This window comes from Carcharhinus amblyrhynchos, chromosome 5, assembly GCF_965287045.1.
Source record: "Carcharhinus amblyrhynchos chromosome 5, sCarAmb.v2.hapA, whole genome shotgun sequence".
In the NCBI taxonomy this organism is placed as follows: Eukaryota; Metazoa; Chordata; class Chondrichthyes; order Carcharhiniformes; family Carcharhinidae; genus Carcharhinus; species Carcharhinus amblyrhynchos.
In genome coordinates this window covers 23,110,005-23,168,293 of record NC_137328.1, presented here as the reverse complement: position 1 = coordinate 23,168,293, position 58,289 = coordinate 23,110,005, and the positions used below count along the sequence as shown (strand labels likewise).

The following is a 58,289-nucleotide window of genomic DNA, read 5'->3' as shown; positions in this document are numbered from 1 at the left end:
GGCTGGTTTGCATAATAGACTGGGTTGCGTTCCCAATCCTTTGTTGTTTCTTGCGGTCTTTGTCAGAGCAGAAACCGTACCAAGCAGTGTTACATCCGGAAAGCATGCTTTCTAGGGTGGCATCTGTAAGAATTGGTGGGAGTCATAGCGGACATGCCAAATTTCCTTAGCCTCCTGAAGAAGTAGAGATGTTTGTTTTCCAGCATCCTTTTGTTTAAAAAGCAACGAAAATGGCTGTTGATTAACAAACCAGTCAGCCAGGGTGTAGTTGACTCCCACCGCTAGCTGGCATCATTAAGGCGCTCTGAGCCCCAGGAGGTGGTTGCAGAGTTTGGCTCACTTTGTTGCCATTTGTGAGTCGTGATGACGCCCAGGTACTTGAGTTGTTCGAGCTGCAAAATGACTTTTAAATCCCCGTCTCTACTTGAAAAACACCGGGAAAAGTTTTGCATCGGGACCGAGATCGGCAGGGGATTAATGACCAAAACCCCAGAAGACATGGTGACGGTTTTTTTTTAAAACTAATTGTTTTAATCGCACTGTACCTCCAGCAATAACATAATAAGCAAACACGCGGATACATTTCCTGTTTGTGTCGTGGCTGAGTTTTCACTTACACTGGCTATCCATAAACCTCAGTGTCACAACAGTAGTGGAAAAACTTGTGTTTAAAAAAAGATAAATTGTGGAAATAATTAAATGTGGTTAATGAGCATGTTCCTTCACGGGTTTTAGCTTTAATCGGACGTCCCTTTTATCTATAGTCTCGTTTATTATTAAAAATATAATTTTCTATTTAGAAAGTGTCTCTTTCGCTTTAGCTTTTTAACTTAGATCTTACCCGAGATAACAGAAGACTCAAAATTAATTTGTCTTTGTAAACTGCTCATTTGTTCTCCCACGATCCTTTGTATTTTATTGCAAACACCGCAACAAAGTTTGATACATAGTATATTTTTGAAACCCGGAGTAAATTAATTGCAGGCGTTGATTTGATTATTGCCTTGGCCACTGCTATCGATTCAAATTGATTATTCCGGTTCTAAAAGCTCAGCCAAAGGATCGTGTATAGACTGAACTCACCGAGTTTCCCTGTGTGTGTGTGTGTGCAGCGTTTGTAAGTAAAATGCTGGTTGCTATGAGCTAGACATACTAAGCCCCACAGAGAGCCGCATGTTTACTAAGTCGCTGTTAGACAAATCACATTGTTGGTGATCGGGGGATCTTGGTACTCACACCACGCAGATTTTAACTGGAATAGAAATAATGGATGAATGGGTCAGAGACTAGAATCATAGAATCCCGAGCCTGCAGCAGGAAAAAACCCATCCAGGCCCTATCCCCTCAACTCCACATATTTATCCTGTTAGTTCCCCCTGACACTAAGAGGCAATTTAGCATGACCAATCCACCTAACCTCCAGATCTTTGGAATGTGGGAGGAAACTGGAGCGCCTGGAGGAAACCCATGCAGACGTGCAAACTCCACACAGATAGCGACTCAAGGCTGGAATTGAACCCAGGTCCTTGACATTGTGAGGCAGATTGTTTTGGTCTGGGTAAAATATTTGCATTCATATTAACAATTCACAATCACCAACAGGAAAAGACCCTCCTATTTCCATATCCCCTATTCTCCACCCGTTCCCCTCTGCATTTGCCCACCCCCATCGTGCATAACATTTTTTTCCCCTTATTCACCAATGACCAAGCAATCACAGAAAGTAAAATTACAACACCTACTGTTTGAAGCTGGTTGCAAATGTTGTCTGATATGCGTGAAGCATTGATCATTACGAGTAGCAATGATAAAATCCATACAGAACCATAGATTGCCTGCAGTGAATAGGCTATCCAACCCACAGAGTCTGCACCCACTCTCTGAAGAACCATCCCACCAAGGTCCTCCCCTCTACCCTATCCCTGTAACCTGGCACATTTACCATGGCTAATCCACCTAACATGCACATCTTTGGACTGTGGAAGGAAACCTGAGCACCAGAGAACAGGCAATCTCCATACAAACGTTCAGCCATGTCGGAATGGAACCTGGGTTCTTGGAGATGAGACTGCAGTGTTAATCGTTGTGCAACCTATAATGCAGTGTTAGTTTGTGTGCTGCCTAAGGCGATCTCACCACAATATTAGGCAAAAGCAAATCACTAGAAAGGCTGGAATTTGAAACAACCAGAAAATGTTGAAAATCTTAGTAGGTCTGTCAGCATCTATGGAGAGAGAACAGAGGTAAGATTTCAAGATGTCATCCAAACTTGAAATGCTGCCTTTGTTCTCTCTGCACTATGCTGTCAGACATGCTGAGATTTTCTAGCATTTTTTGGTTTTGCAACTATTAAGCAAACTGGAGCTTACAAATTTTATTCAATCAGCATTCATTTGACAGGAAAATATCCATTAGTTATTTCTAACAATATGCAGATAACACTGATTTCAGTGACTGCCTTCATCAACATGTTCTGCCCATTGCACCATATGAACACAGTGACAGTACATTCATATTTAGAAGAGATGTTCAAATCCTGCAATCCAGATAAGCTGCACAATATCTTGTCCATCCCATAGAAGAACAAGGAGTAGACTTTCTCCTGCCTGAATACATTCAATATAATTTCATAGAATGATATGTAATTTGATTCTATTTTATCAATAATGTCACAGGGTAGAAAGAACAAATGATACCTGAGCAATAAAGTGGAGTGATTGAACAAGTGAGGTTTTCTATGTCAGAAGTTTTGGAATCCTCAGGTGTTTGTATGCGACACAATTTTTAAGAGTCAGAGGTCAAAGATTGAGCAGTTCACAACGTATCTGTGTTTTCGTGATCAGCAAGTCTGAAGAATTTGCTGATTGCAGCTTCTCACTGCAATATATGTTTAATATCTACAGTGCAACACAACTGTATCATGATATTTCAATACCTCAAAAACCTGTAGAAAGTACCAAAGAGTGGGATAATAGGAAAGTAGACAAAAGAGCAAGAATGAAGTAAATGGTAAAGACTCCTGACAATCAGTGCACTGCAACACAGGCTACTGATCCGCTATGAGCCCATTAAGCAATCCGTTCCTGGCAATTTCACCTTATAAAGCCTGCTCACAGTAAACTTCCAAATGAATAAAACTCTAGCCGTAATTCCACCCTCTTCATAAGATTGTGGATGACAAGGGCTGCTACAACTGAAGTGATATACACGTTTAGCAAGGGCAAGTGAGGTGAGGTGCATGCTGACTACACACGACATTAACTGTAAGGGCTGTGCGATTCCTTTCCATCTAAATTTTACATCTTATGTTGTTCTTTGAAATTGTTGTCCATTTGAAATTGATAGTTCTATTAATATATAAACGATTAAGCATTTTCCATAACTCATTCTGAAATATTTGGCAGGCATTAAATGTATTTAATCTTATTCATGGGGACATGGTTAGAAAACAATCCACTGAGATGAAGGAGGGCCAATCATGTAGCCACTCACTAGACAAGGTTGCCCATCACTACTCTAAGCACAATTAATCACAGAGTAATCGACTGGTGTTAGGAAAGGCCTTTGTCCTAGTGTTCTTTGGGGAAGGAAATCTGCCATCCTTACCTGGTGTGGTCTACATGTGACTCTAGAGCTACAGCAATTTGGTTGACTCTTGACTGCTCCTTCAAGGGCAACTAAGGATGGGCAGTAAATGCTGGTCAGCCACCCTGTCCCACAGATGAATATTAAAAAAGTGGCTACACTGCATTTGATAGAGCAGACGCAGCACGGTTTCATTAAAGGGAAGTCGTGTCTGACAAATTTATTGGAGTTCTATGAGGATGTGTCTAGGGCGGTGGATAGAGGAGAGCCGGTGGATGTGGTCTTTCTAGATTTTCAGAAGGCGTTTGACAAAGTACCTCACAAGGGGTTATTGCAGAAGGTCGAGGGACATGGAGTTGGGGGTAGGGTGTTAGCGTGGATAAAGGATTGGTTGTCAAATAGGAGGCAGAGAGTGGGGGTCAACGGGTGCTATTCGGATTGGTGGATGGTGACTAGTGGAGTGCCCCAGGGGTCGGTGCTGGGGCCTCAGCTTTTTACCATTTATATAGATGATCTGGAGGAGGGAACCGAGTGTAGGGTGTCGAAATTTGCTGATGACACCAAGATTGGGGGAACGGCAAATTGTGCGGAGGGTGTGGAGAGTCTGCAGAAGGATCTAGATAGGCTGGGCGAATGGGCCAGGAAATGGCAAATGGAATTTAATGTTGGCAAGTGTGAGGTGGTCCACTTTGGTAGGAAGGACTATTACTTACGGGGCGAAAAACTGCAGCAGGTGGCGGTGCCGAGGGACCTCGGGGTCCTTGTGCATGAGTCGCAAAAACCCAGCTTGCAGGTGCAGCAGGTGGTCAGGAAGGCGAATGGGATGCTGGCCTTCATAGCGAGGGGGATTGAATATAAAAGTAGGGAGGTCTTGCTGCAGCTGTATAGGGCATTGGTGAGGCCGCAGCTGGAGTACTGTGTGCAGTTTTGGGCGCCGCACCTGCGCAAAGATATTTTGGCCTTGGAGGGAGTGCAGAGGAGGTTTACTAGGCTGATACCGGAGTTGAGGGGGTTGAGCTATGAGGAGAGGCTGAATAAACTAGGCTTGTACTCGTTAGAGTTTAGAAGAATGAGGGGAGATCTCATTGAGACGTATAAGATGTTGAATGGGATGGATAGGACAGAGGTGGAGAGACTCTTCCCGCTCAAAAAAGACAGTAGGACTAGGGGGCACAGCCTCAAGATAAAAGGGGGGCGGTTTAGAACAGAGTTGAGGAGGAACTTCTTCACTCAAAGGGTGGTGAATCTCTGGAATTCTCTGCCCGTTGAAGTGGTGGAGGCTGCCTCGCTAAATATTTTTAAGACGCGGGTTGATGGGTTTTTGATAAGCGAGGGGATTAAGGGTTATGGGGAGAGGGCGGGAAAGTGGAACTGAGCAGCGACAGATCAGCCATGATCTTATTGAATGGCGGGGCAGGCTCGAAGGGCTGGATGGCTTACTCCTGCTCCTATTTCTTATGTTCTTATGTACAAAGCATTTCTGTAGCTAAGACAATTTTAACATTTTGACTTCTCTAGTGCCAACCCACAGTATACCACAAATAGCACCTGCCCCTTTTGTGCTACCGACAGTATCCCCAGGACTTGTCAATTAGACATCTACTAGTAGCTCAGGAAAAATGTAGATTGAGTAGTGCTGAATTAGGGCATTAGTGAACCAGATGGGATTTTACAATGGTTTCATGACCCTATTACCGAGACTAGCTTTTTAATTCCATTAGCTGTCACGGTGGGATTTGAACCCACGTCACTGGAGCCTCTGGATTACTAGTACAGTGATATTGCCGCCTTTTTTGCCTATTCTTGTTAAATATTAAATAACCTTGAATATTCGGTTCCCAGCCTTGGTCACCCTGCATCCATTAGGTCATACCTATTTTTATTTGTGCTGTGAACTCATCTATCTAATCGCGACTGGTGCATCCAATCAGATAGAGAATCTTTCATTTTGCCTTTTAACATTATTCTGTATTTTGACCATTTTTGATGTTGACCTTTTTCTGCTGCCTCTTTGTTTGCTATTTTTCTTTTTACCATTACCAGCATAGCTTGTCTACTATCTGAATTCGCTCTAAGGCTCCCATTCCCATTCTAAGGTAACTTAAACCCTCCCCAACACCAATAACAAATCTCCTTGCCAGGATATTGTTCCCATTTGGGTCAGGTTCGGGGTAGTGAAGGGGTTTAGCCAGGGGAGGCAGTGGCACAGTGGTATTGTCACAGGACTAGTAATCCAGAGCAAGATCTGGGGAGCAGTTTCAAATCCTGCTATGGCAGATGGTGAACTCCAGAATTCAGTAAAAATCTGAAATTACAGTTGTTAAAAACTCATCTGGTTCACTAATGTCCTTTTGAGAAGGAAATCTGCCATCCTTACCTGGCCTGGCCTACATGTGACTCCAGATCCACAGCAATATGGTTGACTCTCAAATGCCCTCTGGAATAGAGGGCAGTTAGGAATGGGCAATAAAAGCTGGCCCAGCCAGCGATGCCTATGCTCCTTAAAATGAATATGTTAATTAAAAAATGTATAGCAAAGAACACTATGTTTGTGATAGGATGGTGTTGGAATATTAGTGAACTTTTATGAAGTGTTTTTTTAAAATCATGTTCTCTGCAGTTAGTAGATGTCTGATTGACAAAGTCCTGGGGATAGTGTCAGGCCTCTATTGTTATCGGGTTGTCTGGTTAGAAGTCCTTTTTATTGCTGCTTCGGTGGTTTAAATGTGGTTTTGTTTATTTTTACTCTGGGCCTCAGATACTTCCTATGACCTGAATTGTTAGGGGGAAGATTGAATGACAAGTCAAAGTCAGGTTGTTCTTCCCCAGAAGACTCACCTGATCACTCACCTGATGAAGGAGCGGCGCTCCAAAAGCTTGTGATTCCAAATAAACCTGTTGGACTTTAACCTGGTGTTATGAGACTTGGGCTGGGGTAAACACAGTAAAAAGTCTGACAACACCAGGTTTCAGTCCAACTGATTTATTTGATAGTGAATTTACTATCAAATAAATCGGTTGGACTGAAACCTGGTGTTGTCAGACTTTTTACTGTGTTTACCCCAGTCCAACACCGGCATATCCACGTTATGAGACTTCTCACTGTGCCCACTTCATTCCAAAGCCGGCATCTCCACATCATGGCTCTCCTGAAGCATTCAAGAACTTGCTTTCAGTTTTGGTTTTAGAGTGAAGCTGCAATGGTTGTCGAGTAGCAGGTAGTTTTTCTCCCTCTTTCTCCTTGGTATTATGGATTCTGCTAGCTGGATGGAAGAAGGTTTCATGGCCTTCTTGGAGTGGAAAATCTGCTGTTGATGGTCGGCTTGCCTAGAGTCACTCTCTCTCTCCCTCTCTGTCTCCCTGGTGTTTTGGGGAGCTATTCTGACTTCAAGCGGGCCTGTGTGTACATCAAGAGGGCTGTTAGAAATTACAAGGTTGGGAAGTCAGAGTTTCAATTCTTCACCCAAAGGACTAAGTTTCAGCATCACGTGAGCATTCGTATTTTCTGTGTTAAACCTGTGGCAAGTGTTTTGTTCAGGGAAGTTTGTTTGATTGGAACATGTATATATTTACTAAGGGTTACACAATATCATGGTTGTTTTTGTTCGTAATTGGTAAAGGTTAATGCTAATTTTCTTTCTAATACATGTTAACTGTATTCATAAATAAACTTTATTTGATAAAAGCTCCTTAGTAGGTCAGTTCAATCATACCTGAAGTGAAGCATCTCATGCTCACCCTAGCCAAATTCAAGTTGCAAAACTTACAATCCAGGTGAACGCCATAAAATAATTCAGAGTTTCTGACCTGAAATATAACTGCGTGCAGAAATGATTACAATCCTGATTGATATGTTTGTATAGAAGCCTTTGCAAACTGGAGCAACAGCATAGCAATCTGGTCTCAACATCGAATTCAACAACTTAAGATGATTTGCTGTACCCCACCTTGACCCCTTTGTTTTCATTCTATTATTAATTTTTTACTGTTCTCTACCTCTTATTTCTTTGCTGTCTTTCTTCATTTTTCTTCCCACTCTTTTCTCCTACTTTATGCCTCTTCCCTTATCTTTTCTCCCCCTTTCCTTCTCCTTTTCTAAATCTTACCTCTATGCCATTCATTTTCCTCCCCTCCCAACATCTTCATTTTAGTTTCTCTGCCATTTGGCCATTCACACCCTTTATTCCCTCTGTGGATAGCTATTAACTGGTTCCCCTAGATCCTGTGGCTATGACTCATCTTTCATTCCCTCACCCTGCAGTATAAATATCTCCCACTTTCTGTGCCTTTCAGCTTTGACAAAGGGTCGTCTGGACTCAAAACGTCAGCTCTTTTCTCTCCCTACAGATGCTGCCAGATCTGCTGAGATTTTCGAGCATTTCTCTTTTGGTTAAATGGATACAAAATTGGCTTGATGACAGAAGACAGAGGGTGGTTATGAAGGGTTGTTTTTCAATTTGGAGGCCTGTGACCAATGGTGTGTCTCAGGGATCTGTGCTGGGTCCACTGTTATTTGTCATTTGTATTAATGATTTGGATGAGAATATGGGAGGCATGGTTAGTCAGTTTACAGATGACACCAAGAATGGTGGCATATTGGACAATGAAGAAGGTTATCTCCAATTGCAAAGAATTTTGATCAGTTGGGCCAGTGGGCTGACAAATGGCAGATGGAGTTTAATTTAGATAAATGCGAGGTGATGCATTTTGGTAGAACAAACCTGGACATAGCTTACCCAGTCAATAGTAGGGCACTGGGGAGAGTTACAGAATAAAGAGATCTAGGGATACAGATTCATAGCTCCTTGAAAGTGGAGCCACACGTGGACAGAGTGGTGAAGAAGGCATTCGGCATGCTTGGTTTCATTGGTCAAAACATTGAATACATTGTGGAAGTTGTACAAGACATTGGTAAGACCACACTTAGAATATTGTGTACAGTTCTGGTTACCCTATTATAGAAAGGATATTATTAAACTAGAAAGAGTGCAGAAAACGTTTACTAGGATGCTACCGGAACTTTATGGTTTGAGGTATAAGAGACTGGATAGATTGGGACTTTTTTCTCTGGAGCGTAGAAGGCTGAGGGGCGATCTTATAGAGGTTTATTAAATAATGAGGGACATAGATCTTTTCCCAAAGGGAGGGGAGTCTATAACTAGAAGACATAGGTTTAAGTTGAGAGGGGAGAGATACAAAAGGGTCCAGAGGGGCAATTTTTTTTTACGCAGAGGGTGGTGAGTGTCTGGAACAAGCTGCCAGAGATAATAGTAGAGGCGGGTACAATTTTGTCTTTTAAAAAGTGGTTAGACAGTTACATGGATAAGATGGGTGAAGAGAGATATGGGCCAAATGCAGGTAATTGGGACTAGCTTAGGGGTTTGAAAAAGAGAGTGTCATGGACAAGGTGGGCCAAAGGGCCTATTTCTACGCTGTAAAGTTCTATAATTCTAAGCCATAGTGCAAGGTGGTCATGGTGCAAGGATAGAAACAACATAAATGGATCCAGGGGAGGTTTAAATAACAATTTAAATGCAGAATAGTGGGGGTGTGGTAGTGACAGAAAATGTAACAAAGGGCTCGGAATGTGGCAGAAAGAAGACAAGGGGAGCAGATCATCCGACCGGCCGAGTCCCAATAGAGGATTCCTTCCAAAGCACCAGCCCTCATCTCCTCCACTCTCAGCAGCTCTGGAGAAACCATCTCCTGTTAGCAGCAACTAGTGTCTGAGGGAAAATCCCTCCTCTAAGCTGCTGTATGACCTGTTGACCACTTCCAGAATTTCTCTTTCTTTTCATTTTTAAATTTAATCCTTTCATAATAGCTCGAGCAGCTGAAGGACTATAAGCGGCGCCGTGCAGACCAAAGGAAGCAGCGCGAAATGGAGGAGCGTGGTATCCTTGAGGAAATGGATGAGAATGAGAGGAGGTTAACATCTGATAATTTGATATCCGGTGAACAGTCAGCATTTGGCCAGGTAAGTTGTCTGTTTTGAGAGAAGGAGACCTGGTTTCTTAAAGGAAAGTAAGTGTCTTACTCCTACTTTAGCCTAACAGAAAGTGTGCTTAATACAGGGGAGTAATGTCATCTGTGAGGCTGCATTCATCACCCACAACATATCTAGTGGTGACCTGAATGTAATCTTTCTGTTAGTGGCTGCTGAAAAGTGATTCTTCCACCTTGTGACTGATCTCGATGAATTCAGCCAGGTTGTAGCTGTGTTAGTTTAGTAATCCTAATTCAGGATATCCTGAGTACAAACCTCACCTTGCATTTTTGTATTGCTTCATTGGAATACTACAAGAGATTAAGTCAGGAGCATCAAAGTGGAGAATTAAAGTGATTGGAAACTCAGGGTCACACCTATGGACTGAAAGGAGGCATTCCACAATACAGTCACCTGATCTGCATTCGGTTTTCTTGATGTAGAGGACTCCACTTTGTAAGCAATGAACGGTACTGGTGGTGTGTTACAGATCATTCATAGAGTCCGAGTTGCTGCAGCTAGCATGCATGTTGTAATTTGGAGCAATGAATTCTGTTGCAAACAGCTCCAATGTTCTTCCCACCACACTGGCCCTTTGGCATGTGCTAGATGGACTTTCAGATTGATATTCAATGTGTTTGACTACATTATGTGCCCAACTTCCTTGGCTATCAGGTCCTGGGGAGGGATTTGAACAAAGAGCTTCTGGCTCAGAGGCTGGGATGCTACCTCATGCATTTCAAAACCTTCAAGCAATGAATACAAGATAGCAAATTGAGAGTAATAGAAGTAAACCATTGCTTCAGTTGGAACTTTGGGCAATGAGAAGGGAGGATGCAGAAGAGTGGGGGTTACAGCCCCTGCCTTGCATGGAAAGGTGCTGTAGGAAAGGGAGGGGTGTTGGGGGTGACTGAGGAGTGCATCATGTGGAGGGAACTGTTGCTTTGGAATGCTAAAAGAAATAGGAAGGAAAATATGGCATCAGGATGGAGGTGGCAGAAATGGTTGACGATGATCCATTGAATAAGAATATTGGTGAGTGGCGGTGAGAAGAGACTGGACAAGGGGGAGAAAATAGGGTCAAGATAGGAAGAGATCAGTTCCCCGGGTCAGGAAGAGTTTGAAGCACTGGGTCTACTAGGGTGGCCCTTTTTGAAGATGTTGGAGGAGGATGATGTGATCACATGCAGACAAGTCCAGAAGGACATGCAGTAATAGTTTTGCTTCTTTGGTTTAATGGTCACCCATTGCGTGGTTATCAGTTTAACCATTTGCCATAAGCAATGATAGCTATTTATAGAGGTTGAGTCAGTCACAAGCACCTCACCAAAAATCACCAATTTATCCGAATAATAGTTTCAAAATAATAGCAGAGAAACTAAAAACTTCCGGATGCTGGAAATCTGAAATGAAATGCTGGAACTACTCAGTGGTGCTGGCAGCATCGAGTAATGTTTTAGGTCTACGACCTTTTTTAGGAATTGGAAAAATTTAGAAATTTATCAGGTTTTGACAAGTGAAAGGGGAAAGGGCAGACAGAAGCAGAAATGATGGTGGCATGGAGGTCTGGAAAGATTAAATGACAAAAGATTTAAAGTGCAAGGCCAAAGAGAGTAGTATTGGGACATGTAAAGAAACAAAAGATATGTTCAGAGCAGGTGTTAATGGCAGGATCCTGAAGTTTAAGTAGTCCTCTGCTCAGATAGGTTGTTCATAGTTCTAAAAAAATTCAAGCAACTGTACCTTTAAATTTGCACAAGTCATTACATTAGTACAAGCACATTACAAACAGAGTTTAATGAATAATAAGATTGCTTGTATGTGAATTAATCATGGAACCCAACAGCAGTCTTACAACTCAGAAGTGATCATTGGTTTAATGAGTAACAAGATTAACTGTAAGTTAATCAGGCAGCCCCACAGGGGAAAGTATGGAAACTAACTTAAAAACTGATTTACATACAGTGTCCAGTCATTTTACCGCATCTAATGCTGTAGCCATTGATTGCAAAGATATATGCGTACAAGTTGATTTGGGTTAAATGTGTCTAAGGAGACCGGAATGGATTGATGTTAGTGATAGTCTACATGAGAGCATAAAGTAGGTGTGGTTTTAGGGCAAGATACTTTTCTTATGATGTCTTGGTTAGCTTGTCCTTGATGGCAAATCTTAGTGGGCCTAGGAAGAGCGCCAGAACTAGGGAAAGAAAGAATTTGCATTTATGTAGCACCTTTCACAGTCTCAGGATGTTCCAAAGCATCTTACAGTCAAGGAAGTACTCAATGGGCAGGACTTTACAGCCTCTCTTGACCTGAGACTGGAAAATCCTGCCCACTGTTCCTTCCCATTGTTTGCCCTCACCTGCTCTGATTCCCATGGTAGGTGGGGCAGTAGAATTCCAGGGATTAAATTAAATGGGGAAGTAATTAAGGGCACTCCTTATTACCTGTTACCCAAAACCATGTATTTTTGACCTGACTATAGTATTGAAATGGCCTACTGTTGTCAACAGTGAAAATTTGGTGTCTGAGGATCCAAAATCACAGTCAACCGTTTCACAGCACGCCAATTTCTTTTTGACAAAAGTATCAGAAAATCCATCAACTAACATTTTGACCTGTGTTCACGCCGTGTACTTAAATCCCAGGATGACCCAAGCCCCAGAGAGCAGTGGTTGCGGGAACACAAGAATCAGTTGCAAAACCTGGCACAAGATCATGGGAAGCATGTCACTGCTCTATTGTCTCGTAACAAGGAGCTGGAGGAACAGAGAGCAGGTAAATCCTAACATTCAGCTAAGATACTAAACTGGCCAATGGAAAATCACAAAGGCACTTCACATTTGATATGAGGGTCTTACATAGATTGTAACTGATCCCCATTGAGATCAATAACTTTTAAAAAGAGAAATGAATTTCCCAGTGACAGATGGGAATATTTCATGTTTTAAGACTTCTGCTGTAAGAAACAAGCTAAAACTGACAATGACTAAACATTAGTTAGTAGGCAACCAACACATTAAGTTACAGAAAAGGTAGTCCTCCATAAATGAGTAACAGAATCGAAAACCCCATGCTATGTTTATACATTACTCAGGACTCTTGGCAGAGTGGATATGTAGTCTTGTAGTTTAAATCCAAATTCCTCCCAGAGATCCAACAGGCTCTCTTCTCCCTCTCCTACCAGCCCATATCTTCCAGTGTCCTTTTAAAGGTCCCTTCATCCAATCATATAAGTGTCATCAAATTGAATTTTAGCAACAGGGCAACTCTTGGGTTTTCATATCTCTACAGCTCCCATATCACTTCAAATAGGGAATTTGTTCAGTGAACCTCTTTTTCTCTGCTTGGAACAGCATCTAAAGTCAAAAGTGGACAGCTTAAACCACATCCATGTTACAAAGTCTCACACTTGTAAGAAATTCTTATTAATAAATAAATATTACATTAGTTCTTTTGTCATTCCAATGGATTGCTGGTAATGCCTTACCTGAGGTAATCCTGAATGGGAAATACAACATTTTTATATTCCAAATGTTTAGTCTCAGTACAGAACAGTTGTAACAGTTTAAGTTGATTATTCAACCTGTTAATTATGTCAGCATCATTTGACATTGCATTTCCCTGCTGTTTGTCATAATCACAATTGTGATCAGATGACTGCTCCACGTCCCCTTGATCATTCTCGAACTCTGTCTTGAGTCACCATCGCAATCAATAAGATTGAGTTTAGTAAATATTCTGCTAGTTTGTGTACAGTCGCTGCCTAGTATATGTGTGGCAGAGCCCCTCGTACACATCAGATGAGGCTTTGTTCCACACAACATATTGAGGGAATAAAACTATTTGAAAATGCTAAATCTTTATGTGTTTTTGTGAACTAATTAAACATTTTCTACTTTTTTAATGATGTGACTTTGGGCACACTGTCCAAATGAAAGAAAACATCTAGAAAATTTATGCATTCATATTGCACCTATTTTGGAAGTCTTGGACATTGCAAAGCAGCCAATGAAGTACATTTGAAGTGTAGTTGCTGTTGTGTAATTGGAAACCATGCGGTTAATTTGTGCCCAATATGTACCTACAGATAGAACTGACCAACAAAATGAATTAAATAAGCTGATTTTTAAAAAAAATAATGTTGATTTAAAGGATAAATGTTGATCAGAGCACTGCAAGAATTTGCATGCTCGTCTTGAGCCATGGGATCTTTACAGATAATTGTGAGGGCAGGTCAAGCTTTGGCTTAATGTCAGTTCCAAATGACAGCACCTTTGACAATGTAGCACTCTCTCAGTACTGCACTGAGTACATCCTCCATGTTGGAGTGTGGCTTCAATCCAGAAATTTCTCTTGAGAAAACTGCCGCAACCCAGGCAAGACTGCCACTTGAGCAAAATTACTCCTGTTTTGGTTTAATTTTGGCTCTTGATAAAGTATGCTTTGTTATCGGTAGTTTTACAGAGATTGTAACAGTGATTCAGCATTTGTCATTTTACTATAGAGATTGTCAAAAAATTACATGAATTGTCTGAGAAAAACAAGATCTCTTCACAAGTGGAGAAAATGTTGGCAGATCTTAAGGTTCAAGAGAACAAGAACGAGATACTTCTGGAGTCCATGAAGCAACAGCTGGAGATCCTACAACTTGAGACAGTGTAAGTACACTTAACTACCAGAAACCGTCAAGAGAGCGCATTTCCCCCACACCAAACTTTGAGCCACACATTCAGCTCTGTAATTTTATTTACACTATGCCAATTTGTTTGTGGCTCAGGTAGTAATCTAGAGGTTATTTCCATTGTAGTTTGCTTCTCAATTTAGTTCTTAGTTGCTTATATTTCCTAAGCAGAACTTCTACTAATCCTTCCCCTCGAAGTCCAGATTCCTCTCCCGACCTGAGGAGCTGTCCTTAACCTCTGCGCCAATCAGGTACTGCAGCCTTTGGGATTCATACTCTTGGCAACAGAGGACAGAATCTCTCCCACTAATGATTCTGTCTCCTACTGGAACTGCATTCCTTTTCACCCCCCTCACTTGAATATCAATTTGCTCAATCTCCCTACAGCCCCTGCTCTCGTCCAAACAAATTGCAAGATCCTCAAATCTTTGGCATTTATGAGAAACGGCATGTTTCGTTCCAGACCTTATGACATTTTGTCAAAAAAGATCAGGTGAGTGTGCCTCATGCCATCATGTTGAGGGGCGAGGTCTAAACATGCTGATAAAGCCTGGCTGCATTGAGATCAAAAGAGTGCCCGATCACAGTAAAAAAATAGCCTCCACCCCATCCCATCATGGAGATTTCAGAGGCTCGCCCCCCCCGCCCACCCTCAGTTGTGAATCTGATCCTGATTACATCGCTGGTGAAGGGTGGCAAAAATCTCCGGGTTTTGCTGGATCGTAAACCCCCGCTGCCATTCCCACGCTCAGACAGCACAGGCTCAAGATCACCTCCAAAGTGTTTCATAATAAGAATCAGCTCAAGTATTGCTAATTTGTTGGCATATATACAAGGAAGTTGAACAAACTTCTTGGCAACTCTTCGGCCTGCCTGAATTCAAGCGTTTCTCAAGAGGAATAAGAAAGAAATCAGAGAAGATTGGTTCAGTTCACAAAGGTCTCCACTACTGGAGTTTTCCTCACTTTATTTCTGGGCTTGCTGATGACTATTTGATAGACTTGATTCATCGACAACTCCATAGTTGTTATTATATTATATAATATTATATTATGACTGCAGAATGCTAGATGGTGAACTAGCTAGACCATGGTATTTTTTTCATTTAGCTCTGCCAATGTTTACTCGGTATGTTTTTGGCTTTGGAATACAAAGTGACATGAAGGGAAGTAGAATGTCCACCTACCCTCTTGTAGGGCGACTGTGAAGTAAAATATGCATGAGCAAATCTTAATTGACGAATTTAATTCAAAGTTTCTTCTCACAAATGATACTGAAGTGACATTGTTAATCAGCCTTTGACACAAACTCCTGGGAAAAAGGCCTTATAATTAGGAATACAGTAGAAAATGTCCGAATATAACCCCTAGCAAGGAGTTTTCAAAGAGTAATTCTTACATTTCTATTAATGCAGACAAAATAAAGTTGCAAGCAGGCACAATACAGCGCACTCGCATTTATCAAAGAGAAAGGAGAAAATTCAACATCTACCAACATTTCTTCCTTTCTTTGGAGGAGGAAGCCTGTCGACTGAAATCAGGTAAATCTTTTCTGAACCAGATCCTGTTAATGATGGGGCTGTGATACTACATGGTGTTAAATGGTCTCCTGGTAAACTACAATCACTGAAAAAATAATGTTAACAACTTGTAGTTATATAAAGCCTTTAGCGATCCATTAACATCCTTTAGGGAAGGAAATCTGCCATCCTTACCTGGCTTGGCCTACATGTGACTCCAAAGCCACAACAATGTGGTTGACTCTCAACTACCCTCAAGGCCAGCCAGCCCCACAAATGAATAAAATGAACATAGGGAAGTATCCCAAGGCATCTCACAAATCTTGCCACCACGTCAGTTGGAACAAAGTACTGTGGATGCTGGAGATCTGAAGTGAAAACAGAAAGTGCTGGAAAAATTCAGCAAGTCTGGCAGCATCTGTGGAGAGAGAAGCAGAGTTAATGTTTTGAGTCCAAAAGGGCTTCTTTGGAACTGGTTCCTGCGGTTATTACTTAGCCAATTAGAGTTAACTTAGTTAAAGAAGTAGTTTTTAATGAAGGTCCCAGAGGAGAGAAGGGTGGAGCGTTTGGGGAGAGAATTCCAAAGCTAGAACCTTTCTGGTGAAGACAGTTAAGGAAGTTATAGAGAATTGCACTGCAGCATTATATCATGGTGATCTAGATCTGCTACCATTGCATGAATCAATATTCATTGAACTTATGAACCCTGTAACATGCACAGTCATTTAGTTTTAAGGACACTATGTCTGGTAGCGTGGCATCTTAATGGGTGATTTTTCATGGGTCACATGACCGGCCTGCAACCATTTGAGCACAGGCATGCAAATCTGGGCCACGAAGGAGCAAGGAAATGCATTTCCAGGGCTGGAAGTTTTCAGCTGGAGTCAGTTGGAGTTACTGGAAGTAGACCTATTTCATCATGCGGTTAAACCCTTAGTTGTGTAGAGTTCTTCTCAGTCACTAAATCTTTTAATTTGCTACTTGTCACATCACATCGCCTTGAGTTACTACACTATGTATGTCCAAAATGGTGTTGCCATGGGATCTCCTTTACACCCAGATTTTTTTATTCATTCGTGGGACATGGGCATCCTGGCTGGCCAGCATTTATTGTAAAAAGTCTGACAACACCAGGTTTTAGTCCAACCGATTTATTTGATAGTAAAAGCTTGTGAGTTTACTATCAAATAAATCGGTTGGACTAAAACCTGGTGTTGTCAGACTTTTTACTGTGTTTACCCCAGTCCAAAGCCAGCACATCCACATCAGCATTTATTGCCCATCCCTGGTTGCCTTTGAGAAGGTGGTGGTGAGCTGCCTTCTTGAATTGCTGCAATCCATGTTCTATGAGTTGATCCACAATGCTGTTAAGGAGGGAATTTCAGGATTTTGACCCAGCGACTGCAAAGGTTGGTGAGTGGCTTGGAGGGAAACTTGCAGGTGGTGGTGTTCCCAATTATCTGCTGCCCTTGTCTTTCTAGATGGAAGTGGTCGTGGATTTGGAAGGTACTGTCTAAGGATCTTTGGTGAATTGCTGCAGTGCATCTTGTAGATAGCACACACTGCTGCTATTGAGCGTCGGTGGTGGAGGGTTTGAATGTTTGTAGATGTGGTGCCAATCAAGCAGACTGTCTTGTCCTGGATGATGTCACGCTTCTTGAGTGTTGTTGGAGCTGCACCCATCCTGGCAAGTGGGGAATATTCCATCACACCAAAAGGGGAAATGCTGGAAAATCTCAACAGGCCTCACCGTGCAGTATAAATATCTCCCACTTACTGTGCCTTTTAGCTTTGACAAAGGATCATCTGGATTCGAAACGTCAGCTCTTTTCTCTCCTTACAGATATTGCCAAACCTGCTTAGATTTTCCAGCATTTTCCTATTTGGTTTCAGATTCCAGCATCCGTGGCAATTTGCTTTTATCCAATATTCCATCATACTCCTGACTTGTGCATTGTGGATAGGCTCTGGGGAATTAGGAGGCGAGTTACTCGTGGCAGTATTCTGAGCCTCTGACCTGCCCTTTTAGCCACTGTGTTTATGTGGTGAGTCCAGTTCAGTTTCTGGTCAATGGTAACTCCAAGGATGTTCACGGTGGGGGATTCAGTGATGGTTAACATTGAATGTCAAGGGGAGGTGGTTAGAGTGATTCTTATTGGTGATGGTCATTGCCTGGCATTTGTGTAGCGCATCGTCACCATGTTTACTTGCCACTTGTCAGCCCAAGCCTGGATATTGTCCAGATCTTGTTGCATTTGAACATGGATTGTTTCAGAATCTGAGGAGTTGTGGATGGTGCTGAACATTATGCAATCATCGGCAAACATCCCCACTTCTGACTTTATGACGGAGGGAAGGTCATTGATAAAGCAGCTGAAGATTGTTGGGCTTGGGGCACTACCCTGAGGGACTCCTGCAGAGATGTCCTGGAGCTGAGATGACTGATCCTCCACAACCATGACCATCTTCCTATGTACCAGGTATGACTGTAACCAGCGGAGAGTTTGCCCCTGATACCCACTGATTCCAGCTTTGCTAGGGCTCCTTGATGCCACCCTTGGTTGAATGTGGCTTTGATGTCAAGGGCTGTCACTCTCACCTCAGCTCTGCAATTCAGCTGTTTTGTTCATGTTTGAACCAAGGCTGAAATGAGGTCAGGAACTGAATGACCCTGGCGAAACTCAAACTGGGCGTCACTGAGCAGGTTATTGCTGAGCAGGTGCTGCTTGATAGCACTCTTGATGACCTCTTCCATCACCTTTACTGATAATCGAGATTAGATTGATTGGACGGTAATTGGCCTGGATGGATTTGTCCTGCTTTTTTGTGTATAGGACATACCTGGGCAATTTTCCATATTGTTGGGTAGCTGCCAGTGCTGTAATTGTACTGGTAGAGCTTGGCTAGGGGAGCAGCAAGTTCTGGAGCACAAGTCTTCAGTACTATTGCTGGAATGTTATCAGGGCCCATTGCCTTTGCAGTATCCAGTGCCTGCTACCATTTCTTGATATCATGTGGAGTGAATCGAATTGGCTGGAGACTGGCATCTGAGATGCTAGGACCACTGGAGGAGGCCGAGATGGATCATCCACTTGGCACTTCTGGCTGAAGATTGCTGCAAGTACTTCAGCCTTATCTTTTGCACTGATGTGCTGGGCTCCTCCAAGGTTGAGGATGGGGCTATTTGTGGAGCCTCTTCCTCCAAGTGAGTTGTTTAATTGCCCGCCACCATCCTTGACTGAACTGGAAGGACTGCAAAGCTTAGATCTGACCCGTTGGTTGTGGGATCGCTTAGCTCTATCACTTGCTGTTTTTGCCATTTGGCATGCAAGTAGTCCTGTTTTAATAGTCCTTCATCAGGTTTACACCTCATTTTTAGGCATGCCTGGTGCTGCCCACCTGCACTCTCTATTGAACCGAGGTTGATCCCCTGGCTTGATGGTAATGAGTGAGTGGGGAATATGCTGGTTCATGAGGTTGCAGATTGTGCTGGAGGAGAGTTCTGCTGCTGTGGATGACCCATAGAGCCTCATGGCTGCCCAGTCGTGAGCTGCTAGATCGATTTGAAGTCTGTCCATGTAGCACGGTGATAGTGCCACACAACACGATGGAGGTTATTCTGAATGTGAAGGTGGGATTTCGTCTCCATAAGGACTGTGCAGTTATCACTCTTACCGATACTGTCATTGACAGATGCATCTGCAGCCGGCAGATTGGTAAGGATGGGGTCAAATATGCTTTTTCCACTTGCTCTCACAAACATCTTTGTTGGGTTCTGTGAGAAACATGTCTTTGGTGGAATGACACCTAATCTCCTACCCTTTGTACATTTCCAACATGTGGATGTTATATTAGCTATATTTAAATCCGCAGCTGCAGGTAATAATTTCCTTATATATCTTAATGAGCTCCATCCTGTGCTGTCATTTAACCCTTTGAAATGGATCAGCCAAATGATCTCCCCTTCCTTGATATATTAGTTGAGGAATCGGCCAGGGGATTCGTTACCACGGTTTTCCGCAGGCTGAGCTGGACTGGTCAATATACACATTGGGATTCTTACAGTTCTGCACACTACAATATTGATTTTCTTGTCAACCTTGTAAATAGGGCCCAAGCCATTTTTTTCACCATTCCAGTTTGATACAGAGGTAGGGCACATCAAACAGTGGGATAATGGCTGTCCTGATCAGATTATTTTGGACTGTATATGGTTACTGTCTGTGTGGAGTTTACACATTCTCCTCGTGTCTGCATGGGTTTCCTCTGGGTACTCCGGTTTCCTCTCACAGTCCAAAGATGTGCGGGTTAGGTTGATTGGCCATGCTAAAAAATTGCCCTTAGTGTCCTGAGATGTATAGGTTAGAGGGATTATAAATTTGTAGGGATATGGGGGTAGGGCCTGGGTGGGATTGTGGTCAGTGCAGTTTCGATGGGCCGAATGGCCTTTCTGTACTGTAAGGATTCTATGATCACATAAACATATGAATGGGTGTAAAGCCATCACTTTTGGCGCTGAAAAGTTCCCAGTCTACCTCAGATTACCCCGGAAGAGTAAGATATCTTTAAAAATTTGAGCAATAAGTGAAGCGAGCTGTTTTGCGCTGCAACTATGCAGTAGCATCATGTGTGGTATTCAAGATGCTGCATCAAGCCACAAAGCCTATCACACAAATGAGCAATCTGGTGTACCATTGTTCTTGCAAAGTGTTCTGCTGAGTGTAAGGCATAAAGCTTACACTCTAAGTTGGATTAGTTAGTGCAAGTAATGAAAGTGTGGATGAGGGTTTCTGAGGCAAGGTTGAAGATGAATGATATTATAGAGGTGGAGAGGGGATGAATCTATAGACAGTGGCAAATTTGATTATATCTGTATTGTATACAAAACATATTTGTATCATATTTTACAACACAAGCATGCTAAGAAACAATCTTAAGGACTGTTTGCAGTACATATTCAGCAGAGTGGAACCAGATAAAACTGATATGCAGTACTCTACAGATCTGAGCCAGTGATGGCAGTCAGCGATTAGAAAAGCAGCTCCTGACCTAACCAGCCTCATTTTCTGTGCTTGACACGTATGGCAAGCCTCATTTAATTAGAATCTTTAAGCAAGTGACTCAATATTGTCTTTAATAACAACATAAAATGCTGTCCCCAAGCATGTTTTCACATAAAATATCCACCTTGGTTTTCTGCCTATCTGATCAGCTTTTGCAAGTTTAATGCTGTTTCCTTCTGGTGTTAGTGAGCACTACATGTGCATTAACATTTTTTGATTTTTCTCCCTCTAGTAGTGGTTTCCCCTAAGTTAAATTTGAACAAGTGAAATGTAAGTTGTACTGCACCTTTGCCCTCACCTCTTTTCCTTCCTCCCCCAGAACCATGTTAGGTTCTCTCTTGTCTTTATTTTTCACCCCACCAGTCCCCGCATGCAAAGGATCATCCTCTGCCATTTCCGCCAACTCCAGCATGATACTGTCAGGAGACATACTTTTCCCTCACTTCCCACAACAGCGTTCCGCAGGGACTGCTGTCCTCCATGACACCCTGGTCCATTCCTCCATCACCCCAAACTGGTCCATTCCTTCATCAGCTCCAACTTCTCATTCTCTTCCCAGTGCACATTCTCTTTTAATTGCAGGTCGCCTGCCTCTTTACCTCCTCCCTCCTCATTGTTCGAGGCCCCAAGTACTCTTTTCAGGTGAAGCAATGTTTCAGTTTGTTTTACTGCATTTACCGACCCCAATGCTGTCTCTTCTGCACTGGGGAGGCTAAACATAGGCTGAGCGACCACTTTGCGGAACACCTTTGCTCGGTCCGCAAGCATAACCCCAACCATCCTGTTGCTTCCCATTTTAACTCACCACCCTGCCCTCCTGCCCACATGCCCTTCCTGGGCCTGTTGCAATGTTCCTGTAAAGCCCAACGCAAACTGAAGGAATAGCTCCTCATCATTCGATTATGCACATTACAGCCTTCTGGACTTAACATTGAGCTCAACAACTTTAGACTGTGACTTTTCTCATCCATTTACTCCTCTTTCCAGAGATGCTGACAGACCTGCTGAATTTTTCTTGCATGTTCCGTTTACATTTCAGATTTTCAACACCCGTGGCATTTTGCTTTTATTTTTATGCGAATGTTACACTTTTGTTCAAAAAGGGCATGGGGTTAAATTCAGCAACATTAGGCCAGTCAGTTTATACTCAGTCTGTTGAGGGAAAACTCAACAGACACTTGGGCAAGTCCAGATTAGAGAAAACCTTTGTTAAAGGCAATTCAAGCTTAACTAACTTGATTGAGTATTTTTTGATATGTGAACAGAGAGGGTTGTTGAGGGTAATGTGATCAATGGGGAGTATCTGGACTGCTCGAAGACCTTTGGTAAAGTGCTATATAACAGATTGGCCAGAAAAATAGAAGCTCATGAAGTAAAGAAACAGTGGCAACATGGATGCAAAGTTAGTTGAGTGATAGGAAGCAGACAGCGGTGATGAAAGGGTGTTATTTGAGCTGGAAGTGGATGAACAGTGGTGTTCCTGGGTATTGGTATTGGGACCATTGCTTTTTTTAATTATATATATCTCTTATATAATAATTACTTTGACCTGGTTGTAGGTGGCATAATTTCAAAACTTTGTAGTATTGTGAACTTTGAGGAGGATGGCAGATTTCAAATGGATGTAGATAGGCTAGTGGGAGATTGGTGAAGAGATGGATTTCTGGTAGGAAGAATGAGGAGAGGTAATATCAAATAAAAGGTAGAATCCTGAAGGGGATGCAAGAAGATTGAAACCTGGGGATATATATGCACAAGTCATTGAAGGTGGAGAACAGGTTGTGAAAAGTTAAAAAGGCAAATAGGATCCTGGGCTTATTAAATTGAGGCTTGTTGAACTATGTTGTAGAATCTGCTATTTATTGTCACATAGTCAGTTTGATTTCTGGTCGTGTTGTCAGATTTTCTCCAGGTCTATTTCCTTCCTGGGTGCTCCTTGAACCAGGTATTTAGAGTAACCTGATCATTGGCTGTACACCAATCATTTCAAACCATGCCATGTCAAACAGCTTGAAGTCCAAGAAACAATTTGCATGGAAAGTGTGCAAATAATCAAAAAACTCTGTTTCAATTAAAGTAAAGAAATAAAGATTTATTACAGATGATGTGTTCAACCTTTTTTATTTGTTCATGGGATGTGGGTGTCACTGGCTGGGCCAGCATTTAGAAATATCAAATCCCTACAGTGGATTATATAATATACACTATAGTATATGACCCCTAAGGAGGCCATTGAGCCTATATCAACTACAATCCCACCAATGCCCTATCCCCGTAATCCCACGTGTTTACCCTGCTAATCTATCTAATATACACAGCCCAGGACACTAAGGGGCAAGTTAGTATGGCCAATACACCTAATGCGCACATCTTTGGACAGTGTGAGGAAACCGGAGTACCTGGAGGAAACCCATGCAGACATGGGGAGAAGGTGCAAACTCCACACAGACAGTGGCCCAAGCTGGGAATCGAATCCAGGCCCCAGGAGTTGTATGGCAGCAGTGCTAACCACTGTGCCACTGTGCTGCCCATTTAATATGTATTCCTGTGGGCATTTTAAGAGTCAACCACATTGCTGTTGATCTGGTGTCACATGTAGGTAAGGGTAGCAGATTTCCTTTCTGAAGAAGCATTAGTGAACCAGATGGGTTTTTAATGACAATCAACATGGTTTCATTAGTCATCATTAGACTTTTAATTCCAGATTTTTATTGAATTCAAATTGCACCATTTGCCATGATAGGCTTTGTGAACCCAAATCCCCAGAACATTATCTTGGGTCTGTGGATTACTGGTCCAGTGACAATACCTCTGCCCCCCGCTAAATGGAGTATAGAAGGAAGGTAAAGCAAATAATGGAATTCAATGGAAATATCAGGAATTGGATAAAAGAATCAAACAAAAATGTGTTGAAGGGAAGGAAACATGTTTGAACTAAAGACATAAAGGAATACAAAAATGTAAAAACACAGACTCAAAAACAATGCATGAAGATATTAGGAAAATCTGGTTGCAGAGATCCTTCAATGTGATTTGGACAAGTTGACTGAGGGAGCAAAGTATAATGTGGATAAATGTGAGGTTATCCACTTCAGTAGCAAAAACAGGAAGGCAGATTACTATTTGGCCATAAATTAGGAGAGGGAAATGTGCAACGAGACCTGGATGCCCTTGTACACGAGTCACTGAGGTTAAGTATACAGGTGCAACAGGTAGTAAAAAAGGCAAATGATAACGTTGGCCTTTGTAGTGAGAGAATTTGAGTACAGGAGCAGGGATATCTTGATGCAATTATACAGGACCTTGGTGAGGCCACACCTGGAATGTTGTGTGCAGTTTTGGTTTTCTTATCTGAGGAAGGGTGTTTTTGTTCTAGAGAGAACAAGTTTTACCAGACTGATTCCTAGGATAGTAGGACTGACGTATGAGGAAAGATGGAGTTGGTTAGGATTGCATTTGTTGACTTCAGAAGAATGAGGGGAGGATCTCATAGAAACATATAAAATTCTAACAGAACTAGATGGAGTAGATGAAGGATGTTTTCAATGATGGGGATGTCTAGAACCAGGGGTGATGGTCTGAGGATACAGCATGGACCATTTAGTATAGAGAGGAGTAGAAATTTCGTTACCCAGAGAGTGGTCAGCCTGTGGATTTTGCAACCACTGAAAGTAGTTGAGACCAAAATATTGTATGTTTTCAAGAAGCAGTTAGATATAGCACTTGGGGCAGAGAGGATCAAACAATATGAGGCAATGGCAGGATCAGGCTATTGAGGTGGATGATCAGCCATGATAATGAATGGCGGTGTAAGGCTCAATGGCCTCTTCCTGCTCCTATTTTTTATGTTGTACATCTGGCGGCTGCATCAAAGGGAAACATGGGGAAATTTTCATGAAAAGGTACCAAGACCTCACAAGATGGACTGAATACGTATGAGCTTTATTTGAGGACAAAGTAAAAGAAGAAAAGCCAACAGTTAAGAAAAACATAGGTGGTCCAAAGATCATGAAAGACAAAGTAAGAACCACAATAAATAAAATGAAAAACAATAAAGCAAAAAGCCCAGATCAAATACTTACTGAACAAATTAAAAGCTTAGAAGACTTTGGAATAGACAAACTGACTCATCTTTAATGAGGTTTATGAGATGGGAGAAAGCCCATAAGACTTAAGTAAGGCAATATTTGTTGTACTCCCTAAAAAGCCCAAAGCAATTAAAAGTGAATCCCATTGTATATCAGTCTGATGAGACACATTACTAAGTTCCTTCTTTGAGTACTGATGAAAAGGGTCAGGAACAAGATCAGCAAAAACAAGGCAAAAACAGCAAGTGATAGACATATCAGCTCTTCGATGAGGTTTTGTAGAAAGTAGAGGAACAAGAAATGCAGGGCAGAATCCTCTGACCTTGCCCGCAGCTGGAATTCTCCAGTTCTGCTGCAGTGAATGGAGATTTCGCTGAACTCCCAAGTTCTCCGTGTTTGCTGGCAGTGGCAGCAGGGCACAAACAGCTGGAGAATTCCAGCCGCTATTTTTATGACACGCATACTTTAGAAAGAGCCATTGAGGTGAAAAAAATGTATTCATATGTTTTATTAATCATAGTAAGGCACTTGATGAGGTGAAACATGAAGAACATGAAGTGCATGTTAGAGTCTTGATAGAAAGGATCTTAGAGTGATGAGAAATCTTTATTTGCAACAAACTGCAGCCATGAAAAATGAGAATGCTCACTGCAAAATTGAAGATTAAATGAAGATTAAAAGAGGGTTCACACTTGGATGTATTTTCATGAGTTGCAAGTATGGAATCTTTCCCCTAAATATGAATTTACTGTCACTGTGTTGATATAGTACAATGTGCAGAACATGTTAATGAGGGCTGAGACAGTCACTGAATCAGTGATATTGTCTACACGGTGTTGCAAATAACAAATGGGATATTTTCCTGTCAAATTAACAATATTGCACAATGCTGTTAAAGCAATTTCATACTCTCTGGTTTGTTTAATAGATAAGCAGGATCACTTATAGGGCACACAAACTAATATTGCTTTATATCATTGCTGTTGTTAATATTAATGATTTATGCCACATGTGTTTCAGACAAAACTGTAATCAGGGCATTATAATTTTACAAAGACCTTTCTGTGACTGTTTGGTAAATTGAATCTTGAATGCATTATTGAGGAGGAGGGTTAAGCCAGCGGGGGAGGGGGAGGAATAATAGTCATGGGAACAGGTGAAGCATAAGGATCCTTGTCCTGCTTAGGGATGGGACTTGAGGAGAGAGAGAAATCCTCCCATTATGGCATCATGAATTGGAAGTACTTTCTACAATGCACTGTTGAAACTATATTTTAACCCAATTTATATATTGTGAATGGAGGGAAAACACATGAAAGGAAAAATTTGTTTTATCATTGTGTGTCACTGCCTAAACCAATCTCATGCTGTGGTTCAAGCTCCGAAGTTTGTTCTACATACCATGTTGTGCTACCTGATAAACATATGTGCATCTTGTTGAATGTGTTTCTATTATGTTCTTTCTCCATAATCTATCTTTCTATATGGCTCTCAGCTCTGAGAAGAGAATATTAGGATTGAAAAATTGCCTGTATACTTTGTCTCCATCCTGTGTCTTCCGTGAAATTAAGTTAGACTTTGATTTTAGAAAAAGCTCTGCAAATTATTTGCATATCTTTCTGTCACAAATAATTGGCGATATTTTGCATTTATGTTTCTGTTATTGTGTTTTCACAATAATATTCTACTGCACTACTTCCGATTTTCGTCACCCCTGTGGAACTCTGGAATAAAAAGCTCAGTAATGGTGACTATGAAATGATCATTGGCTGTTGTAGAAACCTATCAGGTTCACTAATGTCCTTTAGGGAAGAGAATATACCATCCTTAGCTGGTCTGGCAGGAACTGATGGTGTTGGGGCAGCTGACAAAAGCAATGCAGTCTATTTTTCAGCAGGATTGGATGATGCTACTCCCTGTGTTTTGACGATTCATGTATCTGAATTTTCTCTTCAGTGCCTTGAGGCTTTCCTACCTGCAGAATGGTGGCAATGATCAGCTGATCCTCATCCAACTACACGACCTCTTGGCTGAAGCTCTTCAACTTGAACAGAGAGTGAAGCACCCAAGAACTCACCGGAAAGAGAGGAACCACAGTATGGCTTCTGTAGAAGCTTGTTTGTTAAGGGTGCTAGAATATGTGAAATACATTCATACCTTTATAGAAATTATAGAAATCCTACAGTGCAGAAGGAGGCCATTTGGCCCATCAAGTCTGCAATGACCATAAACCCACCAAGGCCCTACCCCCATATCCCTATATATTTACCCGCTAATCCTTCTAACCTACACATCTCATGACTCTAAGAGACAATGTTTTTTAGCATGGCCAATCAACCAAACCCGCACATCTTTGGACTGTGGGAGGAAACCGGAGCACTCGGAGGAAACCCATGCAGACACGAGGATAATGTGCAAATTCCACACAGACAGTGACCCAAACCGGGAATCGAACCCAGGTCCCTGGAGCTGTGAAGCAGCAGTGCTAACCACCATCTACCGTGTCACCCTGAGGAACACTGTCAGCCTGTTGTGCTAGCATCTACATCTAACCAGCTCAGCAGGCACCTTGACCTTTGAACAAAGGAGCACACTGTTATTTTCATGATCAAGCCTTTATGTTGCTGTTGTGACTGGCCTTTCTGTATTGTTTCCCTCGCAAAAGGATAGAAGTGAGAACTTGCCATGTTGAATGTGAAAACAAAATGCTCTTAACCTAGGGGTGTACATCTGTAACAAAAAAAATTATTCGTGTCACAAGCAGGCTTATTTTAACACTGCAATGAAGTTACTGTGAAAATACTCTAGTTGCTACACTCCGACACCTGTTCACATACACTTAAGGAGAATTTAGCATGATCAGTGCACCTAACTAGCACATTTTTCAGACTGTGGGAGGAAACCGGGACATCCAGAGGAAACACATGCAGACACAGGGAGAAAATGCAAATTCCGCGCAGACAGTGACCCAAGCCGGGAATCGAACCCGGGTGCCTGGCACTGCAGTGCTAACCATTGTGCCACCGTGCCACCCATATGGAGGAAGGTGCATAACTCAACAACAAATTAAAAATGAAATGAGGCACCTGAATGCTGTCAGATGCTGCAAGATTGCACATATTTAGTGGCTCAAAATAGCAAATTAGGCCATTAAATGAATGACCTGGGTGCTCTAAAGACTGTTTTCTTAGAGTAGTAATCCAGATCAATAATCTTGAGATTGTGAGTTCAAACCCCAATTTAATGGGTTGATAAGTAAAAAGAAAGCCTGGAAATTAATGTTTGGTGTCAGTGAAGTGACCATGTAGCTGTCAAATTGTTGTAAATCCAATGTCCTTCATGTTCACAAATGTTCTGTAAGACAGGGAGATAATCTACTATCCTTGCCTAAATGGAACTCCAGATCCCAAATAAGTCAACCATATGCACCCCATAGCACACTTGGGAGCCTGATTTAAATTGAATGATGGCTGGCTAGCTGGGTTCCCCAAGGCTCGGCAGCTAAATGAATGTGAGAGCAGTTGTTTACAAGGGTTAAGTAATTGACAGAGCCTGCTTGTGATCCAGGGTGAGGTATGAGTCTTCTTCCCAGACCCTCAACCACAACCTGTGGTTGCGATCTGCCAACCGTCCCATTCAACCTGCGATTTCTCCCTCCTGACTGCCATTCGGAGCCCCCCGCCACCCCTCCCCCCATTCAAATCCTTGATCTTTCCTGGCTGCTGGGAACCATCCTCAACTGTAGTCTTCTATTGCTGAATAAAGAAATGAAAATGATTTGTCAGGACCTCTGTACTCCGGGGTGTCTGGCTTCCTCCCCACCAATGCATTGGGGGTCCACCTCTTATATTTAAATAACGCTTATTGAAATCTGCGTCAGGCGTCGCAGTCTGAACGGACTCCATCTTGATTGACAGGGGAACAACACAGCACATCCAAACGCCATTTGGATTCAGAACTGATCTCGCTAGAGATGGAAAATCAGCGGCTTGAAGATGAAATTCTCAAACTGCAGCTAAAACGACAAAGGAGCCGCAGGAGTCAAAAGCTCCTGAAGACTTCCATTGGCCAAAGGCTAATGTTATCAAGTAAGCTTCAGGAAATATTCATTACTACTCACTTATTTCTTGAATCCTAAAAAGCAAGAGGACAGGTTAGATTAAAGTCTTTCTAGCCTTAAGCACTGGTATCTGTATAGATGTACACATGAGAAAGAATGTAGGATATGCTTTTGACTGTTGGGTGACATGCCAGTTTGCACAATCAGATTTCTCTTTTAGGGCAATTATTAGCCTCAGTGATGGTGATGAAGAGTCTAAATCAGTTCTACACATCATCAGACCCACTCCCACAGACTAATCGGGCAGTGAATCAGTCACCATATCAAAGGTTCTTCCCCATGAAAATCTTGTCTTAATTCAGTTTCCTAGCAAAGGCCAGATCCAGTTCTTGACTCCTTACCCATTCCACTGTATCTGATGTAGAAAATGCCCCATTCTCTATCAACAACATTCTGTTTAAAGAAAGGGCTTGTATTTATATAGTACATTCTGCACCTTCAGGATATACCAAAATGTTTTAGAGACAATGAATTACTTTTGAAATGTGGTCACCAGTATAATATAGAGACCATGGCAGCCAATTTGCACGCAGCAAGGTCCCACAAACAATAGTATAACAAAGACCTTGCTACCTGATTTTGTGATGTTGTTTAAGGGACATTGATGAGAAGTCCCTGGCTCTTGTTCAAATTAAGGCCATGGGAACTTTACTGTACCCTTGACAGGTGAGGTTGACATCTCACCTGAAAGACAGCACTTCCAACTGTGCAGCACTCTCTCAGTACTGCATTGAAATGTAAGCTTGATTCTTGTGCTCAACTCCTGGAGTGGGAGTTGAACCCACAATCTTCTGTTTCAGGCCAAAGTGAGCCAACTGAACCACAGCTAAACAGTGAATGCAATATGCTTTTAAGCCAGGATAATTAAAAGGTCCCAGAGTGCCTGGTGGAGACCTTATGGCACTGTGGTAGTGTCCCACATGACTCTCACTCTGGGGCTTGATGGGACTTGAAGGAATGTACATTCGTAACGTGGTTGATTGTCAACCTATAAATCCTCATAATACATCTATGGCAGGTAAATAGAGCATGAGTCTTTCTCAACCAGAACCTACAGAAGGCCACACAAATCACTGTAAATCTTGCTAAGCATAACGATGGACCAATACATGGAAATCCATGGTTTTTAATATTCTCTTATAGCATGGTACCTGAATAGAGAGAGAGTCTGGTGCTGAGAGTTAAATGTCACATTGGTGAAAGAGGGGAAGGTTCATCTCAATCCCAGTGAAGCTTGAGGTTAAGGCATATTATTGAAGCAAAAGGAGAAGGAGATTTAAACTGATCTCCAATGCTTATAGTTGTCACCTATGTTTAAATTCAGTTCCCAAGTGTTGACACAATTTCCTTTGAGAAGAGCATAAGACATTGCAATTTGACATCTAAATGTCATTTTTAGTAGATGGAGATGAAAATGATCAACTGCAGCTGACTCGAAAAGATAGCAATCAGAAGATGAGGGCTCTGAAGACTGAGATTGACCTCTTGAAACAAGAGATGGAGATTCAACGCCTCCAGCGTCGCATGAGGACCTCAAAGACACGAGACCTTCCCAATGCTACAGCTCGAACTCCTCCATTCCTGCCAGTGGTAAGAGCAGGTTGTGACCAGAAGTCGCAGCTTGGGGCACCAAACAGATTTGCTCACCTTGTGTGGTTCCGAGCATTAAAGGCAAACACATTAAGGAAGATTGTTTCCACTAGTTGGAAAGTAGTTTGGGTCATTGACAGGCCATACGTACAGGATGAAATGTCAGGGATTTAAAACAGAAAGTATGAGGAATTCATTCGGCAAAAAGGATGTTAATATTCAAAATTAGATTGGGATGGATGGTTGAAGGAGAGGAACGAAGTGGGTAATGTGATTTGGACTATTTATACAACCAGAGGGTAAATGCAGACCCCAGCTAATTAAGCCACTTGCCTTGTTTTCATGTTGCAACATTCATATATTTCTATTCAGCCTTCATTTTATATGTCAAAGTGTAGTCAAAGGTCACTGCAGTATATTTGATTTTTTTTAAGAAAATGGGTACTAAGTATGTGTGGTTGAGGCCAGGAGGGAGAGTAGGTGCTTGAATGTGCTGTTTCCATGTTCAGATTATGCTGCTGCTATTCATTGTTCAAATATGAAGGACGGGAGCTTGGAAAAGTGCTAATAGGCTGCTGCTGATTATGAAACTTTGCATCAGAATAAGTTGTTGGCTTTAGTGGGAGGTAGAGAACAAAGGTTGAATTATTAATGGTAAAAAAATTAAATCACCTTGTCATATTGAAAACCATAAAGCAGCTCATGGCTTTACACCAAGATGTGCCAAGCAGAGTAAAGTCAGACAGATATGACTTGGAGTGTAACATAAGGCTGTTTCCTCCTCGAGGACAAGTCTGAAGGAACAGAATCCTGTAACTTCTCTCAGGGCCCCATTAGAAGGAGTGATTCTCAGTCTAGTTCCCATTGTGTACAGATTTACAACATAAAGCTACATGATCACAATGGGACCCAATTCTTACTCTTAACCAGAGGATGACTAATGTAGAAATTTACATTGGTGTAGCAAGGCTGTTATTTCAAGATTAGGATTGGAGCAGAATAGAATTTTTTATTCATTGATGGGATGTGGGTGTCGCTGACTGGGAAAGCATTTATTGTCCATCCCTAACTACCCTCCATTTCAGAAGGCATTTGAGAGTCAACCACATTGGGATCTGTAGTCACATGTAGACCAGACTGGGTAAGGGCGGCAGATTGTATTTACTTATTTATTTATTAGTATCACAAGTAGGCTTAAATTAGTGTTGCAATGAAATTGCTGTGAAAATCCCCTAGTTGCCACACTCTGGCGCCTGTTTGGGTTCACTGAGGAAGAATTAGCATGGCCAGTGTACCTAACCAGCATGTTTTTCGGACTGTGGGAGGAAACCGGAGCACCCGGAGGAAATCGACGCAGACACAAGGAGAACGTGCTAACTCCACATAGACAGTGACCCAAGCCAGAAATCAAATCTAGGTCCCTGGCACTGTGAGGCAGCAGTGCTAACCACTGTGCCGCCCATATCCTTCCCTAAAGGATGTTAATGTACCAGATGGGTTTTTATGATAATCAACAATGGTTCAATGGTCATTGTTACTTTACAGAATTCAGTATTACAATTTACTATACTGAAGTTGCATCCATTCTGACTATGTTAGGGAGGTCTTGCATTGCAAACACATGTATGAATGCACATTATTATGTGGTAAATCAAACTCTCTGTTAAACCATCTGTTTTGTATTCCATTGATTTAGGAGGACCCCAGGCCTCAAACTCCGACTCTTGCCAAACAATTTCTAGATTCCAGTGAGGGCTTGGGACCTGCACCATATGATCCAGTGTGAGTTCATTCAGTAGGTTCTTGAGGTGCTACAAAATAATATCTTCAGCATAAATTATTTGACTTCAGATGGAGGATAGCTTTCTTCCTTTAATGTACTTACCAAGCAAATTAGTTGTTAATTGGGATTTCTGATTTATTTTATTGGTAGAATTATAAAATTCTTATTGGGTATGTTTTAAAAATCTTGAGTAAAATAAACCTTTCTTTTGAAAGTTTGATTTATTATTGTCACACATATTAAGATACAGTGTTTCTTGCGCGCTATTCAGACAAAGTATACCATTCACAGAGAAGGAAACGAGAGAGTGCAGAATGTAATGTTACAATCATAGCTAGGGTCTAGTGAAACATCAACTTAATATGAGGTAAGTCCATTCAAAAGTCTGACAGCAGCAGGGAAGAAACTGTTCTTGAGTCGGTTGGTACGTGACCTCAGACTTCTGTATCTTTTTCACAATGGAAGAAGGTGGAAGAGAGAATGTCTGGGGTGCGTGAGGTCCTTAATTATGCTGGCTGCTTTGCTGAAGCAGCAGGAAGTGTAGACAGAGTCAATGGATGGGAGGTTGGTTTGTGTGATGGACTGAGCTACATTCACGATCTTTTGTAGCTCCTTGCGGTATTGGGCAGAGCAGGAGCCATACCAAGCTGTGATAAACCAGAAAGAATGCTTTCTATGGTGCATCTGTAAGTGTTGGTGAGAGTTGCAACTGACATGCCAAATTTCCTTAGTCTTCTGAGAAAGTAGAGGCATTGGTGGGTTTTCTTAACTGTAGTGTCGGCATGGAGGGACCAAGACAGGATTCAATCAATAACAGTTGATTGAAGGAACCCAACTGCCGATGCATGTTAATATATCCACTTTGAGTAATAGTAATTAGCGTTGTACTCGGTAGTTTTCTGGATGCATAGAGTCATTGCAGCACAGAATGAGGCTATTTGGCCCATTGAATTCATGTCAGCTTCTTGTAGAGCAATCCAATCAGTCCCATTTTTGTGCTCAGTAACTCTGCAAGATCATTTCCTTCAAGTGCCCATCCATTTTTCTTTTGAAATCATCCCTCATTTTCCCTTCTGTGACCCTTGTGGGCAGCAAGTTCCATCTGCGTAAAAATGTTCTTCCTCAAATCCCACCCCCGGCCTGCATTAAGGACGGTATGGTGGCACAGTGGTTAGCAGTGCTGCCTCACAGTGCCAGGGGCCCGGATTCCATTTCAGTCTTGGGCGACTGAGAGCATGCATGTTCACCCAGTGTCTGTGTGGATGCTCCGGTTTCCTCCCACAGTCTAAAGATGTGCAGGTTGAGTTGTTTGGATATGCTAAATTGTCCCAAAATGTGTAGGTTAGGGAGATTCATTGGTAAATACATGGGGTTAGGGGAATAGGGCCTGGGGTGGGTTGTTGTCGGAGAGTTGGTGTAGGCTTGATGGGCCGAATGGCCACCTTTTGCACTGTAGTGATTATATAGTTCTATGATTCTATTTCTTGCCCAGAACCTTAAATCTGTGCTCTCTAGTCCTTCTGTCATGTTCTATGTTCTATCATCAGCTAATATTTGTCTTATCTAAATCTGTCAGAATCATGTATACTTACATCAAATCTCCGTTCAATCTCTTTTGTCCTCAGGGAGACCAATTCTAACTTTTCCAACCTCACCTTGTCATTAAAATCCATGGAATCCTTCTGATAAATCTCCTCTGCACATTTTCAAGGACCTTACATTCTTCCAAAAGTGCAGTTCCAGAATTGGATGCAGTACACTACTTATGACCTAACCAGAGCTTTATAAAGATTCAGTTGATTTCTTTTGTACTTAGTGTCCCTGGTTATGAAGTCCAAAAGCGTATTTGTCTTGCAAGTCTCTCAGTATGTCCTGCCACCTTCAGAAATCTATGTGCATGAGTCTCTGGATGCTGCTGTCCGTGCACACAGTTTGTAATTATGCTCTTTATTCTTTGTTGCCTCTCCCTATTCCTTCTGCCACAATGCATCAACTCACACTTCTCTGTATTAAGCTGCAGTTGTCACTTGTCTCCCCATCCTGCTAGCCTATCTATGTCCTGCTGCCATTGATTATTGTCATCCTCACCTCCAAGTTTGGTGTCATTAGCAGATTTTGAAATCTTACTCTATTCCAATATTCAAACTAAATGTGGTACTTCATCAAAGGCTTTCTGCAAGTCCCTATAGACAAGTCTGTTACATTCCCTTCTCTGTTACTTCATCAAAAAATTCACTTAGATTGGTCATGCATGACTTGCCTTTTGCAAATCCCTGCTGGCTTCCTTTAATTAGCTCAAACCTCTCCAAATGCCAGTGGATTTCTTCCCTGATTATTGTTTCTAAAATCTTACTCAGCGCTGACATTAACCTGACTGACTTGTAGTTACTAGGAATGTCCTTACATCCTATCCTGAATAAGATCATCAGATTTGACATTTTCCAGTCCTTTGGCAGCTCCGCCATATCCCGGGAAGATTGAAAGATTATGGGAAGGCCTTCCACTCTCACCACTTTCTTTAGCAACCTAGGATGCTACAAGCCATCCGAACCAGATGACTTATTCACTGTAAGCACAGCCAGTACATCCTGCCTGTCAATTATCACCCCATTCATTACCTCTTCCATCTTCACTTCTACTGAGTTTTGTCAGCTTCCCTTTTTATTTGTAAATATCCAAATAAGTAATCATTAAATATTTTTGTCATGCTCCCCCACCCGCCCCCGCCACCCACTCCCCCAACTTGACACGTGCCTCCCAAATCCCCCTGTTCATCATCCCTCCTAAGCACAGTTGATTCTGTAAATCCTCATGTTCCTGGTGCATGCTGGATCCTTACCAGTCAATGTGACCAGCCACATCTCTGCTGGGATAACTTGAATCAAGTCTGAAACTGCTCTTCAGAAACATATATTTGCACCCACAGAGCATATGGTTCCTCAAAAGCTAATCACTACATCGCAGTGAGTGCCTCTGCAGAAAAAAGGAACATATACAGACATTGTGCCTCTTTTTGAATTGAACGTAAGATGCAATCTTGATTGGTTAATGCAATCTTCATGGCAAAGCCTCAGAATTGACCAGCCAGCATCCTTTTCTGATGTACTATAATTTGTGCTCCCTCAGAAAATCAGTGTTCTTGTGTCTGCCCTGATGAGTGAGATAAAAAAAAACCTTGACAGCATGTCTCTTTTTTCAGCAATATTCTTTAATTTATCTTTGGCTAGAAAGTCACTTTCCTCTGACCATTTTTCTCTCCTATAAAAGCTGACTCCTCACTGGAATATGTTTTCAGAGTTGCCGGTTGCCCCCCATTACCTTCTCCATGAGTTATTTATCTGTGGTCCCTGATATTGTGTTAGTGGGAGTCATCACAGCTAAGACTGATCACGTGCCTATTCGAGCAGGAGGTCATGAGTAATTAATTGGAAGTGGAAACCCTTGCAGATCTAGTCTAAAGATGCTGAGGCCAAATGTTTCACTTTCAGAAATCAACTAATTGGTGCTGATGTGGGATCAAATAGTTTTTTAAATTTTTCCATGCCTGCCTTTCCTGGAGTTCCATGTTTGAATCCCTTCAATCAGCTACAGATCTGCTACATCAAGGGACAAGCCAATCAATGTCACAAATAGCTGTGACAAAGGTAAACTAGGGAATTGTCACAGTAATTTCATTGCAGTGTTAATGTAAGCCTACTTGTGACATTAATAAACCTTAAACTTTCCCTCCTCGTCCTTCTTGACCTCTCTGCAGCCTTTGATGCAGTTGACCATACTTTCCTCCTCCAGTTTCACTGTCTTCCAGCTGCTCTCACCTGATTTCATTCTAATCTATCTCATCGTAGCCAGAGAATCGTCTGCCAGGTGGTTTCTCCTCCTGCTCCCATATCAAAACCACTCGTCAACATTCTCATTAACTTCTGTTTGCTGTGCACAGCCAGCTTGTTATCATGTCTGCTCCCTTTCAGATTGGGCACATGCATGTGCATTTGCTCATGTTAAAAAGGGAATATTACCTCTGTGTATTCCTGACTGGCATGTTCTCAATTGCTCCTTGGCTGCATACCCATGCAGCTTAGAGGGAACGTTGCCCTTGAGGTCCCGCAGAGATCTGACCTTGACACCTCCTATTTCTCATCTGCATGCTTCCCCTCAGTGACAACAGTGGAAAACACAATGTCAGTTTCCACATGAATACTGATGACATTCAGCTCTACTACACCACTGTCTTCCTCAATTACTCCACTGCCTCTGATTTGATACATTACTAATCCAATACCCAATATTAGATGAGGAGAAATTTCCCCAACTAAATATTGAGCAGTTTGAAGCCATTGTCTTCACTCCCAATCACAAACTTCATTGCTGAAGCAGAACTTCGGTGACCTTGGCATCATATTGGACCCCGAGATGAGCTTTCAACCCTACATCTGCTCTATCACCATGACTGCTTGTTTCAACTCCATCACATTGCCTGTTCCCACCCTTGCCTCAGCTCATCCGCTGCTGAAACATTGGTCCAACCTATTTTTTATTTCTAGATTTGATATTTCTGTTGTTTTCCTGGCTGGCCTCCAATCTTCCACCATCCACAACGCTGCTGTCGATATCCTAACACGCGTACCAAATTCCATTATGCCCATACCTTTGTGCTTGCTGACCCTCATTGGATTTTGGCACTTGATTATCCCAGCCTTGTTTTCAAATTGCTCTACAGTTTTCTCCCTTTTGCTGTAATCTCCCCCTGAGTTGCGCAGCGCTCTGAGATAGCTGAGCTCCTCTAATTCTGACTTCTTGAATATCCACTATTGTAATTATTCCACCATTGGTGCTGTGCCTTCTACCTATGCCCTCAGAATCAAATTCCTAATTTAATGAATTAATTAATTGAATTTATTTCTCAAATCTGGGAACATAGAACTTTAAACAGATCAGCCATGAGCTTATCAAATGGTGGAGCAGGCTCAAGGGGCCGAATGGCCTCCTTCTGCTCCTAATTTACATATGTACCTTCATATTCCCCCCTTAAACCTCATTCTCGCCTCTTTTGAAGTGCTCCTTAATGCTCACTTCTTCAACCAAGGTTTTAGTCACCTGCCCTTATATGTTCTTATTTAGCTTGTGACAGATTTTGTTTGATAATACTCTCTTTATTGCTGAGTTAAAGGTACTTTCTGTATAAATACAAATGGTTTTTTGTTTCTTCAAGCTCTTCACTGGTGAAAATCACAGGGGATTGGAAAATAATGTAATTTCTCACAGAATATTTAGGTTGAAATTTGATGCCCTTGACAGGAACCTTCCCAAGAATGAGGAAGAATGATGATGCTGGAGGCCATAGCAAGGACTAATTTTGTTTCCTTTTTTAAAAAGTTCAGAAGGTGTTGAGAAGTTTCCAAAAATGCGATTTCTCCTATTAGATAAGAGGCTACAAGATAATTTGTTTCTGCAAACTAAATGGCACCAATAATGTAAATTGGGCTTTTGTCTATGATTTGTTTTTACCAATTCAAGAAAAATAAGAAATTTGACGAAAATATGGAATTGTTATGGATATTCTAAACCACTTTAAAGAGTTTTGATCGGATAATTGGAAACTATGGTGAAGGAATCCTGATCAAATGACCACAAGCTTAAAATTAGTTGCAAGCCATTCAGGCGAGACATTAGGAAGCACTCTTAGCCTTATTACTAATGGAAAAGTACAACTCTGTCCCTGGGCGCAAGGATATTTTGGCCTTGGAGGGAGTGCAGAGGAGGTTTACTAGGCTGATGCCGGAGTTGAGGGGGTTGAGCTATGAGGAGAGGCTGAATAAACTAGGCTTGTACTCGTTAGAGTTTAGAAGAATGAGGGGAGATCTCATTGAGACATATAAGATGATGAATGGGATGGATAGGATAGAGGTGGAGAGACTCTTCCTGCTCAGAAAGGACAGTAGGACTAGGGGGCACAGCCTCAAGATAAAGGGGGGGCGGTTTAGAACGGAGTTGAGGAGGAACTTCTTCACTCAAAGGGTGGTGAATCTCTGGAATTCTCTGCCTGTTGAAGTGGTGGAGGCTACCTCGCTAAATATTTTTAAGATGTGGGTTGATGGGTTTTTGATAAGAGAGGGGATTAAGGGTTATGGGGAGAGGGCGGGAATGTGGAACTGAGCCACGACAGATCAGCCATGATCTTATTGAATGGTGGGGCAGGCTCGAAGGGCTAGATGGCCTACTCCTGCTCCTATTTCTTATGTTATGTTCTTATGTTAATGGAGAGGTATGATGGGTCAGTTGAATTCTACAAGAATTAGATCTTTTATATTGAGAGCATCAAGGGATCTGGATGAAAAGCAAGTGAATGGGTTTAGGGTATAGATTAATCCTGGTCTAACAAACTTGAGGGAACTGAATGGTCTGTGTAATAGACAAAAGATATCTGTGTAAAACTTTATGGTCGTGTGCTGCAGTTGTGACCCAAGAACTTTTTTAAAAGATCAAAAAAATGTTTACCCTCTGCATATGTAACTTTTTCACAAATTTGAAACCTTGATTTATTTAAGCTGGAGGTATATTACTTCAGTGATAAATTAATTGTATAGCAACCTCTTGATTCAATAATGGTGTAATGTTCAGAGGAGGCTAACCAAATTGAAATGGGGGGGAGGAACACAATGTAAGTTAAATAAACAGTTTGTCCAGATAGGATCTTGACAAATATCAGAGAACTAAAGTTTTGTGGGTTTTTCAAATGGAGTACAGCATCTTTCATTGTTGACATACACTTTCCTGCTCCATAGTATCTAACAGTGAAGTTCTCAGCTGGGAATAGAGCTTCCTAAAATTTTCTGTGACAAGTAGAGTTTGGGTGTGATATGCTGCTAACTTTTGATATTTTGGATAAGACATTAATGTAATAAATTTCTATTAACTCCTTGGCCCATTTTCTTTCAGAGCTGGTTTTGTGGTGTTCTATGATTTTCTCCTGGGATTGGACCCCATGTATCGGGTTTGCCGCCTGGTGGTGGGGCTGTACCATGGTGGACAAGAAATGGGAGATCCCTCTCCACTTCCGGCTGCCTATTGTGATATTGACAATTCGCTGGCCTATTTTCCAGAAGTCAACAGAGGCAACGGAGCAATCCTGGCAATCAAGCAAGTTGTGCCCAGGTGCTTATTGATACAACTTATTTTACAACTTAACAACTCATCAATTTAATTTCTAATGCACGCTGGCACAGTGGTTAGCACGGCTGCCTCACAGCGCCAGGCACCCAGGTTCAATTCCAACCTCGGGTCACTGTCTGTTTGGAGTTTGCACGTTGTCCCCGTGTCTGTGTGAGTTTCCCCCAGGTGCTCTAGTTTCCTCCAACAGTGCAAACATCTCCATGCTAAATTGTCCCTTAGTGTCACGGAGATCAGCGGGGTGAATTTGTGGGGTTTTTAGGATAGGATTGTTATCAGTGCAGGTTCGATGGGTTGAATGGCCCCTTTCTGTACTGTAGGGATCCTATGATTCTAATGTGTAATACATTGTAAAAGAACCAGTCTGACAGACAAAGTGTCATTTAAAAGTTGTTATGTACAGTTGGGATCAAATTTGAATTCTCAGTAGTGAGATGCAACTTCAGAAATTTTGTTAAGGTATTTGCTTGGCTTGCTAACAAAAAGCTGGTTGCTTATATAGATGGAGAGTTAACTAGCTGGCTGATTGGATGTTTTATAGTTGGCTGGCTGGTTGGTTGAATTTCAATATCATGAAAGAAATGAAAAGTGACCATCAGGAGCATAGATGAACATAGGATTGAACAGAACTTCTGAAAGTTAGTATTCTTACAAGCTTTTTGCTTATAGCAGTGTTTTTATAAATAGTCCTATCATAGGATTGAAAAAAAAGGTCTCAAAGAGTCTTCCTTTGGCGATTATCCTATTTTTGGTTTCTTTTCCCCAAATGATGTGAGCTATTTTCACTGATTCTATACCCTGTCCCAAAAGCTGTTATCAAAGGAAATGAGACTGGCTTGACTCATTGGCTCATTTAATCTTCTTACCATCAGCAGGTTAACACAGAAAGGAACAAGAAAGCAAATTTAAATAGTACCTTACATGATCTCAGGGCATCCTTAAACACTTTACATTCAGTGAAGTATTTTTGAAGCGTAGTCACTGTAGAAATTTATGCAAAGTCCCACAAGCAGTGAAATAAATGACCAGATGATCTGTTCTAGTTAAGATCACTGAGGGACGAAAGGTGGCCTGAACATTGGGATAAGTTAGAGGGATGTGAGAGTGGGTTTTGGAGGACAGGTGGGAAGGGAGCCTCCAATGCACACAGGACACTAGCTCCCCACCCACACCTAGACAATGTTAAAAATGTTTATTCATTTGTCACAAATAGGCCTACATTAACACTGCATTGAAGTTACTGAGGTTATTGTGAAAATCCGGCACCTGTTTGGGTACACTGAGGGACCTAACCAGCACATCTCTGGACTGTGGAAGGAAACCGGAGTACCAGCAGGAAACCCACACAGACTCAGGGAGAACGTACCCCTCCTTTGAGCATTTTCATCAACTTGGGTGAAAAATCAACCTTCTCACTCTTGTCCAGCTACCACCATGCATCATATTATGGCAGTGGAGGCAGATTGAGGGCCTTATATGGGTAATATTTGGCCACTTAAAAGTTTCAATAGGCTTAAGGATGGGCAGGCCAGTGAGTGAGAACCCTACCCAGCCCTGTATCGGGACTAGATTAGAGGTGCGAGGGAAGGTAGTGGGTGAGTCACCGACTACATTTTACTTGCCCATTTGTCCCAAAAATACACCAATAGGGGTGGAGGGGAGGTGGGGAATGCTTCAAATTCAAGCCCCATGCCCCTGTAGTGTGTCTTGAAACTGTGACCTTTGAACTCAGAAGCATGAGTGCTACCACTGAGCCAAGGGCAATATCTTAAATGCTGGGTCTGAAGTCTTGAGGCCTATGAGTTGGCTGTGTCCCTGTCTGTTCAATCAGGCAATGACATATTTTCAAGACTTGAAAATAAAATGCAGAAGTGGATGCTAATATTGAATGTTTTGTGTTCAGTAAAACAGTCATTAACCATCTTATTCCTGGATTTTGTTTATCTATCCTTTTATATGCCAGGGTCCGCCCATTCCCAGGTATTAGTCTTGTAATGGAGCTACAGGCTTCAGGAGGCTGTGATCCCTATGGGCAGGACATCAGCCGTCTCATCTCAAGAGGCTGGATCAAGATTGATATTTTTGATTCTCAGAATCGTGTAATCAGCGGCCGATGGAAGATTCCAGTACGAGTCCTACCAGTTAAACCATCTATGACGACTGGTGAACTAAATGGAGTACCCCAGGTAAAAGAAGCTGGACAGTGAGATGGTGAATATCATTGATGATTTAAGTGAGAGTTTAATTAAACTACCTTAAAATGTTCTAATAATGAGTTTGTAATTCACATTAAACAGGTGGTTGTAAGCTAATTTAGACATGCTAATGAAATCAAGTCCACGCACTGTTTAAAATGATAAAAGGATTTGATAAAAAGTGTAGCTACAGAGAAGCTATGTGTGGAATTTGGACTAGTAGTGTTGCTGTTTCTGCAGCCCTTCAAAAGGGAGCTGACAACTCTGGGCAGAAGAGGGACATTTCAATTATAGGATTTCAGTAATTAATTAGCTCTGATTATGAATATGTTTGGGCTCCCAAACGTCTTGTGCATTGGTTGCTCTAGGGAGGCAGTAGGAGATCTGTCAGTGGAATTTATGAATTGGCTGCACTCTTTCTTGCCACATTGATGTTGTAGATGAGTGGTTTCCATGGATTCACTGTTGTCTGAAGGGATTGTTCTCAATGGTCTTTTCATTTTACAAATTCATGCTATTGTAGTCATGTAAAGATAAAGTCGCCGTAGTCCCAGATGACCATATGTTGCTCTCCTCTCTGAGTGGTGATTGAACCCGAGGATCACAGCACCTCAAGCACGGGGCCAGGTTGAGAAAGCAATGTGGGAATTGAACCCGCGCTGTTGGCAGCATTCTGCATCACGAACCAGCCATCCAGCCAACTGAGCTGAAGCAACATGCTCCTAACAATCAATCATACAACAGAAATCTGCATGCATTTGTGTTGGTTCTGGCTGATTGGTCACAGTTGCCATAGCAGTGTGCAAATTCAGTTGTACACACAGTCTGTATCATCCGCCCGCTTTGTTATTTTTTGCTGCTGCAATTGTTAACATTGAGAACAGTTGATTAATGCTTCCCAAGGTCTCCACCAGCTGCTTGTTAACAACTACTGGAGTCCAGTTGGGAAGCAGAGTTTTCAGGCAGCTTCAGTCAATTGCTGCTCTTCCTCATATCATATCTGTGAAACACTTTGAGGCATTTTTCTATGCCGTGTTTTTGTTAAATCGTTCACCAATGTTAATTTGAAGTTGTTTATGCTAAAAAAAACAGTAATCCAAATTAAATTATTAAAACAGTGCAAGAGTTTTTGTGCCGTAAAAATGATAATTCAAATTTAATAATCTTGAATTCAGAAGACAGTCTGGTCTTGAGAAAAGAGCGTGGAGATATATATTTTTTATTCAGTTGTGGGACATGAGCGTCACTGGCTGACCAGCATTTATTGTCCATCCCTAATTGCCTGAAGGCAGAAAATCAATCACATTGCTGTGCTCTGTGTAGGCCAGACCAGATAAGGTGCTTTAAAGAACATTAGTGAACCAGACTGGTTTTCCAGCAATTGACAACAATTTCATGGTTATCAGTAGATTCTTAATTCCAATTATTTTTTATTGAATTCAAATTCCGCCAGTTGCCATAGTGGGATTTGAACCCGTGTTCTCAGAACATTAGCTGAGTTTCTGGATTTATGTATATAGTCTATATATATATATATATATATATAATATTATATATATATTTATATAGTCTAATGATAATACCACTAAGCCATCGCCTCCCCATATGATGAAATTCATAAACAGTAACTCAGAGCATGAGATTGTGAAAAAGATCTTGATCCAGAGATCATTTTTGGATTTGTAAATTAAGATTAATAGATTTTCTGCTCTCTTGCTTTTTCTTCTTATAGTTGGAAAATATGGAGTTATATCTACGTTTAGTCAATGCAAGAGATGCCAGTATCCAGACAACTGCTGCTGTTGATCCCAGTAATGCTAGACTATATAAATATCCACCACTGGTATGTAAGGTTTCCTTCACAATTCCAAAGTTCATACTAAATGTGTATCTAAACACCAGCCTGTGCAAGGTATAGAGACACAGGAATTGACAGTCAAAGCAAAGATTCACCTTTACCATCTCAGTATGGGTAACACAGTGGCACAATAGTTAGCACCGTTACCTCACAGCACCAGGGACCCAGGTTCAATTCCAGCCTTGGGGTGACTGTCTATGTGGAGTTTGCACATTCTCCCTGTGTCTGCATGGGTTTCCTCCAGATGCTTTCCTCCCGCACTTCAAAGATGTGCAGGTTAGGTGCATGGTAGATGTACAGCATTAGAGAAATGTGCATGGTAAATGTGCAGCGTTAGAGGGATGGGAGGGTAGGCCTGTGTATGATGCTATTTTAGAGAGTTGGTGCAAACCCGATGGGCCGAATGGCCTTATCCTGTTTTGTAGGGATTCTATGGTTTTCCTTTCTATGGTCAATGTTATATGTATGTTACAAAATTACATTAATTAGTCACCACAAACTCTCACATGATCCAAGGAAAACTCTAGTGATGGAGAGCTGTTGGAATTATGGGTCCAAAATCATTTATTCTTTCCAAGCATTCTACACTTAACACAAGTTCTGTCCTAAATTCCTCATATGCTGCATCCTAAATTGTTACTTTTGGCAGAAATCTATTTAATTTGTGGGTGAAGGCATCAATACTAACTCTTTGAATTCATGTTGAGTGTGTTGTATCTCGGGCATAGTTGTTTCCTTCATATAGTCAGATTCTATTCAGTTCAAACCGGAATGGAATACATTAAATGGGTGAAAAATGAAATATTGCAGATGCTCACAATCTGAAATAAAAACTAAAATGCTGGAAATACCCAATACGTCTGCCAGCATCTATGCAGAGAGAAACATTGGATTATCATTTCAGGTTGATGTCCTTTTATTAAGTGGAGGCAGCCATTTTCAGTGATTTATATGGGAAGTTCATTGCCAGTGTTGAAATGAGCCTTAGAGACCAGCAATGTCCCAGATTCAGTCCCTGATATGTGATATGTTGACTGATTTTGGATTCACTTGGTCTCAATGTCCCCCCTCTGGAAAGCAGAAATCAAACCAGGCTTTTTAATCCCAGTCATTGACCATAAAACAGCATCTTGTAATAATATAGCAGCTTTACTGTAATAAAATGATCCAAAGCACTTCTACACAACCATTATAAAGCAAAAAAAGAAAAATACTGCGAATGCTGGAAACTGAAACAAAAACAGAAAATGCTGGAAAACGTCAGCAGGTCTGACAGCATCTAGGGAGAGAGAACTGAGCCATTGTTTCAGTACATTGCGTCAAATGGCCTTGTTTTGTGCTGCAGTTGGCTACCTTTCAAATGTCACAAAGAAGCAACATAAGTGGATTGAACCAAACTTGGCAAGATGTCAGGAAGTTAATAATTACTTGGATAAATGTAACCCTGTTTTGTTTCAGGCTGCAGCACGCACTGCTATCCCCATTGATGCTCCACTTCCGTCTTTCCGTTCGTCTTACCGTCATCCAACCACGCAGCTGGCCTATCCCTCTCTCGGAGAGACTGTGGACCCTCCACCTCCTTCTGCTGATGTGATGCTGCTGCAGCATTCTCCCTCAGCCAGAATTCAGTCGGGATGATTCAAAACCACCGATACCAAGACAAAACTGAATTCAAAAAACCTGCAAGAATATACCATTGTTGCAGTTGAATTATACTAAAATAATTTGTAAAAATCAAACAAAACTTCCAAGGTCTCCCAGGGTCATGGTCAATTGGAGATTTTGCTGAAGTGTGATGTCTAAACTGTTCTAGGAACTTAACACTTTTAGAAAATATATGTAAAGGCTTTTAAAATAATAAATATACCTGAGCTTGGTATAACATCATACAGATTAGAAAGAATTCTAGTGTCAACTAAGTAGGCATTTTGCATCAAACCCCTGCTGCAGAAACAGAGATGAACCAATGTGGCAGAGCCTCTAGCAACTGATTCTCCTCTGATGTGGTCCCTCATAAATGTGGACTTTGGGTCACAGTACCAGGCTCAGTAACCACAATCTAGATAGTTGACTAGGACACAGGCACTCATACTGGAGGTGGCATGGTGGCACAATGGTTAGCATTGCTGCTTCACAGCACCAGGGATCCGAGTTCGATTCTTGGCTTAGGTCACTGTCTGTGTGGTTCTGCACATTCTGCCCGTGTCTGCATGGGTTTCCTGCACGTGCTCCGATTTCCTCCCACAGTGTGTGTTAGGTGGATTGGGCCTGCTACTTTGCCCCTTAGTGTCAGGGGACTAACAAAGGTAAATGCATGGGGTTGTGAGGATAGGGCCTGGGTGGGATTGTGGTCAGTGCAGTCTCGATGGGCCGAATGGCCATCTTCTGCATTCTATAACCCAAGGTGGTGTGTGTTGAATGGTCACTTGGACCAGATGCTGTGAGGGTGGCCCCATTGGACATAAAATGAACTGTCACATTTAGGAGGACAGGGGGTTAGAAGAAGTAAAGAAAGCAATGAAATTTTTAAAATAATAATTCATTGAAAACACTGGTTCTGCCACAGTTAGGATATTGTGTACAATTTTGGGTATCCCATTATAGAAAAGTTATGAAAAATGCTGGGGATGATTTTAAGCCCTCATTCTCAGTCCATGAGATTCACGGCATGTCCAAAATCGGGAGAGACTTAGAAAATGCGATTCATGCCAACGATTTTCCGAGTTCTGATGTTCCAGCACCATCGCTGGTGGAATTGCGTGAAACAAGCCGCGAGATCCCAGGAAGCTCAGTTTAGTGAGCACTCTCATCAGGACTTATCTCCACACTGGATATGTCACGCCAGCAATCTGCATCACCTTGAACGTGGCACCTTCACTTGTGAAGGGGATATCGGAGCTGAGCGCTCAGGCTGCCAGCACCCTTCAGGGTGTTCACTGCTCAGGGCTTGCTGGTAAGGATGCAGCGGGGAAAAGTAAGGAGATGGGGTCCCCTGGGGGGGCTGGGACCTTGAGCTCCTCGCCTGCTTTTGGATGGCACGAATGTTTGATGCTGCCCTCCTTGGTGAGTGGAGCTGGGTGTGTGTCACTCACAGGGAGGGGGGTTCAGCTGGGCTGAAGCTACCCACGTCCCCTGGGTGGAAGGCCACACGCTGCATTCTTGCCAATTCTTTTCCTTTCAGGTTCCCGAGGGCCTCTCTGCACATCTGTGGAATGTTGCACATATGTGGAATCTGTGGAACCTCAATGCGCTGAAGTGATAGCACCATCTCCTAAAATAGAAGGCGATGGGACTTTTCCAGTCAGTCTTGCAGTCTGAGGAAGGCTGCTGTCATCCCTTCCTGATACTCACAACTCTGCCTTTGCAGCTGTAATAGCTGTGGGCGACCAGGCCCGGAGACACATCATTGACAAGGGGCGGCAGAGTCCTGAGCTCTGGCATCCCTCCGAGTGCTGGTTCCCTGGATATCCCTGCCTCCGCTTGCTGTGGATCTTCAGCTGTGAGATGCTCACTGGTGAGTGACCCAGAAACCTCTCTCCTTAGACATCTTTTACCAAGGTATGAATATCTGCGCCGGGTGTGGGTGACAGCTATGAGGCACCTTCAATGGTGGAGTTGTAAAAATCTGTCTTGGAGATGCTCAGATCTGGTGGGTCCGGGGGGCATAAGGATAGTCTGAGCTGCTTTGCCTGCAAGGGAAGGGAGATGGAGTTAGTGCATTACAGGGATAAAGCAGGGAACATTGGAAACACGCTTGAAATTTGAGGAATAGCAGCATGTCTAGAGGATTCTCACATTTGCTGCCCTTCACTTTCAGCGCAGGCACATCCTTCCTCCTCCCGGGCCAAATTGAGGGTTCTCTCCTTGAAAGAGGTAAGGGTTCTGAGTTCCAGCATGACCCTGGCTGGCTGTGCTCACTCATGCTTGTTATAGTTGAGTTTGTCCTACAATGACACAAAGAGGGAGTGTGTGGGCGGGATTCATGAGTTTGAAGATGATGATGAGGTATGGCAGGTGTGGGGCTTGAGTGGGAACTGGAGTGCGAGGAGTATGGCAGGTAATTGGGGGAAACATGATGATTGTGGGAGATGGGAGGAGGCCTTGTGCCTGGTGCTGTCAGCCCCTGAGGTGGCTGGCTGAGAGATGAAGTTGTGAGGAGTACGTAAGCAGAGAGAGAGTGGAGATGGTTCACTTACCCTGGAGTGAGTGAAGAAGATTGTTTATTTTCTTCCAACACTCATCCTCTTCTGGAATGTGCTTGCACTGACCAGGGCTGCCGCTGCATCCCAGGCGGGGTGGTGATCCTGCTGGAAATACTTCTTCTGGAGCGGGGATAGAGTTCCGTCAGCCCCTACTGCACAGCAGTCTAGTCAGGGCTCCCTCTGAAAAGCCAGCTGAGGACTTGTTGGCTGCCATCCCCAGGGATAGATTGGGAACAAATGGGGAGGCATTTATATGCAGTGGTTAAGGTGTTCCTGGGTGGATAAATCAGAGGGAAAGTGTTCGACTGTGGTATGATTCTTGTGGGCACAAAATTTTCATTAATGAGGCATAAAATTTGATCTGAGATCATGCCAGTGGCATTGGCAGGAATCATCCTGTTTTCCTCACGCCAGAACCAACTCTGCCATTTTTACATAAGATTCTGCCCAAAGAATTCACAACATAGATTCATGAAAAATATTAGTATTAAGAAACTCAGGTTACAAGGTGAGACATGATATACTGGGACTATTTCAGTAGTGGTCAGAAGGATAAGAAGAGATAAGGATAAGAAGTGGGGAGGAGATGGCCTAGTGGTATTATTGCTAGACTGTTAATCCAATAACACAGCTAATGTTCTGGGAGCTGGGTTTGAATCCCACCACGGCAGATTTTTTAATTTAGAAAAATTACATCTGGAATTAAGAATCTATGAAACCAAAGTCAATTGTTGGAAAACGCATCTGCTCTTTAGGGAAGGAAATCTGCTGTCCTTACCTAGTCTGACCTACTTATGACTCCAGATCCACAGCAATATGGTTGACTCTCAACTGCCCTCAGGCAACTTGGGATTACCAATAAATGCTGACCAGACAGCAACGCTCATGTCCCATGAGTGAATAAAGAGAAAAAAAATAATAAAGGTTCATGGCATTAGGTGCCATGATTAGGGGAGTCAGTGATGATGCATCTTTCAAATTGTCATTCAGCAAATGGGGAGAGTAGGAGAAATAGCTTTATGAGAACAATGTTTAAGCATTCACAATGCTTAAGCGATCATTGCAATGGGGAGCGAGCAAGGCAATGGAATCATTACTGATATTTTGGCAAAGAACGGAAATAGTTACAATTGGCTGCATCCATCTGTGTTGTGAATGTTTATGGTTCCCCCTTTGTACACCAACATTTTCTCTTCATTTCACAGAAAAAGGCAGTCTCCGTAAATATCTCCAATGAACTGAAATTCAAGCTTTGTCTGTGACATGACTGGGACTGTGTGCACCAGGATTAACAATGACATGGCAGATGCAGTGTAACTTGGATAAATGTGAAATTATTCACGTTGGACAGAGAAACAGAATGGCAAAATATTATTTAAATAGTGATAAATTGGGAAATGTTCAAACGGGTATGGGTGTCCTAGAGCACTAGTCACTGAAAGCAAAGTATGCAGGTGCAGCAAGCAGTTAGGCAGGCAAATAGTAGGTAGGCCTTCATTGCAAGAGGATTTGAGTGCAGGAATAGGGATGAGCTGTACAGAGCCTTGGTGAGACCACACCTGGAGCATTGTGTGCAGTTTTGATCTCCTTATCTAAGAAAGGATATACTTGTCCACAGAGGGAGTGCATGAAGGTTCATCGGACTGATTCCTGGGATGGCAAGATTATCGTACAAGGAGAGACTGGGTTGATTATTCACTGGAATTTGGAAGAATGAGAGGGAATCTTTTTGAAACATGTAAAATTCTGCTGGGGCTGGACAGACTGGATGCAGTAATGTTACTTCCTCAGGCTGGGGCCTCGAGAACAGTAGTTCTTAGTCTCAGGATACCGGGCAAGCCATCTTGCAATAAGATGAGGAGAAACTCAACCTAGAACAAAGTCAAGTTTATTTACAAATGAGGTAACACTAAAGCAGCAACACACAATAAGAAACTGGGAATGGAATATTTGGCTTAATTAATACATAAATTGTTCAGGGTAATAAAAAGATTTTCACTGAAATCTTGCTGCCGACAATGCCATCCGGATCTTGCAGTTCTGTCGGCAGTGTACCCTCTTCCCGTATGTTTCCAGGTGGCAATGGGTGCATTCAATGGGAAATGCCATTGACAGAAATTTTATCTGTTGCTGTAAGCACCATACTGGACAGGACCATGAGTTAATGCTGCTGGGTCTTTTATGTCTGGTTGCATTTTTGCCAACACAGTGTAGGCGAGTGTTTTATTCCATTCTGTTACTGTACATGACAAAGTAATTGTGACAGGAAGAAGGTGGTGTTATCACAACTGTGCTTTAGGTGATGTCCTTTAATACCTAATCAAAGTGGATTGACTGGAATGCCTATCACTTGGAGAGGATGTCGGTTTTCTGGGTTGGGGGCCCTGTTTGATGAGGAGGGGAAGGGGTGTTGGGAAGGATGATTTGATTTGATTTATAATTATTATCACATGTGTTGGGACACGTTAAACATTATTGAGTGAGAAGGAAGATGGGAATGGGGGCTGAGGAGGGGATGGGGTGAGGAAGAGGAGCTTGAGAGGAGAAGGGGGATGAGGAAGAAGAGGATTAGGAAGAGGAGGGAATGGGGTGAGGAGGAAGTGGAGGAGGAGGGGGAATGGGGTGAGCAGAAGGGGGTTGTCGGTGAGAAGGGGATGAGAAGGAAGGAGATGTGGAAGAAGAGTAGGAAGAGGAGGGGATGATGTGAGGAGAAAGATGAGGGGGATGGGTGAGGAGGAATAGGAAGAGGGATGGGGTGAGGATAATGGAGGTGAGGAGGAGGAGGACGAGGAGAGGAGGTAGTGGAGGGGGAATGGTGTATGTGAACAGAGTTGAGGAGGAACTTCTGCCAGAGGATAGTGAATCTTTGGAATTCTCTGCCCATTGAAGCAGTGGAGGCTACCTTGTTAAATATGTTTAAGTCACAGGTAGATAGATTTCTGATCGATAAGGGAATTAAGGGTTATGGGGAGCAGGCGGGTAAGTGAAACTGAATCACTATCAGATCAGCCATGATCTTATTGAATGGCAGGGCAGGCTCAAGGGGCTAGATGGCCTACTCCTGCTCCTATTTCTTATGTTCTTATGTTATATGCCTAATAGCATCACTGATGCTTGTGCAGTGAAATATTGACAGATTGAATGCAGCAGGGGTAATGTCATTGGATTTCTGTGCTTGCACAGGTCAGTGCATTTTTGCAGACAGATATCAGTGGTCATCTTATGTTGGCAGGAGACTGTTTCTGTCCACCTGATAAAGCAGCTTAAGCATTGGTTTAGTGTCATTTGAATGATAGAACTGCAGCACTCAGTGCTGCACAGAAATGCCAGCCTGAGCAATGTGCCTTTAACCCACAAACATTCCCAGGCACCAAGGAGTTCAGGCTGACACAGAAAACAGGCCTCTTGATGTGTTATATAAATTTCAACTGTGCCTCAGGTTTGTGTGGTGTGGAAAAGAGTCAAGCCTGCTCGGGGTGTTTTATGATATGTTTGTCGGGCTAGCAGTGGGTTGTCACCATTGAGTGTTTTTTGGCCAGGGAAGGAGATCTCTGTCTGTGTCCCCGTGTCTGATTATAATTGAGTGACCTTTGCTGAGGAGGACACTTCCATGGACAGCGGGTGAGTTCAACTTCCAGGGCTAAATAGCTTGTTCACTGTTTTAATGCCTACTGGAAGAATGGTCCTTGGATGAAGGGATTGGAGGGTTCCTGGCATCTGCATTGTTCTGCAACAGGAGTTGGCAGTGAACGTTGGACCGGCACCTGATCCATGTAGGACAGCACTGACAGTAGTCCTGTCCAGCAGCCTAGGGAGCCTGGCCAGCAGACTGATAAAATCTCAAATAGAGCAGGTGAGCCGGACTTCAGGTAAAGTTCCAACTATTCCACCAACTGGGAGGCCCAAATATTTTTCCCAGTTGATCCTAGCAGCAGATACTGCAGTATAAACTTGCTGAGAATCACACATCTTCCACAGGTCTGCAGGATTCGAGACTGTGTGTAGTGCGTCCGTGCAAAAGGAGAAAGGACTAGGTCCATGCCCAGCCCATACCCATCAGCCCCTGTGGTGCCCACCGATTACTGAATACCTCAAGCATTTCATATTATTAAGAGAAATTGATAAGGTAGGTTAAAATCTTCTGCTGCTTGAGCAGTCAAGGACTAAGGAACAGGCCTTTCAGGAATAAAGTTAGGAAGCACATGTACCCAACTTCTACCACATGTAAACGGTGGTAGAAGTTGGGAACTTTTATCCACAAATAGCATTTGATACAAGGTCAATTGTTAATTTTAAACCTGAAACTTAAAGCTTTTTATTAGTCGCTATAATGAGATATTATGGAAAAAGGCGGGAATATTGAGTGAGGTTATATATCAGCCATTAGAACACGTATGATTCATGTTTCTCTGTTCCAAGGGGACTGTTGAACTGTATTGATGCATGCTTGTGGACTTGTTACAAAGGACTCTGTGAGTATGGTGGCAATATTAAATGAGTATTTGCACCAGTCTTACCTCTTAGGCAGCAGGATGGCAGCGGTTAGCGTTGCTGCCTCAAAGTGCCAGGGAACGGGATTCGATTCCCAGCCTGGATCATTGTGCGAAGTCTGCACATTCTCCCCGTGTCTGCATGGTTTCCTCCGAGTGCTCCGGTTTCCTCTCTCAGGCCAAAGATGGACTAGTGAGGTGCTTTGACTGTGCTAAAGTCACCCTCAGTGTACCCAAACAGGCGCCGGAGTGTGGGAACTAGGGGATTTTCACAGTAATTTCATTGCAATGTTAATGTAAGCCTACTTCTAACACTAATGAGTAAACTTAAAACTTAAACTTAATACTTAAACGAGGCGAAATGCATGTTTTCCCTTACCCATTTATTTAATAGCTCACTGCACTCTGAAATGGTTCCCATGATTGGAAGGAGACTCATTTTATTTTCATCGTTTAAAAAAGTCATGACACAGACCTGGTAACTATATGCTCATTCGCTTGACATCAGTAATTTGAACAATACTTGAATGAACGATTATCCAAGTAATAATATATTACATGGCTAATGACAAACTGGGGATATCCAATGTGGCCTTGGGAAAGGTCATATCTTACAGATTTGGTTATATTTTTAGAAAAACTCTCCAAAGTTGGAGGATGAGCAAAGGCTAATTGACATTCCTTGTTTAAATTTACAAAAAGCTCCAACCAAGTTTCTCAGCGTTTTTGCCTTTTTTCACCTTCATTGAAACTGATGTCTCTACAAAACTGTTTCAATCTAAACATTATAATGCAGCAATTAATGTTGAGCTCTAGGTGGCAGCCTTTGGTCAAGGGGTGGAGTTTGAGCTGGAGGATTGTGTTCTAAATTCCACTCAAAAGCTCCAGGTGAGGACTGTCAGAGGTGGCATCTCTTTCAGATCAAATGTTACATCTGTCTGCCCTGTCTGCTGAAGTGAAAGACCCTATGATACGATGTTGAAGATCTCAAGGGCCAAACTTTATCCAGAATCACAGAATTCTTACAGCACAGAATAAGGCCATTTGACCAATGGTACCCTTGTTGGCTCTCCATTGGTGCCAGCCTCCTGCCTTCTCACCACAGCCCGAAACATTCTTCCTTATAACAATCTGAATACCTTTACTGTACTTGTCTCCAGCACACTCTCAGGCAGTGCATTCCCTTTGTGCCCAGTGTGCCATTTATTTTGTAGGCCTGAATTCCACACTACCCACCACTGCACCAACCACCCCCCCCCCCCCCAACTCCCCACCCATCCCAAGTGCATTTTAACAGAGCGGTGGGGGGGTAGGGGCTAAAATGCATTCATGGGATTCCCTCTGGGACCCTGCCTGCCTTGACCTGCAAGCAATTTTATAGTGAAGTGAGCAAGGCTTGGGGGATTGGCCGGGGGCGGGGTGGGTGGGTGATGTTGGACATCACTCAATGGCCATTGAGTTGTCCTCTCCCATCCAGCCTCAATTGTTAGGCTAGTGGACAGATGACAGATCAGGTTGGGGAGGGATATGGGCTGAAAAAGCACCTGCTGGGCACCCTTCTGTGAAACCTCAATGATCTCTGGACATCCCTGGTCCCCCAGCCTGTCCCCTGGGACCTTGAATGCCCTCTTCATGAGCCCCATTACCCCTCCGCAGCTGTCCCACACTCTCCCCTCACCGGGACCCCTAGCAGTTAGCTGGCTTCCGTGTCCTGACACTTAGGGTGGAATTCTCCATTTTTGTTTCTAAGGGTGGTGGTGGGTGGTTCCAGTGGGCCAATCGCATCAGATTCAGCGCTCGGAGCCTCATTAATTATCTTTCCAAATCACTGGGCAAATCAGAGACTGATTCATTCGCCCGCCGTCAGCTGGAGGGTTTGGCGGTCCGAGTGCCATGTTTAAAGACCAGTTCAACTCGCTCCAGCTCACTTGATTTCACAAGGCCGTTGCAAGATGTCAGCAAACTAGAGGCAAAAGGCTGGTAGCCTCGAGAAGAGGCTCATACCCCATTTCAACCACCATGCCCTTGAGGCCTTGATTCGAGGAGTCTGGAGGCAGACACATTTCCTCTGTCGCAGGTGGCTCGAGAAAGCACAGCAACCTCACCTCTGCAGAGAATCCGAGCCTTGATATCTCAGACTCTGGCAGTCAGCCAGTGCCTTGTGTGTTTCTATTGAAAGCTCTCTCAACAAAGAACAAAGAACAACACAGCACAAGAAACAGGCCCTTCGGCCCTACAAAGCCCACGCCGCCCATTTTAACACTGAGTGCCTCATTCCAATCCTCCTTCTACCTACAACTTTTGTCTACATCTTGTGGACTCCACAATAAAGGGGTGCAAATTTAGAGAATTATATGATCTCCTTCACATTTAGAGATCAGAAATAATTATTGTCCTTGGTAAAATTTAAGTTCCTTGCAAAACACAATACTGTAATAAATCTGGAGTTTTCAAATTTAACCCACACGACAGAAGTCTTCATGGATTTCTCAGCTCATCATTTAATGCGTAGTTCCAACTTTAATCTAGTGAACAGAATCAAACTAGCAATTGGTTTTATAGCTGGGCAATGAGATCAGTCTGCCGATTTATATGATGTTCTCAGAAATGTTAAAACTGCCCTCGATTCAGCAATTTTGATTGCTCATTCCCAGATCAAGTGGGGCACGGCGACTGTGGTTTCTTTTCACCAATACCCAGCACATTAAAAGTACTGCGTCCCCAGTTCTTTCCAAATTCAAACTGCTGACCTGCAAGGTAATAAAAAATATATCAGTTATTACAACTCTCACACCTGGGATTATTTGGTAACAAGTGAATGCTTCAGAGAAATTAGGAATATGAGCAGGGGTAGGTCGATCCATCTTTCAATGAGATCATAGCTGGTCTGTACCTCAGTGACATTTATTCACCTTTATTTAATTTTCCTTGATATCCTTACCTAATAAAATGCTTGTCAAAGTCCCAGCATCCATAGATTTTTGTAGGAGAGGGTGACAGATTTCCACTGCCTTCAGTGCAGTCAAACTGCTTCCTGAATAACCAAACTCTGGTGTTAGAATTTGCCCCCCCACTGCTGTTCTTCTGAATTCCTCACCAGAGCTCTCCCCCAGTTCTGCCCAAAGATGTGCAGATTAGTTGGTTTGGCATGCTAAATTGTCCCTTAGTGTCCAGATATGTGCAGGTTACATAGATTAGCTATGGCAAATGCACAAAGTTACAGGGATAGCAGAGAGGAGGTGGGCCTGCAAAAGATGCTCTTTCAGAGAATCAGTGCAGACTCAATGGGCCAAATGGCCTCCTTCTGCATTGTAGGAATCCTATGGTTCGAAACTAATGGACACTGGAAGTAATCCTGAGCTCTTCATTTTCCTCCTGGGCTTCTGAAACTCTGACTGCAAGACTATAAACTCTTTTCCTTCCTATCACATTAATTCCCACATGGGCCACAAGTTTTCTTCTTTCCATAAAATAATCTGCAGTGTCTCAACGATGTCCTTAATATTGGCACCAAGGAAATGAGACACCCAGCCCTATTTCACCATTTTGATTCAAAGTGCTGGGCGCACTTGAGACTGGGAGTGTTTCAGGTCTGATTTTAAAACCTGTTCTCAGGCACCCCCATACACACTCTGCCTGAAAAAATATCTGCAATTCCAAATCGTGCTGTGGGAGGGGGTGCTTAATGCGCCCAAAACACTGCAGCTCCAATCGGCATCTCCAATTGCGCACGTGCAGAAAAAAATGAGAGAGTAACTCTCCCTGCCACATCGCTGCCAGGTCGGATAATACCTCCCCCAGGCCCCCACAGACACTGCCCCACCCCACAACATTACTGACCCCTTTATTCCCCTCACCCCCTTCGCCACCCAGACCAATCCCGTGATTTCCCCCTCACTGATCTCAGACAGAGTGGCAGCAGGCCCTATCTCCCCCCCCCCCCCCCCCCACCCCCCACGATCTCAAGCAGAGAACTGTCGGACCCACCTTCACCTCCCCCCACCCATCTGAAGCAGAGAGCCACTGGACCCACTTCCTCCCACCCCTCCCCCCACCAATCTCAAGCAGAGAGCCGTTGGACGCTCAGCATTTACCTCCTCACTAACTGCAGTGCCCAAATTGGTCTTTTGTAGAGCATGTCTGTTTCACGCTGATTCTGGATGGGCGAACAAGGTGGCAAAGGGGGAAGTGCTGGTAAGGTGCGGCATGCAGCCCGTTAAGTCAAATTAAATGCATATAAATGCATTTAAATGGCCGTCGCGCTCATTTCAGATACGGTCCCGATCGCAGCCACTTTTGGGCCTTGGTAAAGGGGAAACTGGTGTGGAGGTGAGTGCGGATGGCGCTACTCACCTCATGCCCGACTTGCGCCCAAAAACAGGTGCAACTTGACGGTCAAATCCGGCCCCCCATGTGGGATTCAGATTGGTATTGACTGAAGCGTCTCTGGCTTTCTCTGACTATTGAACCCACTGAGGTTGAGTTCAAGCAACTGGTTCCAGTACAAGTAATTATCCCATCCACATGCAGCATTTGGTGGGGGTGGTTGGGGGGGGTGGGATGGTGCCATAGTGGTAATGTCACTGGTCTAATAATCCAGACACCAGGCTAATGCAACTGATGGAATTTGAATTTAATTAATAAAGCTGAAATATAAAGCTAGTCTCAGTAATGGTGACCATGAAACCATCATCAATTGTCATAAAAACCTATCTGGTTCACTGATGACCTTCGTAGATCATTGCCTAATCCTAACTCTTGGTAATGTCGACCAGCAGAGAGATCTCGGTGTACATGTGCATAGCTCCCTGAAAGTTGGCACCCAGGTTGATAGGATTGTTAAGAAGGTGTACGGTGTGTTAGCTTTTATTGGTAGAGGGATTGAATTTCGGAGCCGTGAGATCATGTTGCAACTGTACAAAACTCTGGTGCGGCCGCACTTGGAGTATTGCGTACAGTGCTGGTCGCCACATTATAAGAAGGACGTGGAGGCATTAGAGGGGGTGCAGAGGAGGTTTACCAGGATGTTGCCTGGTATGGTGGGAAGGTCTTATGAGGAAAGGCTGAGGGACTTGAGGTTGTTTTCGTTAGAAAGAAGAAGGTTGAGAGGTGACCTAATTGAGGCATACAAGATGATCAGAGGGTTAGATAGGGTGGATAGTGAGAGCCTTTTTCCTTGGATGGTGACAGCTAACATGAGGGGACATAGCTTTAAATTAAGGGGTGGTAATTATAGGACGGACGTCAGAGGTAGGTTCTTTACTCAGAGGGTAGTAAGGGCGTGGAATGCCCTGCCTGCAGCAGTTGTGGACTCGCCAACTTTAAGGGCGTTCAAATCGTCAGTGGATAGGCATATGGATAACATCGGAATAGTTTAGGTTAGAGGGTCATTAGATTGATTCCACTGGTCGGCGCAACATCGAGGGCCGAAGGGCCTGTACTGCGCTGTAATGTTCTATGTTCTAAACTGGCCCACATGTGACTCTCAGCCTATAGCACTCCCTCTGAAATGCATATAACAAGCCACTCCTTTCAAGGACAATTAGGGATGGGCAACAAATGTTGACTTTGCCACATCCCAGAAAATAATAAAAGATCCCACAGATGGCACCAGAATTAGAAGCATTGGCTCTACTTAGTTAATTTCATTCCCTTATTAATGCATTTATTGCTTTAACAGTTGCTTTTCAGTTAGCTTCTTTTCATATTCATGTTTAATGTTATGCCAAACCTCAACTTTCCTAAATCTGCTCATTGACCCCTTGAGTGAGAAAAAGAATGGAATATGCAAAGTACAGGCTGGTCAAGGACAACAGAAACAAACTAAAAGATCAATTAATACGAGAGTGAGAGAAAAAGTTGAAGGAAGAATGGTCATACCTGGCACAAAACCATTGTAAGTGGGATGGAGTGACGAATCATGTCTATAAATTATCCTGCTATTCTGCTCCATTAGATT

At 42.7% G+C, this 58,289-nt stretch overlaps 2 protein-coding genes across 3 annotated transcripts in view; one reads left to right on the top strand and one right to left on the bottom strand.

Moving 5' to 3' along the window:
• Positions 1 to 335: 335 nt before the first annotated feature.
• On the top strand, positions 336 to 45,502 carry LOC145343406 (coiled-coil domain-containing protein 17-like). 2 transcript variants are annotated; one of them, XM_080189628.1, is made up of 13 exons: positions 336 to 501; positions 9,410 to 9,562; positions 12,220 to 12,349; positions 14,079 to 14,232; positions 15,670 to 15,795; positions 26,882 to 27,021; positions 28,843 to 29,013; positions 30,445 to 30,635; positions 32,332 to 32,417; positions 39,355 to 39,570; positions 41,549 to 41,771; positions 43,513 to 43,623; positions 45,097 to 45,502. In XM_080189628.1, exons 1-13 carry the CDS (start codon positions 364 to 366, stop codon positions 45,274 to 45,276), a joined length of 2,019 nt encoding a protein of 672 aa, XP_080045754.1. In that variant the 5' UTR covers positions 336 to 363; the 3' UTR covers positions 45,277 to 45,502. The 2 variants fall into 2 exon arrangements, with proteins under 2 accessions (XP_080045754.1, XP_080045755.1); XM_080189629.1 differs by lacking the exon at positions 45,097 to 45,502 and having other exon boundaries at positions 41,549 to 41,796; positions 43,513 to 43,618.
• A 9,342-nt stretch (positions 45,503 to 54,844) lies between these two features.
• Positions 54,845 to 58,289, bottom strand: part of LOC145343405 (ciliary microtubule inner protein 2B-like) — a 10,512-nt gene continuing 7,067 nt past the window's right edge. The window contains exons 4-5 of the mRNA XM_080189627.1: positions 58,211 to 58,289; positions 54,845 to 55,080 (exon numbers count right to left, since the gene is read on the bottom strand). The exon at positions 58,211 to 58,289 is cut by the window's right edge and continues 111 nt beyond it. Coding sequence (XP_080045753.1) covers positions 54,986 to 55,080; positions 58,211 to 58,289 — 174 coding nt within the window. The 3' untranslated portion in view covers positions 54,845 to 54,985. The remainder of the gene's footprint in view (positions 55,081 to 58,210) is intronic.

Coding starts and splice junctions, on each gene's coding strand:
- LOC145343406 (XM_080189628.1), top strand. CDS start 364: ATGACGCCCAGGTACTTGAGTTGTTCGAGCTGCAAAATGACTTTTAAA. Junction 15,796..26,881: donor AGCCTGTCGACTGAAATCAG/GTAAATCTTTTC, acceptor TTTTCTCTTCAG/TGCCTTGAGGCTTTCCTACC. Junction 29,014..30,444: donor CCAAAGGCTAATGTTATCAA/GTAAGCTTCAGG, acceptor TGTCATTTTTAG/TAGATGGAGATGAAAATGAT.